At 39.7% G+C, this 72,089-nt stretch overlaps 1 protein-coding gene across 1 annotated transcript; it reads right to left on the reverse strand.

The window, feature by feature from the left end:
• Positions 1-411: 411 nt before the first annotated feature.
• On the reverse strand, positions 412-33,943 carry glra4a (glycine receptor, alpha 4a). The gene is made up of 9 exons (XM_030765092.1): positions 33,876-33,943; positions 14,564-14,697; positions 13,528-13,595; positions 11,788-12,011; positions 10,401-10,483; positions 7,311-7,448; positions 6,866-7,080; positions 6,009-6,158; positions 412-705 (listed from the first exon to the last, which is right to left on the reverse strand). Exons 1-9 carry the CDS (start codon positions 33,941-33,943, stop codon positions 412-414), a joined length of 1,374 nt encoding a protein of 457 aa, XP_030620952.1.
• Positions 33,944-72,089: the final 38,146 nt, after the last annotated feature.

The following is a 72,089-nucleotide window of genomic DNA, read 5'->3' on the forward strand; positions in this document are numbered from 1 at the left end:
TCATCTCTGCTTTGCATCCGGGTTTTTTTTTTTATGGAGATCATGAGATGCAGAAAATGGCATTCTTGTTCATTTTGTAGTGATCCACTTAGGAGAGAGAGAGATGAGAGAATACTGACGGACCCAGCCACGAAAAGCAAAATAACACACTCTCCTCAGCCCAAAGTTCAACTCAAGTGAGTTCTGTCCCCTAAAAACCCCAGAAGTCACCCCTGAGCACATGGTTTTAGCATCAACAGCACTTCGAGAGCAAATATGAATGACTTCATTTGCTTTTAATGTAGATTTGACAGGCAGTTTTTTTTTTCTGAAAGAGGATTCAAAAAAAAGAAAAGAAAAAAAAGATGTAGCAATAAAGGTGAGGACAAAGCACTAGTAGTAGCAGTGGTGCTAGCGTTCAAACTGGGTTCATTACAAGTTTGCATGGATGTCCTCATGTCTCAGCACTTTGTAGGTGACCCAGTAGAAGATGTTGAAGATGAGGAAGCTGAGGGGAAAGACGGCTCTAGAAATGGTGTCGATGCGTTTGGCTCGGTCCACGAAGCGTTTCCGCACTGCTTCTCCATCGTACATTGTTGATATTGGAGGGGGCGGAGCAAAAACAGTGGACCCTTCCACGGCAGTCCCGTCTTTCGCTTGCAGGCAATGACCCAGTCCGTAACCACGGAAATAGAAACCGCGACTCTCTCGGACCAGCTCCTCCTCCTGGAGAGAGAAAAAGAGTGGGAGGGAGAATTTTCTACCTTTCGGTCGGTTTATGCAACCTGGGCTTAGTTCACACTGCAGGTACTTCCAAATTGTTCCTCAGATCAGATTTTTTTTTGTCAGGTTGTCCCCATTAATTTTGTAAAGTGACACATATCTGATATCAGTGTACACTGACCTAAGACCCGAATTATGTGTGATTGTTCAATGAACCATCGTTGAAAGATGTGTTGTTGCTCTAGATAGTCACATTAAGTATCTATAGACAAAGAGGTCACACTTTCAACATTCTGCTGCAGAATAATTTAAAACATACTGACGTTTTGGCAGTAAGCTGGTTCCTTCAGGGTTTCTATCATCAAATGTACCTGCCCGTGATGGAAGCCACTGACAAGGTGGTTTGGGCCTTACTGTCATACGTGATTTATAGTGGAGGCTCTAGGATGACAATGCTGAAAATAAGAAAAAGATCCATAGTCATAGTTCTAGTGATTCCAGCTCTTTTTTTTCCAATACATTGAGATTAACCAGTTGCATGGAGAATGATGGCCCTCATTTGATAGCTCTCACTGGCTCAGATTACATACAAATGAAGCCCAAATATGATTTGAAAAGATGAAATTCCATGCGGTTTTCACATTGCTCTATAAATATCTGATTTGTGTCACAGCTGAAAAAATACCACATCTCAAAAATGTCACAACACAGAAATCTGTGTTGGGTCGATTTTAGCTGCAGTGTGAATGTTGCCTTGTATATACATGCCTCTGTGCAGTAAAGCATACCCTTTGCTTTAGTGATGACAGAAAACAAATCAGTGAGTCTGCATCGTAGCAGCTATGAATTTCATACATTCTACTGTGTCATACAGGTGGGTGAAAATTAAATTGAGGTATTAAAGCGAAAACCCACTGAGTAATGGGCAAGCAATGGGTGATTTTGTTTTTAAATCCAGTGAAATAAATGTAAATGGTGCCACTGAAAGCAGGCGGCGGCACTTTCTCTGCTCTGACACTTTATTGAAAGCACAACTTGATTCTGGGTTTGTACCTCCCACTATCAGGCAAAAGTTAACAAATTATATTTTTTTTCTCACCAGTTAACTAGCTAGGCCACAGTTTTCCTAAATAGCCGTGTCCTATCACTCTACGTTACCTCGAAATCTTCATGATATGATGTTGTGATGACAAATTTAGATTAAATAATAGAAAGTCAATTATTTCAGGAGACATTCTTTTGAAGTTATCAGTCCTCATAACGTGTTCATTTTCATGGGGTTTTAAATCACTTTTGATTAGTTCAGCTGCTTCTGCAGCCAGTGCACTGGGGAGGATTGCCCCATATGATCACTATTTGGCCTTAAAAGTTTGCCAGGTGTTTTGAGTTATGGCATTTTATCAAAATAAAGATGCCCAAGGTCACATTTATTTAATCATTTGCTTTTATGAGAATGGAGACGAGGGAAGTGTTAGGATCACCATCATTAATGTGACAGGAATGTTTTAATTAAAGTACAGACGAGAAATTAACCTCCACTTCTTCTGGAGGGGTAAGGACACACAGAGGATGTCCTCTCTATCCCCTCAAGAGAAATAATGGACTTCTCAAAATACCCCTGTGAAAAGCCATCATCTCAACACAAACTCATAATAGACATTGCCATATGATGGATGGTTGTGCTCAGGGCTTTTTTTTGTGTAGCCTGAATGTAACCCTTTCTCTGTTCAGACCCTGCATGTGGGATGTTAATTCATAAATAGCTCAGCATTGACATTCCCTGACACCTTTAGAGGTTCGGTTTGGCAGGAGACGTGACAATGTGTTTTCTCTATTTTAGGCCGTTCACAGTCTCAGCTATATGCCCTCTCTTCAAATGAACTGCTGAGACTCTGCGTTCCTGACCCTCGATGTTATCATTCACTGCACTGCATCTTGCTATTATGTTTTATGTAAGGGCATTGTGGAAAGAGTATGTCCCTCATCATTGAAGTTGACATGACCAAAGCATTTCCTGACTAGCCTTTGTCTGCAAGAACACTTTTCTAAGGTGAGGCCCTTTTTAGTCAAAATGCAATACGTCAGTGTCCATCAAGTTCATAACTCAACTTATAAGTATTTCTGTCACTCAGGATTTCTTTGTCCTTTTTCTGTGTTAACTATACAAGCTACTGCATCAGGTTGTGACTGCTCTTACAAAATACACATCAGGCGGACCTCCACCAGAGGTAGAGCTATTACGTGGTTCTTAATTATCTCTATTAATTCTCCTTGAACTGTTCAGTGCATCATGTTCTGAAGTTTAATGATGCCTTTTGACTTTTGGCTCTCATTTCCAGTCAGTTTGCAGGGCCTGCAACAGTTAGCTGCTACTCACATCACTTTGAATTCCATGGTTTATGGCAATGGTCCTTACCTCTCTGATCATGGCCAAGGAGTGTCCAGACTCTGGTGAGTTAAGCTTGTAAAACGAACTGAACTGTGGGTATGTTTTAGTCTGAAATGATAGGTCAGTTCCACTTGTTTAAGACCATCAGTGGGGAGGACACATAGACTTGTACAGTTCTGATTGGGATACTGAGGAGAGAGGGGGGAGAGGACCCATGATAGGGAAGTATGGGGAGAATAGAAACACTATAAACACGTAAATGTGTTTATGGAAGACAGCAGAATACATTACTACGAATGAAAATTTAATTGATAATACTACCTATAAATACCAAAATCACAATGTATTGGAAATGGATTTAGGACACATTGTAAGCTCTCATAATTCTTTACAATGCCTGCAAAACATGATCTGTATAATAAATTATGCTCTGTGTGCACTGTGTGCATTAGAACATACATACAAAAGACTCACAGGACCGCATGTACAAAAACAGCATATATCAAAGTACTTATGAATCACTATTATTCTGTTGTGTTATGTATAATTTTATGGTACTTGTAAATTCCTACGTTAAATGTTGTAATGTACCATGTAGACATTATCAAGTACAAATAAGGCTTCATGATGTTTCAGAAATGCGTTAATAATTCATAACGTATGTGATACTTATATGACACTTAAGGTACAATTATGATCTATGGAATGTGACTACCAACTGTAAAATACTGTAGGTCACAGAACATTCTTGAGACTGATTATAAGTTTCAGCTGAAAGTAAAGGGTCACTAAAGGTTTTCAGTGTGATCAGGTGGGATAAGGTGCATTTAGACAAAAAAAAATAAACATTGTCAATACAAACATTTTCAAATAAACACATGCCAAAAGAAATAACAATTGTGTAATAAGAAGTAAGGCTTTAAACGGACTTTTTATAATCAAACAGTGACAGACCTAGGATCACAAACGACATTCCAGAAAGGAAACTCTGAGGGCAATAGGAGTGAAACAAACACCGATGAAGGGCTTGACAAGGGTTGACTGTTTTTTTGGGGGGTTTTTTTGACAGAGGGTACGTATTGGTAGGACATAGGGGTTTTAGTTTTTACCCTGGTACAGGTGCTGCAGTGCTGATTCTGGTTGCTGCTGCTGATGCTGTTAGCAGGCAGGTCACTCACTTTCTTCAGTGACTCAACACTTCCCGGCTGACTGGCCAAAGCCTCCATCAGCAAGGACACAAGCAGACAGATTAGAATAATTGTTCTCTTATCAAGTCTAGAGTTCTTAATTCCATGGTTTTCAAAAGCCTTTTGTGCATGCTTATATATCTGACTGTTTTCACTGATTATGTTGATGATCCAGGTTAGGCTAACAGCACAACCATCGGATGAAAAGTTTAATAAATGTGGCTTTAAAACAGTGGACATGAATGTGCAATTAAATGTGTTGACTCATTCTTTGACTTTTGAAGCATGATACAAGAGAGCATGTTATGTAGTTTCATGGTGGTTAGAGCATTGCGTCTTTTGTCCAGTAAACCAAGACTTTACACTGATTCTGCTGTCATAATATTCTATATGTTCCATCTGCTGATCCGATTGTTTCTCTCAGTGTGACATGCATGCTTTAAAAAATAAAATCAGAGACAGACAAAAAGAAAGAGTTGGGGAGAAAATGACAAAACCGTGCAGTCGTTATCTTCACCAGACAAAGATAGGATCTGACTGACCGAGACATTGTCAATCTGACACTGTTTTGCCAGTAGCCAAAGTTGCTAAGGAATGTTGTCACTGAGCGTGAACAGCATCTCATGTTGCTAGGGGACATCGCTAAGACCTATTCACTCAAATAGAATTTGATCAGCATCACTTATTGACCTTTTGCCCTCTGGTGAAGCTTCATGGGGGAATATTACTGATGGAGACAGTCATGTTTCTGAGAAGAACCCTGCTAAACTTCATGAAAATTAGACAGTTTTTTGTTATTTTACAGAAATAACTGTCCTTGTCTTGTGTCTCCAGCTGATTAAATTCCTGGTGCCTTCTTGTGTTCTTTAAATGTACCCTGGGGTGCAAGGGAAGGTAGTATTGATTAGTCCTGGTCAGTCACCAGTCCATCAGACCTACAACTTACTCAGCTTGAGGCCAGACTATTGATACCACACTGATTGATCATTGAGTCTTCTCCTGCCGAAACTAATGACAGAGCTGATTCTGGATGCCAGGAGAGGTGGAATACTGCTTTGCTGTTTAAGTAGAATTATTTTCATTTTATTCTCATTATTGATTCAGGTGCAAAAAACACGCTCATAAATTTCTAGGATTTGTCCGTTTAGACAGCGAAGGCTGTTCTAGAAGTGCAAAGAGAAGCCGAGGCATTCAGTAAATGATTTGTTTACAAACAGCGATTTGCATAGCATCTAGACACCATACTTGCATTGTTAAACTGAAATGCAATTGTATGTGTTTGTTGTGTTTTGTCTGTAAACAACCAAGAGCAGTTCTTACTCCCCACCTTCTGGCCTGCTCTGAGGGTCTTTAATATTTAAAGAGTGATCTCAGATTGTTGTTTACTTCTGTTAACCGATGAAGAACCGCCTCACAGATCAGTGGGGAGAGTAGATTCTATACGGTTCAGTGTTCACCATGGAAACGGGCTGTTCTGAATTCCCACGTGGGATGCGAGAGCCAGCTGTGACGCGTTGGCCTTGTTCAGGCCTGTGCTCGCAGAAAGGCACAATGAGGAAAGCTGCTAGTTCAGGGTTAATCAGAGGTGACACTGGTCTGGTGTGTATGTGTGTGTGTGTTTGTGTGTGTGTGTGTGTGTGTGTGTGTGTATATGTGTGTTTGTGAGTGTCTGTCTGTCTCTGTGTGTGTGTGTGTGTGTGTCTATGTCTGTGTCTGTGAGTTCCACTTACTATTCTCTGCCGCCTCTGCTTCTTGCGGAGTCTGATGAACTCCTTGTGTTGTCTCGATACAAAGTTGACTGCTGCATACTCCAGCAGAGCAGCAAACACGAACAGCAGACACACTGCCATCCAAATATCAATGGCCTTCACATAGGACACCTGGGTCACACAAGGTCATAATGCAGGTTATAGTACACTGCATATATACAGTGTATGATGCAATATGCAGATTCTATTACATTTGTTCAAACGTATGATACAGTTATGAATATAGTCTGACATTACAGAGTATAATGGAGGCTTTGTAAGGTTTCTTAAATGGATTTAGAGTTCATTGATTACAAAGTGTTACCATTACTGCTATGATCTATTGAATTTTTTTCCTGCAAATTGTAAAATAATACACCAGGGACAGACAAGGCCTCTGCAACATCAATAGGGGCACTGCTACAAATAATGAGGGGGTGTTGACATTAGACCCATCTCCCAGTTTACTCCCTAATGATTCCTGTCTCTCGGAATAGCCCCGAATTCAAATGAGAGTCAGTATGACAGTCAGTCATCATTTAACTTGACTGAATTCTGGAGTGAAGATCCAAGAACTGTCCCATTAATGAGTAGCAAACAAATAGCCACCGGACAAACCTGAAGAACAATTACATTAGCTTTACTTCCCAGATACAAATCAATTTTCATTTTTTTCCATAGCAAGTCCATCAGATGACATTAATATCAAAAGGATCTTTTTGAAAATGAAGGATTAGAAGAATGCTTTACAAAAAGTAAATCTCCAGCTAGTTGGCTGCCTTTTGGGGTCCTGAATAGCATCTTGCTGAGTCATGGTTGACTTTGTATTCTCCTCTTACCTTTGGTAGAGAAGCTCGGGAACCAGAGCTTTGTGTCGTCATGGTAAGTACGGTGGTGATACCTAGTCCCACTCTTGCAGGTGCAGCATCCATATTGATCCAGAAGGACACCCAGGACAGGATAACAATGAGCAGGCTGGGGATGTACATCTGGATAAGGTAATATCCCATCTGCCTCTCCAAGTGGAACTTTACCTCAATACAAGTAAATTTACCTGCAAAAGGAGAAGAAACCAAAGATATATGCACTTGCCCAGCCTGTAAGTGGATGCCAACATGGTTTAGTCTAGATCAGGGGCAGTTCACTCGATAAGGATCATGGCTCCGTTAGTTTCTGACCACACGTCACCAACAGCTTAAAAAACTCACTCTGTGAGGAGGGAGGTTGGGAAACTAGGCACCTGGTTTGGAAAGCCCTGGTCTACGGCGTATAGTAGTAGCTCACCTGTGTTGTAATGCTTGGTGCAGTAGCCAAGGTCCTTCTCTTCTTTCAGCACAAACTGGGGAAGAGTCAGATCGTCTGCTACCTGCACAGGAGCAACTGGAAGCCACTCGAAGATCAGGTCGTTCATGGTGTAGCCAACTGCAAAGAGGAGAGATCAGGAGAGAGACAAAAAGTATAAAAGGAGATGGTGTTAGAGAGAGAGAAGAGCATTAAAAAAAAAAAAAACAGAGCAAGCGGAACAGAGAGCTCACAAGTCTCTAGCGTCTCTGACTGAACCGAGTGTGTTAGTGAGAAACCCTGTCAGGCTGCCATTTTGATCTCATTCCCTGCCTGTTTGTCATGAGAAAGGTCATCTGTCGGAAGCTTCCAGAGTGGCAGACGGGTGGCTTGAAGGGCTAGTGAAAAGGTGCACATGATTAGTATGCTTGGAAGGATGATAAGACGTGTTTGTATGTGTATCCAGGCACCCACTTAATCAATGCTGCATTGTCCTTGTATGTTCAAATCCTCATGTTTACGACATGTAGACCCCTGTGACTTTATCCCTCTAGCAAGACATCAGACAGATAAGTGTCTGTTTTGACCATTGAGAGAGAGAGTGACCAGACATATGAGAGAGCCCTCAAGAGAAACCCTTCATTTTTTTTTAATTTATTTTCCTACATAGATCCATTCTCCTCTCCCATATATCCACTTCTATCGCTTTGTATCTCTGATGATTCTCTTCCTTCTCACAAGGCAAGATTACAGGCCCATTAAAAATGCATGAGAAATGCAATAACAGCGTAGAAACGCTTGACACATCGGAATAATACTGATGTCTGTGGACTCCCCTTGGGGTTTGAGTTACAAAAGCTTCAATTATTCACGATGTTATCCCCCTAGTCTTACCACCAGCTTGAGAACAACAAAACCCATATAAGAGCGAGCGAGAGAGAGAGAGAGAGAAAGAGAGAGAGAGTGAGAGATGACAGAATGTTGCTCTTGAAAAGAGTTCGATGACATTCAGAACATCCTTTTCCCACAAGCAGGCCGAATATTAATGTTTTCATAAGACAAAGAAGAGGTTTTTTTTTTTAATCCAAAAAAAAAGGGTAAAAGAGGCGGCAAAATTAAATTCCATTATTCAATATATTTAATCTAAGATATGCAATGTAGCTATGGGAATAGAAGGGGCAATCACTAAGGCATTGTCTCTGTGTCCTCTTTATGTTATCTTCAGCACTGTCCTATGGGTTACATTCCTCTTTTTCTCTTTAATGGAAAGATGAGTATAAAAAGGACCAGGCTTGAAGATTAAATTGTTGCAACAGTGAGTAGATTGCACTCTTAAACGAGCCGCGGTCAATCCCACACAGTCAGACACTGACCGGTGGATTTATATACATTTACCTAATGCTTTCTAATCTCAAACTGGGTCACGAGAACACGGGCTGAAGGAATGCAGAATATGAGGAATGAGTGCATGAGGTTTGGTTATGTATGGCCACTTTAATCCATCACTAAATATAAGTGGCATGAAGCTCTCAAGAATGAAAATGCTTGATTGGTGCCCTCTGCTGTAAAAGACTGTCAGGTCATACAGCTGGAGTAAGTCTAAATCCTCATAAAGAACTGCTCCTTTTGCCGCCTCCTCTAATTCTTAACTCTCTCTCTCTCTCTCTCTCTCTCTCTCTCACACACACACACACACACACACACTCTCTCTCTGTCTCTCATTCTTTCTCTGTCTCTCTCACTCTCTCTCTAAAAGCAGTAGTCCTCCTTGTCTTTGGCAGCGGAGGTTACTCCCCCTTTGGCTGTGTCCCAACACTTGTCAAAATGGTGTAGGACTGCCTGTTTGTGCTGAGGAAAATACGGTCTCCTCTAATCAGGAGTGATTATGCCTCCTGCAATGGCTTTATCCGACAGTAAACATGCATTGTCTACTCTGTTTGCCAGGATTCTCCCACCTCTCCCTTGTCAGAGGTTTTTTACTCGTATTCTCCCACACTCAGTTATAATAGTGACCAAGCAGAGAAGTGAACACAGCCAGGAACAATCTTTGAGAGAATTTTTCCAGTGCCAGAATTTTTCCAAAGACAGAGGTCCAGAATGTTTTTGGATGTATAATGAATCTGTGGCTAGTGCTTTCAGCTCTTGTTTCTGGAGTAACATGTTAATATGGCAAGTGATTCTGTTATGTGTCATGTGATATGTTATGATGATATAAGAAGTGATACCATAGCTTGGATGGTATTAAGTTTTCAAAGTACTTTTTCCTCAAACTCTGACTTGAGCCTATGTGCAGAGCTCAAACGTGGGTTACACATTGAAGGCACTGTCTCTCGGGTCTAATCCTAGCTGCGTTAACAGGAAATAGACACATACACACACAGCTTGACTTCTACTGCTTCTGTGACAGATACAGATGGCTACCACTTGCAGCTACGGAACGAGAGAATGAACAGTGCATTTTTGCATTACACAAGCGACCCATTTGGTTCACCTCTTGGTAAGATGTGAAATTCTTTTTGTCTCAGGAGGTGGAATTAAGGGCCCCCAGGGCAGCCGAGGTGGGTCACATAATAAAAGGAACAGCAAATGAAAGTTTCATTATTGATATCCTGGAAATTGGCTGTGAGAAAGAAGATGCTATCAGCTCAAAGGCCACTGAGGTGGGGAATTGTCTATTTCTTCCTCACCCTCACTTTTATCGGGGTAATAAGAAGGGTATGGTGATATGCAAGGTTTCTAGGAAAAGAGCCAGAGATATTTCTCCAGAACAGACTCTGCTTCAGTGTGCATCTGGGTAAAAAAAAAAATTCAGTGTGTGTGTATGTGTGTGTGTGTGTGTGTTGTAGCCATTACCAACTAACATGAGCATCTCTTAGAAGAGATCGTCTATGTTCAGTTCTGCCTCACAGGACTTCAGACATATTCACACACAGGGGCAAAAGTCTGCTGATGCTCCACCTCCACGCTTATCTGATACTTTCTCATGCATCAAAAGCCATCCAGGCAGCTGAACAAAAGGGACTCACCAGAGTATAATGAAAGAGAGAAGAGGAAAAGAGAAGGAAAAAATAGGACGAAGAGGAAAAGACTCACAGCTCTCTAACTGCATGGTACAGGTCTGAATGTCCATGGGGAAATTCTTCAAGTCCATAGGACAGGACAAGATGAGTGTTAGCCTGAGATAGAAGAGGAGGAAGAGAGAAAGAAGAGGAGGAGGAGAGAAAGACAGAACAGCATTCAGAAAAACAATCAAAGAAAAGACAGAGAGAGGGATACAGTAGAGAGTATGCAGAGAGATAGGCAAAACAGAGAGGAGATGGGATAGGAGAGAGCGAGAGAGAGAGAGAGAGAGAGAGAGAGAGAGAAAATGAACGCACAGATGCAGAATGGAGGAACAGATGTAAAGATCAGTAAAGGGACCTTTCAGAGCTAACATAATATCCCATTACAACACTGTTTTACAGCCCACCTGCTAAGACTACTGTAGAGTGTTGTACAAAAAAGTCCAGCATTTTCAGATGAAGTGGTATGGATTGTGTTTTGTTTCTGAGAGGATGTCGAGTGCTACCAGAGCTTTTGGGCTCTGCTGTTGTGTTGGTAATAGCAAACTAATTGCTCTACAGATTCATCCCTTTATTTATTGCAGTGCAGATGCATTAAGACTTCATGCAGCCGGAGGGAAGCGAGGGAGCTATTAGAGATTTTGGATCGGAGAGGTTGTGTAATTACCTGCTGTTATGCATTGCTTCAAGGAAACACAAGGGCCACAAGCTCTGCTTGGAAAAGTTAGTTTCTATTCTGCTATGATAACTCGAAATTCGAGTCCCACAAAATATTGTTCTCTGCTATGTCCAAGCACACACACACACACACACACACACACACACACACACACACACACACACTTTCTCTCTCTCTGATGGATGAACCTTTTAAGTTCTCCATCTTGAGTAATTTATCCCTCGTACCTGAGCATAGCTGTGCACTGGTGCTCAATGACTGTTTGCAAATAAATCAAGCCTGTCAATCAATATCGTCAGTACGGCATGTTCACATGCTAAATGCTTATGTTTCTCCCTGAGCAGAGGACAGAAATAATAAAGTGAGGTTATGCCTCAGCATCAATCCATTTCCACACCTGTAGATTTAGGGGTTTTAGTTCAGTGGAAACTATTGCTTTAAGAGGTAGAAGACATAACTGTTGCAGCAGTTTTAATGAGGTGCTATACATCTATAAAGACTGCCAGTAAACTTGCAATAAATATGCAGTCACTGAGCAACTGGTAGCAAAACTGAGTTACCCCTGGGGACCAATTATCTCATCATTAATATTAACCTCACTATTAAACGACAATTTAAACAAACACTCCCATCACAAAAGTTCTCTCATACCAGCCCAGGTGGGACTTCAGTTGCTCACTCAGAAAAACTAAAACAGGTACCTGGCATTATAACTGGAGCTATGTGTTTATCTACATACCTAATGCTATACAGTACATTCCCGTTCTGAAAGATGCGTAGCAGCTTGTTGTCAGTTGTGACCTCATGAAAGTTGGCTCCTTTTTCATTGGCAAAGAACAGGTCAGGCTTCCATATGGAGTCTAACATGGATGGGTCCAAATCCAAGGAAGCATCTGGGTACTCGCTGTATGCCAATCGGGGGTCATTCCACTGTTGCCGTAGGAACACATTCAGCCTATAATCCTGTTGTATTACACACAGGTACAGGCATAGTTTATCAAGATATAAGGTCCTGTATGTTTAATATATTACCATAACAGTCAGACAGATAAGCTTTATTCGGGAAAATAAGTTTCATAAAGAACTTGAATCATTACCATGAGTCACTGAAATTTATGTGCTTAACTGTTTTTATCTCCTTGAAAACAACTAGCAAAATAGATGATATTAATGGTTGGGCATTATGCCCCAATTCACATTTTAATCCTTGATAATGCTCGATAATCCTTGATGATGACGACACATAATAATTTATAGAAGCAGATAATATAATAATAGAAACCATAAGTTTAATATTAATCTGTGCCTTTGCTGTACAGGATCTAATGGATAGATTCTGAGAGAGTATCAGTCATTTGCTGTTTGTGGCTCCGTCTCACACTGCTGACTCTTACTGCCAATAGAAAAGCTTGCTTTCAGACTTTGGGGACTAATTCAGACTCCACTAAGTGCCTCTTGGAATCTCCTTAACAGTCTAAATGTGTATTTTTCCTTGATGTATTAGACGTGCCTTATAGAGGACCTATTTTGTGTCTAAATGACCAGTTTAGCCAATTGCCCTGAAAGAGCTTTTTGCCTTGTCTGTCAGTCAGTGTTTATGAAGCTTCGAGAGGTGTTTTGAGATTGGGCAAACAGTCACTTAGAGATTGTGGGTGGGGAAGAATGTCCTGTGCCATTTTGATTTGATTGTTTAAGTTTCTAAATTATCACTGAAGCATAGCCAAATTGACTTTGCACATTGCACATTTCATTTAAATCTTTAAACTTTATTTTTGCTAGAGGAACCGAAGGAGCTAATACAATAGTCTGTATCATTGAAATCACTGGGGATGCAAGGCAGAGGTCACTTATTTGAGAGTCTTAGAATGTCCTCCTCTGGTTTCTAGCCTTGCAGTTAGCCTTGTGGGTCACCATGGAAACCTCTCTGACAACCAATCATCAATTCTGCTGACCCAGCTATTCCACATAAGTGCATGCTTAAGGGAGCTGGGGTTTTTTTTTCCACCCACTCTCATTAAAAAAAAATCCCCAATCTTTCATTTTAATTGTGAAGTGAGCAGTTCATTATCTGCTCATCAGCTGACCCACTGGTCTCTGAAGGTTGTACTGATGGGTTTGTTGAAATGAGATGACTTGAGCTTACAGCCCAAAGGTGCAATATTCCAAAGCAGAGGAATAAAGGGAGAATCCCAATGTGTTAACAGGACGATCCCTGCTTCGCTCTTCCTCTGTGTACAACTAGCTGTGTAGAATTCAGAATAATATAATATCATTTTTGAAAGATGAGCCGTTTATGTTGAAACTATCACATGAAAATAACACCCTTAATCTTATTACAGCAATTACGTGCAAGATCTCAGGTATTGTAAAATTGTCTGGAAAATGAGCCTCAAATAATGAGCCCAAGATTATGATTTTCCAAGCACTTTCGGAGCAGTGATATGCACTTGATGAAATTTCATGTCAGTATGTCACATACCATTGTTGTTTCTGTGATGGATCCAAAACTGTTGATGAAAATATTACAGGTGACATTTACAGGTGGACCTATAGAGTTAAAAGAGTAAAGTTTTATTTGAAATTGTGTAGCATTCAGCAATAACACATAATATTTGTTTCTAAACTTCAGAGACAGGATGCGAAATTACTGTATGATGTTGTAATTAACTGTTTACGAACTTGTAAAGTCTCAATGAATGGTACAGCAATCCCAAACATTGGGATATTTAAAGTTTTTTAAATACCTTTGATAGAGAAGCTTATTCCACTGTCTAGTCCAGTGTGCGAATTGTGAAAATGGATAGAACAATACACAAAACCAAAGAGAATCTGTCCTCTCACATTAGTTTTTAGATATAAAAAAAGGACAAATCTTCTATCTGTCCATATACAGTTTTTGGAAGTTTCAAAGGATAAAGCAAGAATAAACTGATCGTTTGTAAATGACTAGCTTTAGGAGAATCAGCCCCATGAAGTTCAAGCAGTGATAAATAATTCCAAATGAAAACATAATTGTACACAACAAGCAAAACTGTTGACAAAGGACTCATTGATTTTATATGGTAATCACATGCTTTTGTAAGCAAACACAGCAGACAGAAGGGAGAAAGAAGCCTCCCATATATTCTAGTGACTCTGACAATGTGGATCATGCATCATAAATTTATGACTCGACTGAAATTTTGTAGTGAGAGAGAAATATTTTAAGAGTATTGGCCCTGCTCACAATCTCATCAGTGGTGTATTCAGGATCAAGATCTCTTGTGCTAACCACGTTCTCTGATGTGCTGACCAGCATCACCTGATTTGACAAAGTGTGATACATATGCATGATCTACGTTCAGTTTTATCATCAACAATTTTGTTCCATTTGACTTTATTACAAAAAATGTGGTGATATAGTTAGGGAGGGGGGGTCTTGATTTTATTTGTATTTGGTCAGTCATGGTGTTTCTCTCTCGGAGTTCGCATGCACACACGCGCACACACACACACACACACACACACACACACACCTTTGAAGTTGGGTCTGATACGAGCATCATAGCCAGAGGTTCTTCCCATGAGCTTGTCCAGGAAGTCAGATGGGGACATAGGCTTAGCAGCCGGCCTACTGGGAGACTTTATCTCTTCTTTACAGGAGCCTGGTCTGCAGAGAGAGAGAGAAAGAAAGGAAAAGAGAGGAAGGTGACGGGGGTGATGGAGAGAGGGGACAGAGAATAAAAAAAGAGGGGGGAGAAAGAGGAAGGGGATGGAAGAAAGAGAGAAAGAGAACGTGAAAGAATGAATACAACAAAATACAACAACTGTCATGCCAAAATAACCTGTAAAATTCATTTGTACATGCCCTTTGTCAAAATACGCCACACATACATCGTCAAAACATTATTTAACACATCACTCCTGCAGATGCTATGGAGTAAAAGACAGAAATCATCGAATGACTGTCTATGTTGTCTTTTACAGCTCTATGTGGGGGTTAGCTGACAGAAGGAAGAGAGAAGGGCACCACCCTCACTACCTCAGGCAGAGGGGTCTGACAGAGATGACTCTATTGCAATGTTATTTGTGTCACTCTGAGTGAAAGAGGGCTTTGATTTCTCCTCCAACTCAGCTCAGTCAGCGAACGCCTGCCCGATCAGGCCAGAGAGTGCCATGCCAGAGCCCGGAGGGTCTGGATTGTGCCGGATCCTCCAGTAGTGGAACGCATTCCATGATTTCGCTGCATGCATTTGATACAATTGTTAGTGTATCAGTCATGAACCCAGCCCCTGTGAAGAGTAGATATGAATGCAATCCTTTCCTTGAGGCTCTGTGATTATGCCGCTCTGGACAGTCATACAGCGAAGTCTGTAGTGCATCAAACCTCAGACTTTATGATACTTTTTCTTTGATGTAATGATTTATCATTATATATTTAATAAGGAGTCACCTTGCACATATACACACATTTATATATTCTCATATACACATATGTTCACGTTAGGATATATAGCACCTTTTCTTATTCACACACACACACACACACACACATGCACGCACGCACACACGGATCTCCCTCTCTCTCTCTCTGTCTCTCTCTCTCTCTCTGTCTCTCTCTCTCTCTCTTTATATTTATCTATCTATCTAGCTATCTATCTATCTATAGTATGTGCACTATAAACTGTACTCTGTGATGTGTAGATTTGTAAATTTGTTTTTTGGTATTCCCAACGGATATTACTCTGTTAGCAGGTATTTGTGTTATTAATAGTGTTAGAGTTGTTACATATTTGTGACATTGTAATGACGCTTCGGTAGTTGAATCTGAATCACTATTTATCATTGGGTCTGCCATTTTGTAGCCAGCACTGATGAAAACTCCTCTTGCAGATTTTAAGGTTTATTTTTGAGAAAGCCAAATGCATATTATATGTTGATCCATGTTGTAGATGCTCCATTGTGTAGATGAGATTAGCTTGGATGAATCAAGAAAGAGAGGAAAAAAGAGGATGACAAATGAATCACTCCCACACACTTTCCCTGCCTTCCAGCCTCAGAGAAACACATTTCTACTCCACAGTCTGTACTTCACCATTCTGGATCAGAGTGGTTTATGAGGCATTGTGAGTAAAACCATACATTTTTAAACATCCCTGAGACAAGGGCAGGGACAGAACTTCATATTTGCCCTTGAATATCTGTCTAATGTTATCACCCAGCCACAGTTAAAAATCAGTCTGGATTTTGCTCGTTCTTTTCCACAATGTTGGCTCTAATTATGATTTTTTTTTTTATCCCAGTCTCTCTGAATCTGCTCTGCTCTAGTCTATTGGTTTTATTCTGAATATTGATAAATACAACTGTACTGTCCTTGTAAAAAGGACGCGTGAGTGAGTGAGTGAGTGAGTGAGTGAGTGAGTGAATGAATGAAAACAATGACAGAGGAAAAAGTCCCTGCATCCCCCCCAAAGCCTCACATCAGTTGTAATTTTTTTTTTTCCAAACACAGAACTATGTGAGCAATGTGTACAGATCACGTTGTATACAAACAAACAGCTACCAGAATTCCAGCACTACAGAGCATTATGAACACAATCTAGTGTCTAATCCCCAGACGTAAAGCTTACATGAAGCTCAGCACTGTTGATCATGGACATGGCAAACAACAAGCGCTGCATGACATTCATTGTTTTTGACTCTGCTGAAAGTAAATCCACAGAGATTGTTTTGGGTTGTATCATTTTTAGCCCATCAGCCTCACTGTCCTGCTGAAATCAGGCATATTGAGTTTAACAAAAAGAACCTGTTCTTTTCACTGTGATAAATCTGGACTTCTGTTTTCATCAGCAAAAGCACTTAGACACATACAGCTGGCATGCAATGTGTCTGAGAAGATAACCATACAAATTTTAAGCAATTTTAGCCTTTTAGTCATGTTACTTTGTTATTCATTTAAGCATTTTTTATTTAGCATTTATTTTTGAGAAGAGAGTTTTCAGAATAAAAGAAAAAAAAACTTGCCAAACTGTGTAGCCCATTGAATGCTGTGTGTGTGTGTGTGTGTGTGTGCGTGTGTGTGTGTGTGTGTGTGTGTGTGTGTGTGTGTGTGTGTGTGTGTGAAACGATCTCTCAGCTGTTTTCAGATGATAGTCGCGAAATGTGTCTGAAACTTCTCAAATCCTTTGTAATTTGTGTCACAAAAATAATTTTCTACGAGACACTTTTCCATCTATGGTCAAATTACAGAGAAGGTGCAAAACTGTTTGTGTTTTCAAGGACAAAACTTGGATGTCAATCTGATTTAAGATGACAAGTCAGAAAACCGGATTTTGGAGGTGGAACGGATTTGAGTCTTGATTTGACTCGGAGTGTTGAGAAACAAATGGCTGTGACAGTTATCTCTTTAGTCTGCCTGAAATATTGACACATGATAAACAGGTCTTTTAATGCAATTGCTAGTGTTAGCGAGGACTTCTGAGTAACATTGACAAGAGAGAAATAAAGCTGATGATTGCTGGAAGCAAAAATGATATAAATTTCCTGTCTTGTGTGGAAATTCTTTGATACCTTTGTCAGATATGCCACAAAAAGGCCCTCTTCGGTCAGGAAAACAATTTCGCAGATTGACATAAAGAAAAGAGTAAGCCATTCAAATTAGATTACATGCTTTGTCCAAACGAAGCTGTGAATTCTGCTGTGTGGAACTCAACCTGTCAACATATTTTTTTTTTAATGAAATTTAGGAGCTTACTTTTCAATAAGGAATTATTCATTTCAAAGAATCTTTCGTTTCAGTTGGTTTCATTTCTCAGAAAAAAATCATTATATATTTCTTCTGTTGATTTGTTGGTAGAGAACAGCACTAATTGGTTGACATTCATGATGAACATTACTTGGGTGTTTCCCATTTTTTACCATTAATTTAAAATTTTAATCACTCATTTCTTCCCCATGTGTTCTCAGTCATCAGAAAATTTTTTGAATGTAGAATATATTAGCATAAAGACAGGCACTAAAGGCAGCTGTATTTTTAGCGACGTTGCAGAAAAGTTAAGGGAGGCGCGAGTAAAGATTAGAATAATAACCATCTCAACAGAACCCTTTGGAAATGTTCAGAAATATCTGAGAAGATATTAATGGTGGTATATTCAATGTTCACGCTGTGCCTGCACAGGTCACTGTGTGAAATGATCACCAGAGATCTCGCTGGAGCCAGAGAAGGTGTCATTCCTCCAGGCATCATCTGACCTCTGTACCAACCCTCATGCATTCCTAATGACTCCCTTCTTACTTTCCACATCACCATCAGCCAATGAAAAACAAGAACGTCTACTCTGAAGGTAGAGACATGCACAAGAACAATAAAAAATATCCCTTCTACCTAATTAAATGAGGTTTAATGTAAAGTCTTATGGTCTTTTCAGACACAAGTTAGTCTGATTTCTTGCTGGACAGGTCACACGGGCCGTTTGGGTCACTGGTAATGGATCCAGACAGACTTTAGTGAAGCAGCTGGGTCCTGTTTAATGAAACCTGATTCTCAGGCAGAATCATTGAGATGCAAGTTGGGGACATTTAATGAGAATGACCTTTTGAGCCCCATCCATGGTTGTCTGGTCCCAGCGTCTGTGTCTGTGCAGAGACAAGAATCTTTAACTCACCTGACTGTTTTCAACACCTCAAATGTCACAGCACATCCCTTGCTTTGCAAGAGCCACTGATTAATTGTTGTGCAACAACAGACTCAGTAATGGGTCCCACACCAAACATGTGCTACGTGCACGCCCATTTGCTTTTATGCACATAATTGTGCCTCTACACATGCATACACATACAAACGCACATACACTACACATATACTCAAGTCACTCTCTTCTTAGACACACCATATAAACACATGATTTACCTGTTATTGTGTGGATACGCTCACTCACACCACACACACCAACATACACACAAACACACACAAAAGTGTGTATGAATAGGGTTTCAGGGTCGATTTTGGTTTTATGTCATGAATAAACATGTGGAACAAATGCATTAAAGTCAGGATGAAAGGATAGACATATTAGGTTTGGTTCATCTGTCTCAGAATGTCATTCATAAAAAGGTTCACATGTGTAATACTGGTAATCGGCCCAGCACTTGAAGCATAGTAACTAGACAGCAGAACTTCCTAAGGTTGTAATGGAAGTAACCACTGCACAGGAGACTGAAGTTTGACTTGATTACAATGAGACTGAACATTCTGTTGGCTCCCATGTAAGATTCCACAACTTTAATTCCTCTAGGCGTTGCCTTTATGACTTTATTGTGTAGAGTGTATAGTGTACTGACACTCTTTGGTATTGGAACTGAAATGTGTCTTGAGATTGTTTAGCTCTGTCAGCAAAGTGCAGTCTCCACACTGTGATCAGACAGGGCCTGTTAGATGTGTATTGGAGCCAGAAACATCACGCTTGACTTCACTCCGTATGCTGCTCCCGGAACACACAGCTCTCTCCAGCTATCGGCTTCTGACATGTGGGTATTCCCTAAAAGTTCTGGAAACTGGCACACACTTTCAGAGCCATTCCACTGTGTTCTACGTATATGAACACATTCTAATGCAGCAGTCTAATTGCACAAGACAACTTTTGTTTGCCTTGCATTCCATCAGGAAAACAGTCTCTCTCTCTCACTTTCTCTCTCTCTCTCTCTCTCTCTCTCTCTCTCTCACACACACACACACAAACACACACAAGCACAACTTTCATGCTTTTCTCTCGAAGCCCCTCAACCCTTTTTTCTCTCACTTGCAGTCTCTCTCCATCTTTCTCTGTTCCACCCTCTCTGTATCGCCATGGAAGGAATAACAAAGCAGAGCAGAGCTTTACTGGCAGAAAACCATAGCACTAGGAGACAGCAGAGCCCCTACAGTGTCTTATTTAGAAGATGAAATGTTCATGAGTTAGGAAGGGGTCAGCTAGAAGGTCATTTTTTTCCTGCCTGTTTTAGAGCCCATAGGAACCTATGAAAATCATTTTCTTCTCCATCCCATTCACATTAAAGCAACACTACCATGGAGATTGCTCTTAAATCATGAATTTTTGCTTCTTTGATGCAAAAAGTAAAAACTGTAAAAGTCTTAAAGTTGAAGTCTTGGTACTGCAATTTAGGTATTGTCACAAAAAGTCTTGTCAAAAGGGAACATTAAAATTTCTGAATTTCAGGGAAGTGTTCCCACAACATGAAATTCACTGAACCAGATTACTTTCAATTAGACAGAGCACATATTCTGCACATGAATTGCGAACATATGTTGCTAATTGCTTTTCATTAGCGAGCCAGTGATCAGAAAGCATATTAATTCTGAATATGGTCTCTCCTTAGACATGGTGGAAATTGCAATCATTAGACACCCATGGATGAAGTTTCCACTGTTTTTTCTTTGTGGCTATTAACATAATGTGAGACTGAGTCAACCTGTTTGTACCATAGAGAAGGTTCTGCTCTGTTCTTTATAACGCTTCATCTGACACACTCTTCCCATGATTGCCCTTAGAAGCCATAAAATGTCTTGTGATCATTTGCAGGGGAAGCATTCACAAGGTATTGGCAACTTGTTTGATACATATAGGCTACTGTAATCTACATTTTCCCATGTTGATAAGTTTAAATATACTCAGGGGGTTGGATAAAACTGACTGAGCTGGTTTCGGTAAATAGCGTAGATCTAGCTGTTCTCTTCATATATAGCCAATTTGGTGAATTTTTGTTTTTTTACTTGTGTTCACAGATACTTGTATGAGCATGTTGCTTTTATATTTGATTTCTTGCCGACTAGCCAAGAAAAACCTTCTCTTATCTATAAAGGTTTATCTATAAACCTTCTCTGATCAATAGCATCATTCAAGACTAGGATTTTGAAAGCAATTTTCCACTGCACATCTGTCTTCTCTGTGGTGACCCTTACCACTCCGTGGTCATGACTGTTACGTCCACAGAGACAAAGTGTGTTACCGTGGTTTTGAAGAGACCCATTCTTTACTGGGGAAGAAAACTGGCCAAAGGTTTCTGTTAAAGAACATATTGGGGACCAGGCACACTTCAGATGTACAAGTCTTTGCTTGAGCATGTGATGAAAAGTAACTTCACCGTAAAGCACAGAGGGCTACTGCACTTTCAGCTCTTGTATGTGGTTCTTCACTGAGGTGGGTGGACAGGAGGGTATAAATGAAGATTCATGCAACACTGCTGAATGCTATATCCTTTAGATTTGTCCATGTTATTGAGGTATTATGACCAACTGCTTTGGTCTGTGCTGCAGCCCCTCTTTCCTCAACTTTCAAAACGTCAAAATGACCAAAGACCATATTTAGACAATGGCACAATTTCAAAGGGAATACTGTGGATTTACTGATTGGTTGACTGCATTTTTGTCTAGCATTGGAAACAACATATATGTGGGGTTTTTTTGTCAGTGAATAAGTAGACCTGGAAAAATATCTAAAATAAAACTAGATTGTTTTTTTAAAACTGGCAGCAGAATCCTTCTCAAATACGAGAGCAATCAATGTTCCCCCAAGTACAACATGTATGCAAAAGTGTATTGATTAAAACCATTTAAAAGAAGACTTTAGTTTGCAATTTTATTTAGAAGAAGGCTGAAATATTGACTTTACTCTCCCTGTTACACTCAGTTTAACAGAGAGTTTATGTCAGCTAAAGTGGATCCATCTTTCAGCTTGTCTTTCCCTCTCCAACCATTTGTTTTTGCGGAGTTCAGAGAACTCATTACACTGCTCGGGGATAAAATTAACACTATTTTTACAGGGCCGCTGCAAAAATTGGGAAGATCGTCTGAAAGACAACACAGAGAACTGAGTGGAGGAGAAATTGCGAGAGAAGAAAAAAAAATGTCCAGGGAGTTGTAGAACCTTGTGGAAGAGCAGAACTAAATGACACACTGTTTCGCTGGAAACCCAAAGACTTGTCACAGCCAGTTTCTCATAGAGCCTTCTGCCAAGTGCCTTTTCTCTCTTTTATCATTTGTGCTTTCTCCATCACTTGTAACGTTTTGTTTTGAGTAATATAATTAGCTTCCTGTATGACTCAACGTTAATGGCAGAATTAACTGTATAGAAACGTTGTATTTTTAGCTGTCTCACTTCGGGCCTGAGGATGTAATGATTCAGATTAATCCATGTTAGCCCAGAGAGTCAGTCATGGCTGCCAACTCTGTTCCTCTCTGTTCAAGCGTTTTAATTTAAAAAGCAAACTTTAATCTTCCATGAGTGGGATTTGATTTCTGCAGATGCCAATCCAGGGTAAGATCCTTCTGAGCTGAGTAGGCTATGTGGCCCTGGAAACAATAGTCTGCACTTTGATGGGAGATTTACTACCAAGATGGCCCCATTTCTCGAATATGAACTGTCTCTCTTTGCCCCTGGCCATGAACCCTTTCCATTTTCACATCTACAATGCTGCAGTTTTTAGATTCTCCTTTTTCAAAAGGACTTATATATATATATAAATTGTTCTCGTATATAGTTCCCTTCTCCTATAAGTTGAGTGTTTGGATGTGATACTATTAAAAAAACAGAAAAGCTCTCTCTCTCTCTCTCTTGAGTTTTGCCAAGTGTTAATTACAGTTATTTCTTTTCAGAGTGGATGGTACTTTTCCTCTTAATTATCATTTTGTTCGTCTTTCAATGTCTTTTATTGTCTGTATCCGTTTTTTCTTTCCTTTGCTCACATATTAGCCTTGATTTTCATCCCCTTGATCATAGGGTTGGCAAATTAATTTCAAGCCAGTTAAAATATGAAACACATTCATGGTATGCTTAATCCATGCATAAAAAAACACCATGTTTCTCATTTATATAGTCCAAGGGGGCGCAACTGAAGCCATTTAGTGCATAAACCCTGTTGGATTTTGTTTCTATCAATTGCTGCACGTCTTCGATTAGCTGAGGACACCTCACACCTGTTTCACAGACAGAAATCAAACTCTGATGAAACAAAGCTGCAGGACTCCAACCCTCACTGAGCGGACCAGCCGGGCACCTCTGATACAACTTTCATTAAATCACATGAAAGAGTTAGCTTTGATTAATGTTGCATAGCTTAGTTTTAGTAATTCATTCAACACACACCATGACACTGAAAGCAAGGCTGTAAGCTCTAATCAGCCTGGAATCAGAGGCAGTACATGTGCCCTTACAGCAGTTTAGTTTTAAAATGGCTGCTAGCCTGTTTTTGTTTTTATCCAAGTCAACTCAAAAATCAACAAAAGTCAACGTAAAAATGCAGAATATTTGAATTGTATCATTAGCAAAATAGAGAGATACGGACTTCTATTCATTCATTCATTCATTCATTCATTCATTCATTCTTTCTTTCTTTCTTTCTTTCTTTCTTTCTTTCTTTCTCACCAAACATCTCACCTCTCACTTTTCCCCTGAGACTGCTTTCATTGTTCTGTATGCAGTGCACAGCGCTGATGAAAAATCAGGGATCAGTTCTGATAGGCTGCTGTCAGTCAGTGAAACAGCGCTCACAGATTTTCTGATTGGCTGACTGATAGTGCTACAGCTTGGAGACATGCCTTGATGGATCTGTATGTGAGCTGGTCTACTGCTTCAGAGCAGTGATTGACCATCCTTGACAGGCAGTCCTTAAGGACAATACCTGAGGATTAAAGAAGGTATTGTTTTGTAGAATCTAGGGGCTACACGCGCGTGCACACACACACACACACACACACACACACACACACACACAACTGAACTCAATAATTTTGATAACTTAAAGTGAGTGGTTGAAAATGTGTTCAAAATATTAGAAAACAGTCCAACACCAGAGATGTAATACAGTCAGAGATGCAGAGATGTTCATACAACATACAGTACAATTATTTTTCTAATTTTACAGTTACCAGTGGCTTCAGATATGACGGTTTCATCCCAAACTGTTATGTGGAAAGAGTAACGACAGCAAACATAGGAGAAGAAATGGGTTTTACTCCTACCTATGATGAACAGCATGCTTACAACATTTACTCTGCAGCAGGAAATCTAGAGAGTAGAGCTCATGTGCAAAAGTGTACAAACAGAAACACATAATGAGATACCTGAGCCTAGCTTAGCTTAGATGATTCATGTTTCCGTTGGCTGATCCATCCACCATGAATGTTAATAGTTCCAGATCACGTCAAAATCTGGATTAATCACATAGTCTGATATGAGCTTCTGATTTTCTCACTGCTTTATTGTGAGATAAGTGAAATGTCATGCTACACAAAAAGACGCCCTGCACCCTCTACCCTGGCCTCCCTGATGAAGGTAATGAGGGGCTGCCCGTCCCTCTTCGCCCTGTAACTTATGCCACACATCAGGGGGATTGAGTAACACTTCATTTCTGAAAGGAATTTGACATCATTTTCACCTAAAGTTAGATAAATATCTACATGTGATTTACTGTGGTAGTCCCACCCAGATGCATATTTCTGATGGAAAATAAAAACGCTATAAATATGATTATACCTTAGACGATTTGATTTACAAAGTTGTTATGTTAATAACACATTTTCAGAGCCTTCTAAAATTTGGGCTGCCTTCTATTCTGTAAAACCCTAAGTCCCTCATACACTCTTTGGCTCCTGACTCAGTCAGGCCCCACTTAGCCTCCATTAAGTGTCACCTATGTGCTAAACCTGGTCTGGCAGGTTCTGTTGCATTGGAGTCGATGGGTCTCTCTGCTTCTCTGCCTCCAGCTGTCTCTGCCCTCCCAGTCACACTGCGCTGGTACACATGAAAGACAGAGTGAGAGAGAGGGATAAAGACAGAGAGGCTTGGCTCTGCTCTCTTAGTCTGTGTGAGTGTATGAGAGCCAAGCTCTGAGACACTGAGGGAGAGTGACATGGTTTAGCCATGATGGACCAAGCTGCCAAAGGCCTGACAGAAATAAGCAGGGGGAAAACTGCCAATGTGTGGCTGTTTTAAATCTTGTTTCAGTTAAATAGCTTCTCCGTTCAATGTTTTTGGCTATGCTTTGATTATTACCTCGTTGTCTGTCTGTCTCCGTTACCCCCTTCCTCACATTTATGATTGTCAGTCTTTCTCACATCTGCTTGGTGGCAGCTGGTGCAACTCTAACTTTGGTTTTGTTCCTTTAAAAAAACCGTGACAGATGTAAAATGACACATAATTCAGGATGCAAATGATAAATGATTCCCTCCCTCTGTTCTTATATCAGACTCTTCTGGCTTTTTTAAATTAGTCCACACAGCAGATTTCCTCTCAACTTCTAACTATTAAAAAAACCCTGCATATATTATTTAAAAGTCTGTCCTAATTAGAAACAAACAGAACACTGAGAATCTGCCAAGGCACTGTGTTTGGTAAACCTGCAAAGAATACATAAATACCTGACTGCATAAATTGTTACACTTGCATTAATGCATTCCACAATAGCACAAACCCTGATGTCTGATGAATGTCCTGTTAGATAATCAATCTCCCTGCAAAGTGCCACAAACAGTAGGACTTTCACAGCAATGCAAAATTGTGCTGTCCCTGACTCAATTTAGATATAATTGTATGCAAACAACCTGTCTGGTGAGGATCAGATGTTAGAGATTTCTCCCTGTGTCAGTTTGCTGAGATCAGGATATACCCCTCAGCTTTGCAGAAGGCACACATGGCTCCACACTCGGCCATGCCAACACAGTCAGCAAGCCTCCTCCCGAGACACACAGACTAATTGGGATACTTTCTGATGGGACCAATTGGGTGAGGATAGAAAAGCCTCTGAACTCCAACAGTGTGACAAAGTGCGGAGTCGAAGAATTTTTCTTCCCTGCCTTTTCGTGGTGTAATTTAGTGCTGATGAGGCAAGGAAGGGTAGACTGGCATTTCCTCTTTGGTTTGATAAGCAGAGATGATGCCAAATTGCTCAGCATTTCTGATAAATAACAAGGAAGAGAGACTGTCTTCTCTACTGTGAAATATCATAGTTTGTGTGCTGATTGTTAGTTTTTGTTGCAACTCCTGAGTGATTAAAGGAACTGACTGGCTAAACAAGCTTCACACTTGTTTCTGAAAACTTTGATTATCTAAGCGAAAAAACAGCAGCATAGCATCAGACTCCCATGACAAAATGAGACGCTCATCGTGATGACATCTGCCTCTCTGTGTTTGTATTATTCCCAGGCCTCTGCTCCTCTGCAGACTTACACCCATGCTCCATGCTGCTCTAACTGACCCATGGATCATTTGCATCAAAATATTCACGCAACACAACAGTATATGCATGATTCTTCCTCTGAAGTTGGACAGCCTGCTGGTAATACTGTCGCTTAAAAAAAAGGGTAGGACACAGACAGATCCTGTTCCACTGTGAATATGTTTATATGGCTCTGCCAGGTGTGTGTTGTGATCAAATTCTCTGATGACAGCACGCTACATGACTTTGACAAAACCTCTTTGGATTCGGGCGCTAATAGATCCCTGAGCAGGGATGGTAGGGGAAGCAGGACACACTCTGTCTAATCTATAAGACAAACATATTTGCATGAGACACACATCTATACCGCAGACAACAGTCCTACAGAAGCCATTGATCTGCACTGTTCAAAGAAAGGCAAATATTGGCCACCAGACTACCAGAAACCCTGGACTCCCAGTATGAGTCTGGGCAAACAGTCATCTGGCTCTGTCTGAGAGTGTGTGTGTGTGTGTGTGTGTGTGTCTGTGTGTGTGTTGAGGGGCATAGTGATTTGATGGTCAGGAAGACTGGCGTCCGGCATCAAGGTGAAAGACAAAATAAGGGCAAACACTGCAAAGCAACCCCGTGACACAAAGTCTGCAGATCTGATGAGCAGAGGATGCTGGGTAATGGATGGGGGTTGAAGGCGGTTGCTGGGTGTGTGGGTTAGAGATAAACATAAGGCACGATTGCCTCGCATGACTAATACAAAGCCCTTATCCATCACCGGACACACAGTGGAGGATATAGGGGTTATAAGAAAGGTCTGGGACTGCGGACAGGTCTTCAAAGGTTTATAATGGATGGTCTCTGTTGTATGTATCTGCATAGTTTTGTCTTCATTTTGTTTTTTGTTTTTTTTTGTTTTTTTTTAATGTCAAAGTCAGTCACCACTATTGATGTCGGAGATGATTCGCCAAGATTTGTAATGATTTGTGATGTTAGATACAGAAGCAGTTTTCTCCCCACATGAAAGCCAATCTAAGCTGGTCAGCCAATGGGAACAGACTGCAATAAAGTGCAACTGACTGTGAGGTCATGTTGAATGACAATGTAAAATATAGCAATGATTTCTGTTGCAGTCTTACTTGGCCTCTGAAAGCAGGATGTAACATCAGTGTTACTATGCAGACAGTGATTCTGGCTGCCTTACTTGGACATTACCCTCTTCATCTCAGGACTGCCAGACAATCCAGCTAATGGGAGAGAGAGGCAGGTTTCTGGCACTGGACTCAAGTCCTGACCTCAGGGGCCAGATATCCACCACAGCCTCTGCTGCTGTACCCTTGAGAAAGTACCTCACCCACTGTCTCCCCATTAGGAATAATCAGCTGTCCTACTAGGTAATGGATAGGGCCACAAGCTAAGTAGATCAATAAACTGCGATTGTCATGGCAACTGACTGTTGGAGGAAATCTCCACCACCCTCCCTAAGTGTTTTTTGTGCTTATGACTATATAAGAATATCAATAAAATAAACATTTTGAGGGTATTCGTGCACTCTCCTTTATGGTAGTATCCTGAAGTTGATCTCTGAAGTTGGTTTATGATGTTCTATTTCATTTGTTCCATCATCAGTGGGCCCCAAGTCAAGAGGTTGCCCTTACACGAGCCAATAATTTATTCAGCGTTTGGAGGAATTACATGGTTTCTGCATGCCTTTGCTCTCATTTCACACTGCAGAGAGTGAACACATAGCCTTTGTGTTATCTGACGAGAGCAGTTGTAATCCCACCCCCACACCCCCACTCCACCCCACCTTCTTTTCTCAATGCCCTCCCCCATCTCTCCACAGGCTGCTTTACCAGTCAAGCGTGACATGGGCTTGAGGTAAGGGAAGAGAGAGAGAGAGAGAGAGAGACTTATGTTATGTGGGCTGTTCTGTCTTTAGTTCTGTTTACTGTGTATCTTTAACATTGGTGACCTTGAGCACAGGCAACGTGTCTGCGATCATAAAAGCTCCCAGCACGTCAGTCGTGGAGATGCATGCAGTTTGGGGATCATTGTCTGTGGGTTCTAAACATTTAAATATATCACCCAGTTGCTGTATCGGATTAGAAAGGTATAAATGACAAATGATATCATTTTTGTTAATGTTATCAAGATGTAAACCATCAAGAGCTAAAGACTGCATGTACATTATCAAGTGCAATAAAAAGATTTGTGTAACAATCTCTCACAATCTCGAAAGCATAAAAACCCCTCACAGGAATCCAGCTTCACTTCAGTACACATAAGATCCCAGGGTGATGAATACATTTAGGAAAATCCTTTGGCTACAGCTAAATCAGTAGCTGTGCTGCCCTTCTTTTAAAATACTTAAGGGAGACTTCTTCCTTCATGTGGAGGCCTCTAAACTTATTCATAGTTTTGGGGCTATTTCTAGGCTCCAGTAGTAAACTTAAACTGGTGTATAATATCAAACCATCCTTTGCTCTTATACAAGGTTAATCTTTCCATAGGACTCTTTCCATATCCTTCAGGCTTAAGTGCCCAGCACCTGGGCAGACTTGGTTGCTATGAAATCTTGGTGTTGAAGCACCTTGCAGCCTATCTTTTATTTATGGGCCCTGCTACAGTCAAGAGACACATCTCATAAGCACATAGAGCACATGCATAGTGACGCTCTGTTCTTCTCAATATAAAACAAAATCATAATATACAATTCACAAAAATTGCCTCAAGGCATTTCATCATTGCCTTTCAACCAGTCAGTCTCAGTTTGAACTACCTCAATCTATTTCTTTTTTTTTTTCTCCCTACAGTCAGGTAGTGGTTAGCACTAGGTCATTCTCTCCCTACCTTCTCCCGGTCTGCACATCTGATAGGACTAGTGCTGGATAACATCACGAAAAATGTCTCCTCTTTTACGCTGTTTTTGTGGCTCAAACATGACCATTTGCATCTGTAAGACCCCATCATAACTATCATGGTTTAGATCACTCTGTCAGGTCAGGAGATGTGGGATTACCTGAGGCACAGGGGTTCAGTACAGTCCTACTGCTCTCTGTCATGCACATGACATGCACACACACACACACACACACACTCCATGGCAAACACTATTATCAAACACGCTACACAACTTATTCTCCTGGGACCTCTTACGTGTAGATTGTGGGGAATTCGTGAGGTAAAATGGCCAGATAATCCTGATGATATTTAAAGACTAATAAAAAAAAAACCCACAACAACTAGCCTAATACCCTGCTACTGCTTGTCTATGCCGTGACCATGACTCTCTGCCAAAACAACAAGCAGGCTCAGCTATGCATGCTGATGATTTTTGAATGAGCATTGTAGCATTAATGTAGAATCATTAGGGAGAGTCAGAGGAGATAAAAAGTTTACACCGAGCTCATCCGTGTCATCTCCACTCCATGATGTTCTCATTATTCACTGTGTCTGTGTTTGGTGCTGGCAGCTAAAAAATGTCACTTCACCACACACCCATGCAACTCACAGGATTGTGCGCTCAGCCTCACAATCGTTCCGATGAGTTACTGGAGCAGAGGAGAAAAAAAAAAGGACTGCTTATTGAGGGAAAGAAAAAAAAAACCCTCATAGAGAATGTATGCAAATTCAAAAGCAATAAAGCTAGGACGTTAAAAGACTTATTAACAGTTCATACCTCAAAAACATCAAATAAGAACTCTTATCTCCTTAAACCTCAAATAATTTTGGTTAGAAGTTTTTGGGGTGCTGTTACTTTAAGCCTATGAGAGAGGCTCCTAACATTGCCTGGTGTTGACAGAGCCTTGAGCACCTTTCTCCAATCTAAAACTGAGTTAAATGGGGCAGCAGCCATCACTCACATCTCCCCGTCTCAGTCTGTCAGCTCAGCCCAAAAACGCCTTGAACGTCCATTAGTATGCTGTCACCTTAAAGTCATATATCCATGTTCAAATCCAATTGTCTCTTGGCCACCACTACACATTTCTGTGGCAACCCCTACAGGATCTAATGTGCATCTCTAACACCAATCTGTCTCTCTCACTTTCTGTCTCTTTCTCTCTCACTGTCTCTGTTTAGTATAAAGCACTGAGACAAGCAGACACGTATTGGAAAAGAGGCCGAAAGTCTGGTTTGTTCTCTGCAAAATTGATTTGGTATGAAATATACCCTCCACCCCCACCTTCCACCCCCCCCACCACCAACCCTCCACCCCCCACCTCCCACCCCAGCACTGCACTCAGATAAGAGATTGTAAAGCTAACCAGAATGCTTTGGTTCAAGAGCAAGGCTATATTGAGATTAACTGACTGTATACATTTTAGTTTTTATAAAAAAAATACTATTGCGAAGATAACAGCCTCTGAAAGGTCATTCTTTCCTTTATTTATTGAAACTGTCACAAGTTCTTTTTTTTTTTTGCCTGTACTCTGTTCCTAGGGATTCCCTTGTTCAGGCCTACGCACAAACAAACAAACTAAAGTAAAAAAGTATATACTTTGCCCATTTTTTTTTTCCTCGACCCAATATTGAAGTAAATTAATCAAATAAAACTTCTGCTTTCTCCTATGCTTGAGAAACACCCTCTTCTCCTATGCTTGTCCCCGCGTCCTTTCCTGTTCCTTCACTTTCCCACAGTCTTCTTAAGCCAACTCTGAGAGGCTTTGAGAAAGGTGCTAATTCATCTCGAAAGAAAAAACGAACCTGTCTGTTCGGTTTTGAGAAAAAAAAAAAAAAAAAAACTCGGAGTCCTTGTCCCAATTAATTATTGAAGAGACACAGACTGCAGTTTAATTTGTACAAACTGTGTTTATTCTTCTTCTGTCCCATAAGAAATGAAAGTACACTTAACCATAATGGATTGCTACACCAAAGTCTGTCTTCAATGATGTTTTGATTCCACAGAGCCAGTAAACTGTCTGGACACTCAAAAATATGATCACCCAAAATTCCTGTTCTGGTGCCACTGTCTGAGACTAGAGGAGACATCTGTTAAGTTTTTGAGCAGTTAAACCTTCATTGCAAGTGCTTCTGTACTTTTGTCTGATCTCTTTTTACTTTGGAGCTATTTGCCCTTGGTCACAATGTATATGCACAGTTTTCCATTTCATTATGATAATAGTTGCTTTCTTATCTCCATTGTTATTTCACATCTTAACCCTTTCACATGCTTAACCACTGCAAATCTGAGACGCATACACATGTTCACATAGACACAAACCACCACCACGCACTCTGTGTCTATTTGGGAAATTATCTCATGGAAATCTTAGGTCCACAGGAATGAGATGGTACATTTCATATCTGTGTTTACTCTCTAAGAATAAGGCCAGGCCAAATATTATGACCTGCCTGTCTGCTCTTCACCCAAACTTTCAGATCTGCATTTTGTTGCTCCAATCATTTGCTGTCGTACCCAACTCCCTCTGTCACACACACACACGCGCACACACACACACACACACACACACACACACACATCCATGTTCTGGCTAAGCTGGGAAGTGCTGTTTGTCTCTGAGGGTGGCAACGGAATGAAGGTGTCTGACACCATGGATCATCCCACTTGCCTCTGTGTTCCCCCTCAGCCCACCCAGGAGAACCTAGAGCATGTCTGTGTGTCAGACACCTCTGCAAGCTTCAGTCTCTCCCCTTCATTCCATCATCATTTTTTTTACAGTCCTGTAGAAATGCATTTGCTATAGGCCTGTCCATATAACCTCTCTTTCTCTTCTCTCACACTTATTCTCTGTCTCTGTCTCTGTCTCTTTCTTTCTTTCTTTCTTTCTTTCTTTCTTTCTCTCTCTCTCTCTCTCTCTCTCTCTCCCTCTCTCTCTCTCCCTCTCTTCATTTCTTTATTGTCCCCTCTCTTTTTTCTCTCTTGCTACTTTTTTGTCCAAATTTCACTGTCCTCTCTTCTTCCCCTCGCGTTAATATTTTTTCTATGTAATTTCTCTAAGGAGGTTCTGTCTGTGAATGCTGCTTGTCTCCTCTGGTCCTTGCTCTGGGATTATGCAGATCTTAATTCCAGTCTCTTCACACCTGGGCTCGATGGGCCATGAAATAGGGAACATTCTCACTGAAAACTTCTTTACACTTCATACAGACAGAGAGGGAAAGGTGGAGAAAGAGAGTGAGAGAGACAGAGAGAGAGAGAGGGTAGAGAGAGAGAGAGAGAGGGAGAGAGAGAGAGAGGGAAGGAGGGAGGGAGGGAGACTGAGACAGGGAGAATGAGGAGGATATTTCCTAAGGGATCTAAGTTTTCCTCGTGGTTGTTCTTCTTCTCTTGGGTTCTTCGGGGTGAATGTCTGGCATGGTAATAGATAAATCAGAGACTGACGACACTGCTAGCATACTGCATTTTTTTTTCACATTCAAAATGCTTCTTTTATGACTTTTTGAAATAAATATTGAAGCGCAGCCCACACGTACCTCCTCCCAAAAACTAATGAGTTTTGCTCTATTGGATGCGGTTCAGTGGTCTCCAAGGCACTGTGGGATATAAACAGAGTTCTAAAATGTCTTTTATTATCTGCCCGTTCTCTCATTTGACAATGGAATAGGTTGAGCATCACCGTATTTCCCACAAGCGATTCTATTCAGGATTAGCAAAAGAGGTGTTTCAGATTAATTTACAATCTCTATAAGATCTATTTGTTGCCTGTCTGTGAATCTGTGAAAGAGAACCTTTCTCCCTGCTTACATGTACTTACCACACTAAAGTTCAAAACATTTAAAGACAGATCATTCAGGATCAAATATTTAATTTCATTGCAACGAAGGGGATAACTGATGAATTTTTAAAACAAGTTAATACTGTCGTGGATAAATAGACTAATTTACAGATAAAAACACTTTTAGGCTATAAGCATTTGCTTTGTACTCAATCGGGGCAGCATTTGTAATCGCCACATGGAGATATGAGGATATCAGGTGGCAACATAACTGAATAGATGCTACATCTGTTTCTAAATCTTAATTAATCATGTTAATTCTCAAGTATTGGATATAATTTAAGTATATCTGTGTGAAAAGTGTTTTTTTTTACAAATCAACTTCTAAAATGATCCTGTTTTGATATAAAGTACTACTGAGTGTTTAAATTCACATTGCTTTTTTTTATATTTTCAGATAAAGAGTAATCAACATTTGTTTTGTCCACTGTAGAGTTTTATAATTTCATCCCTTGAGGCCTTTATGGTGTAAACATCATAAAGTCAGTTTGTATTCAGAGATCTCAAGAGTAGGATAATCTAATGTATCAGGACAACATGACCTTATAAACTTCAGTCTTTACCACATTATTCTCCTTCAAGGAGGCTTTGTGATTCCAACAATAAAATACATTAATTAGTTTTAAAGAGAGAATGAATAAATGAAGAAGAAGAAAAGCACACAGCTCCAAAATGTTAAAGAAGAGAAAACAAACTGTCATAATTTTATAAAACCAAATATGATTTTGTGATGTATGTTAGTAATGTATTACCCATTAAAACGCACACGCACACACACACACACACACACACACACACACACACACACACACACACACACACACACACACACAGAAAACAAACAAACAAACAAACAAAAGAAAAACCACACAAACAAACAAAAATCTCTAAGAACAGGAACATGCCTTACCTGATGAAGCTCCCCTGGAAAAAGCAAAAAGACAAGGCATACAAAATCCTTATGACTCGTGGGAGCATCCTCCTGCCCAGTCTCTCCGTCTGTCTCTCTCTCTCTTTCAGCCCTCTGGAATAACTCGCTGTAGTAGTAATTTGGGGATTTACCGAATCCACTGAGTAGCAGGTGAAACTAGGCAACAAGGCATTGTCTCGCGCGCGGATCCAAGCCCGTCTGGATCGAAAGTTTCGTCCTCAGTCTTAGGCACACTCCTAAAAGCGGTACAATCCACAATAGTGATCCCTCTCGCTTGTCAGTCAGAGTAGAATCAGTATGAAAGCGTGTGCGTGTGTTTTGGAAAGAGTGTGTGTGCTTTTCTCTTTCTTTCTCGCTCTTTTCTACAGCCAGCTGCTTGCTTCAGGAATTATAACGGCGAGAGTTTAAAGGGCCAGCTGCGCTTTTGATGGCTGCGAAACAGCGCGCAGGTCGGCCGTTAGTGAGGGGAAAGCGCACGAAAGACGTATGTGACAAGGCAAAAGACGTGGACTTGGAGCTTACTGACAGTTCTGTACTGTCAGCCTGTACCTGGCTTTAAGATGACATTTAAAACGACATACGTAGTTATTTCTTTATTTAAAGAGAAAGGAGGCGGAAGAGTCAGAGTTCATATCTACTTCAAGGACGGGGGAAAGATAAAATTTGTAATGTTCTGTTCTGAATTCGTTTAACCTACTCCACAATGATGGTAGCTTAGAGTAAATGGAAAAAGAAAGAGAGAGAGAGAGAGAGAGAGAGAGAGAGAGAGAGAGAGAGAGCTGTGATGGGCATATTTCCAATCTGTTTCCACCACGATGAAATACAGAGACTTGGGTCAAAAATACCTAAAATGTACGTGTTCTGTTTTAATCATGGTGAAATTCAGAATCTCACGGCATGCTATATATGAAGCGTTATATATATATAATTAAAAGTCAGAACAGAAGCAGGGACCAGGCAGGGGAAGCACAGACAGGAGAATCATGTGTACGTGTATATGTGTGAATGTGAGTGTCTTATATGTGTTAGTGTGTTTATTATGTAAAAGCCAAGGTGTGTGGAGATGGGGCATGGGTAGGTGGGGTTTTAATGTACCGATGTGTTGTTTGGTGAACTTGTTGTATATGTATGTCTTTTGTTGTTATTATAATAAAAAACTCAATAAACAAAATTTTAAAGACAGAAAGAAAGAAAGAAAGAAAGAATCTCAAAGTATAAGAGCAGGAAAATCAGAATGTTTGAAGATGCTATTAACAGGATGTGTAAACTTGGAGATCAAAGCATACGCCTCAATGTTACAAATCAGTAAGAGCTCCTGACCATCAAATTGCTTCTGCTACAATCATTCATCTTCTCAACTGGTCTTGCTGCTGACACCAGTGTATCCTCAGATGAGAAAGGTATTCTTTTTTATGTCTTTTTTTTTATCTGTGAAATAGGACAGAGATAAGATAAAAACCTTCACCTTCCTACTATTATGCCTCTTTCTTCTTTGCAAAGGCCACTGGCCTATAAAAGATGCATTAGATTCAGCAATGTGAATGAGTTAGAAACATAATGCTTGCAAGCACAAAGCTCTTTTCTTTTAAAAACCTCACATAATCACTATGAAAAATATAGCACCTCAGAAAACACACAGCCTCAGGGCATTAGCACACAAACTCAGATATTTACCAAAGGAATTGTATTTTGTGTAGGGGAAAAAAAAAACCAGCATGCAAATGTGTCTTGAACACCCTTGTGGCTATTTCACAGATCTGACAGTACAAATAACAGTATGGGCATTTCACACCAAAACAAAACAACGGCGCTGTGCCTAAGCACTCTCACGCCGTACTTTAAGAAGCTAAGGGGATCCAAGAGGCAGCTGATGGTGTCATGTGAGGATCGAAGAAGAGGTTACAGGAATAGTAGTAAAATGTACTGAGGAGGAGGGGTGAGGGTTTGGGTGTTGGCAGTAACAGTTTTCACTGAGCTGACAGCACCATTTTTCCATCGCATGGTGCTCACCTGGGCTAATGGCAGCCAAAGCTTAACAGGACTGCCTGACATCTGGGGGCCAGGGATGCATCTGTCACCCCTCCCGAGACAAATGTGACTGGAAAACCAAATATAGATGAATATTAATGATGTGTGACATCTCTGGTCCATTGGTCAGCATGACTTGCCCACAAATCAAGTTGTGAATTTGCTTGTCTGCCATGGTTGGCTGTGGCTCGCTCACCTGTTGGAGACCCTCTGTGAATGTTTTGTTTTTCCTGTGTTCCTCCTTAGGTAGGGTATCCATTTAACACAAGCTGATGCTAGTGAGTGTTCTCCATTTAAATTTGACCTGGGGTTCAGGCGCCCTGACACAGATACCTCTGTCTTTCTGTTTGTCTTCACAATCTCATTACTCCCTCCATTTTTTTCACTCTCCAGAGATTCTGTCAAAGTAGACCACAACTGGAGTCATTCATAACCCCCATAGGAGTCAATAGTGTTTTACTGGACTGAATACACAATAACCACCTACAGATATCTAGACAATGGCATGAGGCTGTGGTGGGTGAATTATTCTACAGGTTAACAGCTACCTATTCAATTATGTTTTGTCTTCATCAGAATTATTTAACACAGTTGCAGACTTCTGCTACACTACAAATTTCGTCATGAATGACTAATTTTTGATCTTTCTGCTAACAGCTGTCTTGATGTTGCTTTGTGATCAACATTAACTGTATTATGATCATTGAGCCCTTATATTTATTACTGTACAGTTGAAAGTCTAATTCCAGAGGACTTACTTTCACTCTGCTGTGGTTTGTGACCTATGATCACAGCAAAGCCCTCTATAAGCAGGATTATGTGTACCTATCAGTGTAAGGTTGTACCCCCCCCCCCTTCAGTTCCCCATCCAGAGTAGATCTCCATTGTTCTCTAAAGCGCTGAGGATGGCTGACCTGACAGTTTAGCACTCAAGGCTTTGTTTTAAACCTCAACTTTATCCCTCAAGACATACCAAACATCAAACTTCATGTTCCCTTTGAACACAGAAGACAAGATTCAGCTGTTCTCTATTAAGCACATGAATATGAGTGACAATGTTGACATTATGCTTAGACTCAAGAATTTCATGCCCAGTTTTTAAGAGATCAAAGATTTACTTCGGTAATCACTTGGATTATAGAACTACTAAATTAATGTGGAGTAAGACTCTACATATGTCTGATAATTCTTTTTAGCAAGAAGGCAAATGATCCTTGACCATAATGGATTGGATATTACTGTAAAACTTCTAGTCAGCGAATCACCCCAGCTAATTGAGTAACTGATTTAAACCACAAATAGGTTTTTTTTAAACAAATGTTCATGGCGATCCACCACTTTGGTTTGAAAAGGAGATATTCAGATTATGAAGATGAATTAATATACCGTGTAGATACTGGTCTCTATTCTATAAATTCTAAAACAATATTCTATAAAAAAAAAAATGTATTGTACCATTTTCTAGTTGTGGTGATTAATTTGACAATGAATTTGATAATGTATGACACTGACATGACCAAAGTGTCATTTTTGAAGCTATTATTTTAAAATGATTATTTAAACCTATTTGAAGAACATTGCTGTTCACAAGCAATGAGGCGCGTGTCTGCTCATACCAAACATCCTCATGCATAAAGATAGCATTCCTCCTTTCAAAATCTCATCTTCCTGTCCTTTATCCGTTCGCCTGTGCACATTTTCACACTTTCTCAGAACCGATTTCAAGCAAACTTTTAGATTGGAAAATGCTTGCACTATTTGAGCCATTAAATTACTTGTTTGTTGAGCGCTCCCCAATGTTAAGAGATAACGTTGAGTTTCTGCTCTTCCTCGCAGATTGTGAGGCTTTATGGAGAGAATGGAAGCTGGCCAGTGTTAGCAAGCCCAGAGCCCTTATTCAATTTTGAAGGCAGCCAAAACAGGCAAAGAAATTGAAATGAACATTACCAACCACATACAAAATGGTATGTCTGACTTGAAGTAAATTATACTCCATTGCGCACATCACTGAACTATCATATTTGAGCATGAAGCATCAATTTTAAATCTCAGACAGTTTTAGAGTAGTTTCTGTTGCCCATATCTGGATGTATACTGGAGCAGGGGTTTTCAAGCTGTGGGGTCCGGCCCCTGGGGGGGGCACAAACACCTGTCAAGGGGGGGCGCAAGATTGGGAGATTTTTAGGCGCGAACCAGCAAGTACAATGAAAAAGGAGGGGGAGGGTGGGCGCAAGTTCAAACGTAGGAGGGCGGGGGGGGGGGGGGGGGGCATGTCAAAAAAGGTTGAATACCACTGTATTAGAGAATGGGTTACTCTGCTTGATCTGATGACTTATTAGACACAACTGTAACATTGCTACTTGTACATATTTCTACAATGATAACATGATTAACACCATATATAGCATTGGGCATAGCATAGCATAGCAGTCTTGCTATTTTTCAAAATATTACAGATAGTCACACGTACAATAGCATTGCGGAAAAAGAATGTCTTTAAGGCAGTTACAGCCTTTGTCAAAAGACATACAACAATACTACAATGTAAATGAATGGCAACACCAATTTTTTTTTCTGTTTAATTTAGCAGTAAGGGAAAATTGCTTTATACCTAATACAATAGAAACATCTCTCAACACATTCATTTTCATTTACTTTACATTGTTTCTTAAGAGCTTACTATATCCCAGTCTCTGTATACATAGAATACAGTACTTCACTATATCTTACCAGAATATCAGGAAATTTCCATTATCTCCATTTAACTTATGTTGTCAAGTACAGCCAACAGACTGAATGTAAATAATGTTGCTCAACTGACTTCGTTTTTTCCTTTGATTGACAGATAATTACAAAGGAATCTATGAGATCACAGCAGGGTTCCAATCTCCCCAAGAGCTTGCATCTGGCCTCCAAGGGAGCTAAAGTAGATCACACAGAGATGTAAACTGAGCATTACATGGAATTCACATCTCACAAATTGCTGTCGTCATTTTTTTCTGCAAGGAACCCAGCTGACCCCTCTCTTTCTGACCTGAGCCATAGCAACATACCAGGTTCTGATGGTTGCTAAACAGCTGTGGGGTATTTTAGTGCTCTGTTTTGCACTAAGAGCTTTGGCCACTAACATTAACAGCAAAACAGCACAAATATGGGGACAAAATGGTCATATTCTAATGACAGATGTAGCTATAGTGAGGAACTGGGATGGGAAAGGCCACTGTCTGGATTCTGGATCATGAAGTGATTAAGGACACAGAGACCATGACATAAATATTTTACCTATATAGTATTTTAAGTGCATGTCTATCCTCTATGCCTTTTTACTAGGATCAGGAAAAGTGTTATATTCATTTACTGGAGCTACACATGTGTACAGTTCAGAAAAGTCCCAGGTTTTGCTCAAATATGCCCTCACACAACTTGAATACGCTGATGCTGTGTATAATGAACCTTCTACCTGGTGGAAACATAATGTTAGACTCCGAGAACGTCCTTTAGTCACAGAAGTCTTTCCTCTGAGAATCCCTTAAACTCATTTTGAATTACTATTTCCACTCTTCATAATGCCTTCTTTCAGCTCCAACTGGGCCAGACCAAATCAGCATTTTTCATCCATTCTGTCAAATATCATGAGCCATTTGCATTATTTGTTACCTCCTGCCCCTCACTCAGAAATTTCCTTTGTCCTTCATTTTGGTTGCAGAAAATGATTGTGTGGCCCACTGAGATAACCCAGTGCACTTGTTTATGTCATTTCTTTTTTTTCTGTTGGTATCTCTATTTCTTTCTCTCTCTCGCTCTCTCTCAGTCTGTTCCTGCAGAATCTCAGCAGACCTAGCATTAGACAATGTGAAGGAGAGTACTGCTCTATCTAGTCTCCAGAACAAATGTGAGGAGAGTTGTGGGTAATCTTCTGAAGGCCACAAGAGTGGCACTTAATTGCTGTGCATTTTTACGACATTCTGAAGCACTTGTAAAAAGGAGTTGTTACAATGAAATACAAGTCTAATTGCTTTTCGCTTGCCGTATGTACATTTTTACGACACAGGGACACACATATAAATCAGTTTGAGCAGCTCTCCTTGAATCTCCATCTGTCTCCTTCATTCTTTTATTCCTTTCTTTACCACCCCCTCACCCTGTGTACTAATGGTATCAATACATTGCCTTCAAGTTCTTAATAGTGTTTGCATTCACACCAGTTTTTTTTTTTTTAAAGAGGAAGATAAACATCTCTCCTGCTGGTTGTTTTAAAATAGCATCAGTGTGAATCATATTTGTCACAAAGGAATTAGAGTGAGCGTTACATACAGTGTGTTGCCTGCTCTTTTGAGGCAGGCCTCTGTGTCACTTCATGACTTGGGAATAGTGAATCTTTACAGTGCAGACTGCTGTTGTCTCCCTGTGGCGTTGAGATGGATTTGCGATGAAAAAATCAATGTCAGACACACACATTTGGTAATAAAACTTCAATTACTGTGTTGTCCTGTGGAAAGAGTGGAGTTAAAAGTGTAACCTTTCATTTCCATATAACATTTCTACCATATTGATGAACTTTTTTTTTTTTTTTAAATACAGTGTCAAAAACATTGGGCAGCTGAGCAAATTGTGACACAAGGTTATCCTTTTAATGGAGATCATTTAGACATATAATGTAATCATTTTTTTCTACTATCACCTTTTCTTTTCAGTTCTTGCAGCCACACAACATTGCAAGAAAATAAATAAATTTTAATTTAAAAAAAACAACAACAACAACAAAAGAAAACAAAGTCAGAAAGTGCCAAAGCACACCTCATATAACTTCATTCAGAATGAAGACTGGCTGGTAAAATGTTATTTTTCAAGGCAAAAAAAAAAAAAAAACACATCAGCCGAAGAAACCCGCTGTTAGCTAATACGAAGGAGGAAGCAGTTTGAGATTGGCATGACAAATAACGTTTGGAAAGCTAAAAAGCAGTAAGTTCTAAATGACGCTCTGGCTGGCTTATTTCACCAGCTGCATTCCATTCAGCCAGTCCCAAGTCGTTATTTACATCATGGTGTTTGATGCTTACAGTCATAAATTTGTTGCACAACAGTTTTAGTTGTTAACAAACCAGTGTTGGGAACATTGTCTTAATTAGTGGATTTACTTTTGTACTTGATTCTTCTCAAAGCTTGAGCAATTGGAGTGTCCTAAACAGTTATCCCAGATTGGTCTGTTGTTTTTTCACATGAGCATCTGCTCCTCTGAAGCTGTCTGCGTTAATTAAATTGATCACAAAACAACAGGAAATTTTGTGCTGTCTTATGCTGTCTCCATTTTTGAGGTGGAAAGTTGTATGTAATTTTTTGGTCTTGTGAACCACTTCTCTCTAATTCTATCAATAGGTATAGCACATTTTAAGTACTGTTATTTATTTATACTAGCTTTCTATCCTCTCTAAACATCTGTATGGCATTGTATTGTAACAGTAAGCAGTTGAGATTGCACAGGATGCTCAAGGTTACAGCAAAGGGCATGCCGGTATAACTAATATGTCATGTGGGTACGTTTGAGGCTTCTTCTGTAATTGCTCTGATGTTGGTTTGTATCAGCTGTGTAATTTAGAGCTGTTTGAGTGAGTAGTAGTCATAGCAGAGAACAGTAATCATCATATTTGCCAATGAATAATGATTTCATCTACAGAAAGCATTTCAGATAAAACCTCGATAGCCTGTAATATATGGGTTTAGCAGTTGAAATTGGTTTATCCTTCTCTGCTAAAGGGAAAGTGCTTCTTAATAAAAATGCAACAGTTTCTTTAGATCAAATATTTAGATCTGTCCATACCACGTAATCAATAGCCCTATCTTTGAGCCTTTATTCCATAGTATGATTCACACCAGGAATTGCAAAGGACAAGGTAAGAGCTGAATTTAGTTACAGTGACTTTAACTAGACTTGTATTGGAGCTCAATATGTATTGAAATAGGTTAAAATGGACTTTATTAGCCACACAACAGTATGATTACATGTGAGGCTTGATGACATATGCCAAAAGAGTACAGCATGATGGACACAGACTGTAAATGTATTAGGCATCATGACTTTTAAATTTCAATAAAAAGGTTAAACATAAACAGCATCATCCTGGTGGTTCAGCTGACAACATATACTGTGCAGACCAAACCAGAGGGCTTGGAAATATATGCATCAGCTACTGGTATTTCTTTTCCAATAATTAATAATTCATATTCATTTGCTGAAGTTTGTCTGCTGCATGGTTTTAGGCCAAATAAATGCTCATTTGAAATATGAAAATGAATGTTTTACAGAAAGAATGGGATCATTGACCACAACACAGATCAGGTGTGAAATTAGTCTAGAGGAATTTGGCCTAATTAACATTATGTTCATCGACCACTGTGTGGTCAAAACAACAGAGTTAATTTGTTTTTCTCTGATTGCTATTGACGATGGGAGTAGCAGAGTTGCTATAGGGTATAGAGGGTTCTGGAAAATAAAGTTAATAGGTCTTAGTGGGAATTCTGTATCAGAGCTCCAGACTGTCCAGACTTCAACATTTCCCCCAACTGTTCAAAATGTGGCTGTCAGAAAGAGGAGTGTTGTATCCTGCATTAGAAAAGACAGCTTCAGCAAAGCCTCTGATGTATTTCTCAGTAAAAAGCCAAGTCTTCTGAAAACTACATGGTGGATACATCAGTAAGCAACTCATACACTGGATGGATCATACCACAGAGAGTCGATGCTGTGTTTGGAATAATTTTGACCATTAGCCTGCCTTGCAGTTGTTTTTTTGGTTTTGTTTTGTTTTTTTTTTTGTTGTTGTTTTTTTTTCTTTATCCTTTTTCTTAGTATTGGTGGACTGACTCAGGTTTGACCATGGTGAGACAAGATGAGGTAGTGGTTAGGATTTTTAAATATGCAGCACTAGTAAGTTTCTATTTCTAAGCTTTTAGGTGTCCTCGAAAACATTCTCTCTCTCTTCCTCTCTCTCTCTTACACACACACACACACACACACACAACACAGTTACAGCAAAACACAAGCTATTGCCGCTCTAACATTTGCAGCACTTGTGTAGGTCAGGTCATACATGAGTCAAACTGATGAACAGTCTTTTTGTAATAAATCACTGAGCTTTAGGTTCCAGCAAAGGGTCGGCATCTCAAGCAGCATCTCTTCATGGAAGGTTACAGAGTCAAAAACCTCTTGCTTTACCAGAAGATTAAAGTCAGAGAGTAAAGTCAGAGAAATGATGGGGTCATATCTGTAAGATTTCCTTGAATTAATCAGTAAGCTATGTTGTTAATACAAAATCTCATTCACAGTATCACATGTTAGAGCACAGTTAATGACATGGCATGACAATAACAGTAATGTCTCAGTTAAATCACTTGGAGCATGCTCTGTCAGCCATTTCATAATTATATGTGTTTAAACATGCTATTGTATGATTGATATAATGTTATGTCAAGTGATACTAAGATAAACCTCACTATCAGTGTCATGTTTAATGGACCTAACATGGACCAGTATTACACTGCAGACAACAGAAATTGTTTCATTTAGTCTCCATGCTGTAACAGACAGGCTGAATTTGTACCCTCTGAGTGTGGCCTGAAGATCTGACTCCCACAAAGTACCTCTTTTTTTCCACTGGTTTCTGTTTCTCAACTCCTGTTCTTGTGTGTGGACTCTGGGGACTCCTCACTGCCCCAGTGGAGACAGCCAGGCTCAGGCAGGCTTGGAGAGCAAAGGTTGGCGGGTAATTGAATTTTGTGCGTTGGCATCAAACTGGATCCAAACAGATGAGGAAGTCTTTCGCTCGGATGAGTTGGTAGTGCACTTCCAGGAGTGACACTAATAACTCTTTAATGAAAGCGGGAGAGGGTGAAAAGTGGAGAAAAAAGTTAATCCTCTGAAAACCTTCTGAAAGTCAGACTTTAGGCCTCTCGGGGGCTTCCTGTCTTTTTGGATGGCTCAGAAACAACAACAAGATTGCGCTCTGATGTGTGTTTTTTTGGTCATTCTAACAGTTAGCGCACTATATGGCATGAATGCAGTCTCAAGACTGGGATTATGATTATGATGTTAATTAACTGAGATCGAGTTTTGATTGGGTAAGACACAAGCATTTTTTTCATTAGTACAGAGGAAAACAGAGGGTGTGTAGAATACAGAGGGTGGAGAATATTCTGAATAATCAATAATCAAAAGTTTATCAAAGAAAAGCGGCTCTCTTCAGACAAGCTTGCCTTTTGTTTTTGTGGTGGTTAGTCTCTGTTATTTGTCTTAACCACATTTTGTTCTTTGTAATAACATCTATTTTCCCTCAAGGCAGAGTCACCTTCCTCTGTCTAGACAAAAACATCCGATCCCCAACCGGCATCGAAAATAAGCTTACAGCAACAGAACAGACCACAGAAAAACATGGTCATCAGACCTGTGTTTTTTTTTTTTTTTTTCAAACTGCTGACCTTTGCCATTGCAACTACTGTGTGGGAATAACTACTAGGAGAAACATGCTCTCCTTTAAACTTTTCCTGCGCTCCAAAACCCCCTCGACAGTTGTGCCCGTCTGGACTCCATGTGTATGAATGTTTAATTTGATCATTCCGAGGATCAGAGGGGCCTCTGAGGCTGTTTCTGCTCATGGCCATGAGTGGGATACCAACTTACGGAAAGGTCAGATGTCATCTGCAGTCCTGCTTCTTTCCATCTCTACAAAGAGTCGATGAAAGGTAACACAGGACTGCCTGGAGAGAAGTCCATAGAAGTGCGAAAAGGTCACACTACAGGTGAACATCTGTGTATATGATGGGGCTGTCTTGCATGGATTTCTTTTTTCTTTTTTTTTGTCTGAAGTCATTTTTAATACCATCTGAGGACTATTGACGGCTTGGTGTAGTGGTAAGGCATACTAAAGAATGTGTGGGAACTGCACTCTCCACAAACTGCTGAAGATGGAGAGTATGTTTCCCATTCTGCTTGCAATTCATTTGCTCCAATTTTGCTTGGCATAAGTTAGTCATCTACAATTCAGTGCCATTTAGCGAAAACATGTTTTAATTTCATTGCCGAACGTGTTCAGTATTTATTCATCTGAATATTAATTATTCAACTCATTTATATTTTTGCGAAAGATTTTCACTTACATTTACCAAAGGATTGCAGATTTACATACTGTCCTTCTCCTGAAAGATTGATGAGCTAGACTTTTAAATTCATTTTAACAAAGTCACAGATGCGAGTTTAACGTGGTATTGCGTCATGGTCTAGCTTAGCAGCCAGGGCAGACAGCAGACATCCTCCAGCAGTCTTTGACAAGAAACTCTGCCGCACAATCTAATGTAGGTTAATTGCTTCAAGCCTTTACTGTGAGCTCTGACTGAGCTCCTCCTCACACAGTCCCAGGAGCACCAAACTGTGGGCAACGGAGGAAGAATGTTTGGACTGAAACCACTGCCGATTATGGCATTTCCCTCTGTCACATGCAAGCAGAGCGGGGGGAAGGGGGTAGGGGTGGTAATTTGTTTGTCTGTAGGATCACTGGAGAGGAGAAAATCAAACGGCTCGGCTAATTGCACCGCTTCCTTGATACATCGCTGAGCCATGAGTAAATAATTCAACACTGTGCTTCAGATTTGTTTTGTTAAGAGATCCCCCGGCACCACGATAGAGGAGAAGTGGTGAAGAGAAATTCTGCATACAGGAGCGATGCTACTCCAAACCAAATAATTTACAGGTTTAGGCCTCTCTCAGAATCGTTTAGTCGCTGTATGTGCTTCACTTTAAGTTATAAATGTACAGTTGAGTGGAGAGGCTTGGTTGGATGACAGGGACATAAACAAGGACAGCCCTCAAGGACACTTTGATGTTTGTCACTGTGAACGTTGACATTTTTATTCTGTCCTTTATCCTGACTGACACAAAAACACAACTATTCATTCTTTTAGCTCAGGATCATATTTCAAAACTCTGTCTATGGGCAAAATCATATCAGTTTGGTGTGGCTCATCACGATTTTGCAATTAAATTTATGGAACTCTATAACACACCATGTTTTAGAGGCATTTGAATATTTGCTGCTGCTTACTATCTTACCTCAGTTCCAGGGGCTTCTGCAGCGATGACTGCAGAACTATTCTCTTGGCATTCTGTTTTCTGAAATGTCAGCCCAAAAACTTTCATGCCTCACATAAATCCCTGTGTCCTGTCACAGAAATAGAAGTATGTCCCCAGAGATCACTGTTTCAAGTCTGTTTCGTATTCTCAAAATGCCGACCTCGAAACATGATTCTACTGTACCACCAGATAACACACACAGTTCTACCAGAAAGATTCTGACTATTTTTCTTTTTGTCTTTCTTTGGGCTGTTTCTAAAAGTCTGAGCTTTCATCTCTCTTTCAAGCTGTTAGTGCACCTGGAGTGAAGATTTAGTTGTGGAAAGAGTAAAACTCTCTCTCTCTCTCTCTCTCTCTCTCTCTCTCTCTCTCTTTCTCTCTCTCTCTCTCTCTCTCTCTCTCTCTCTCTCTCTCTCTCTCTCTCTCCAAATGCCCCAGAGCTGTGTTTCTACATGAAACAGCAGGGTTCTCTTTACTGGCAGCAGTTCAGTAGTGATTTTTTAGCAGTACTGTTCACCCTGCTGTGTCCATGCCTGGTTCTTCCCCTACACAGAAGCAATGACATTAGCCAGGTTCTCCAAGGATGCACCAGCATAGCATCCTATCCAAGGGCAGTAAAGCTCAGCCAAAGCCTTGCTGTCCCACAGAGACACATGAAAACACCCCACCAACTGCATAGCAAGCCCTGTGTTTTACAATGAGGAAGGAATAAAGTATAAAATAAACATTTTGGGAGACTCCCAAAGTCCCTCTGCTCAGTGGCGCTCTGTGTGCCTGTATGAGCTGAATGTGCTAGAGGAAAGAAGAGACTTTAAAGATCCTTTTATAGACTGCATAATATAACCATGCAGATAACTGAAACAACACTGTTAATGTCTTACATAAAACCAGCTAAAATTACAAATGAAGCTCAAACCAAAAGTGGTGCACCAGTTAAATGAAAGAAAGCTTTCTCTCAAAAAATCATTACAATGGTTCTCACAAAAAAAAAAAAAAAAGACCTCACCATGCTTCGTTACAGCACGGACATAGATCAACACCATACACACACATAAATGAGACGCTATCAGCTCATGACATGCACATTTAATATGCAGCTTAAGTTAAAATGAACTTCCTCAGGATCAGCACTGGACCAGCTGTGCCTTTGCTTTTACTATTTCAGGACAAACAAACAGACAATTTGGTAGAATAGTGCTGGTTTTCTTTGCAGCATTATACATAACCCAGGGGAACCCCCCCTCCCCCCAAGACAGTCGCACCACCCTTCACAACTTTGAACACATGCTGCATCTGCAACACTCTTCAAACAAACCGAATAGTGTTCCTGGTCATGGAAAAAAAAAGGATTCCACCACAATTGTCAATAACCCACTGTGGGATCCAGGAAAAGAAGAGAGAGAAAGGGGGCGGGGTCTGGCTTCTGAATTGCGACCAGATGACATGATCACACAGTCTGTGGGTGAACTGGTTAGGTTGCTTACATTCTGAGTTGTGTGTGTCTGCCTTAGCTCTGAGCTTCAGCTCCATGAGAGACGGAGCATCAGATACATTGAGATGGTAATGTGAGTCCATTTTGTGGCCTGCTCTAATGCTTAGGGATACTTACATATAGCCATGCTCAACTGTTTTTGCCCCTGCACCCTCTCTCTCTGTTTGTCTCTACTTTCTCCCAAATGAATACAAACTGCAGCACAAAATTGAATAAAACAGTAACAAAGTAGGCTGAAATCCAATAAGCGGAAATAAATAGGGGTTTTCTGCAAGGCCAGGCAAGTGTAACTAATCCTAGTAATTAGACAGAATGACCTCATATTGCTGTTTCTTACCCCATCCACTGGAATTTTGAACTGGAGACTGTTGAATCAGAGTGTAAATGAACAGTATGTAAACAAGGACATATTGAGGGCCAAATGGGTGATCAAGTTCAGGTAGTTGTGATGCTCTGCATTTTAATCACTGTATCTACAGACATGAAAACTTAAGAATAATTGGAAGCTTGAGCTTTCTTTCAGCAGACCTCTAAACTTGGTGAGGCTAAAAACTTGATAAGGATTAACTGTTTGTGTGTGTGTGTGTGTGTGTGTGTGTGTGTGTGGTCAGGAAAGGAAATTTTCTCTCATTCTCTTATCACATATCACACTGATCATCTGCTCATGATAATTTAATTTCCTTGAGCTATATAAAAAAAGGGAGAAATAATTATGCTACAGGATAGAGCTCCAGAGGTCCATGTTGTGATGAAAAAGGAACCAATCTGATTTGTTCAACATACAACACTCAGTAGCTCTAAATGGCAAAGCTGTAGATTTTTATGATTATATGACCCTGTGCCAGTAAACATATTAAGACTGTTGATTCGACAGCAAACTATCCAAGAGCAATTATAACACACCCATTGTTGCTTGAATGAAGAATTGTATCAATAAATATGGGCAACAGGAAAGCGAGACAGGACAAGGTAAAATACTTTAACAAGAGGAAGATGTATAGGGATGAGCTGGGGACCTATCAACTGGGAGGATAACATTTAAGTAAGATTAAATACATGCTAGCAGAGCTCCTATTTGCTAACACGTTCTCATTTGTGGTTAGCAAAGGGAGGGATCACACTTGCTAACCACTAGCCACTAAGACACCCATAGATTTCTTTGTTAAATGTTCTTCCCACTTATCTCCACCTACTCCATGGCAATGTCAACTGAAATTTTATAAAAACTAATGTCTCCATAGAGATTGTTAATTTCTGTTTTGTTTTGGGTTTTTTTGTGGCTTTTGTAGATGTTTTGCAGGACAGCTGAAATGAAAAAGATATTTATGTGGTAGATCCATACAGTGTAATTTATGACTTCTGTATCTTGACATATGCCATATTTGAAGGATGAGGACTGAGTGTACTTAGCTAGCTGTTGACCCTCAGTAATAAAAGGCCGACATCGCTCTTGGGATGCATGGGATCTCTGTTGTTTATGAGATAGTTAACCTCAGCTCTATTTCAGTCTTAAGCTGAACTCACCTTTGCTTCTCTTAAGATCCTGGGAGAAACTTAAGCCCATCTTCGTCTGACAAACGCATGCAACTGGATGACAGAACAGATGGATAAGTGCACTTATGTAGCGTACTGTTTTTTTTAATGGTACAGGTGGTGTCACTGTTGTCATGGAAACAGACTTGGCACTAGTTTATGGGTTGAGAGTCTCCGAAGTTTGAATGAGGGCAGTTCAGTGAAAAGTATAAATGTTTTCCAACATGTTTGACACAGAAATGCAGAAGATATTATATACTTTTCATTTTTGACAGTATTGTGAGTGTGATGACAGTTTGACTGTTGTTCACACTCTGTACTCTCTTTGATCTTCTGGCAGTCTGCAATGTCAGCTTCACACATACTTGGGTGTTGTTTCATTCGAGCCAATCAGAGGTAACAAGGTCAAACCAGTCTGCCTGTTAAAATGATGCTTTGAACAGTTTGCACAGCACTTTGAACAAACAGTCACTCACTGAGTTTCCATCTCTCAAATGAGTTTGCAAAACCATCGTTACCTCTGAATGTTTGTATGAGTAGGAGGTTGACTGAGCAAGCATAAAGAGACTACACACAAAACATAGCCTAGGTTCTAAAATAGGTTTTAAATTATAGCTATCCCATAACTGAATCCCATAATGAACACTTGGTGTGTGTTCGCTCTGAGAGTAGGTTGACACCTTCTCACATATAAAGCAACCCCTAGAGACACTCTCTGCCGTGTTGTGCTCATGTTTTCGTTTATTTGCGTTTCCCCCAGTCGGGTCCTCTTCAGATTTATTTGGGAGGGGGTCGGTGTACATCAGCTCCTCTGAATCTCATCAGAGAGGGGAGCCACTGTCCAGGGGCAGCAAAAGATGCAATCATGTGTCATAATTCAGTCTGACTTCATCGGCCTCCTCCTCCTCCTTACCCATTACCAAGATGAAGCCATCCAAGAGACAGTTAACCCATAAAGTGTGTTTCTAGAAGGTTCCACAGAGTGGAACATTCATAAAGAAGGTAGATAAGGGCAAATGACACATTAAGGCTTAGAGATATGGGTTACACTCACCTTTTTTGTGTAATTTTGTTTCATTGTCCAGAGGGAACCAGGTCAGTACGAACATGTATTCCAGCTGTTAATGTATACTAGAACTACACGCCATAAATGAAGATGCTTTCAAAAGGTCACCAGGATTTACTAGTGCTGTATATCAAAACAGAACTGTAAAGTATCTAATATAAAAATGTAATTCTCTAATAAAATGTGGATTTCCTTCTGTTGGAGAAACACGTGATATCTATGCATGAACTGAAATTGCAATGGATAGTGAGACTATGTAATAGAACTATTCATCATTACGTCTATGATGTAAAATCTCATTTTAAGGTGGTAATTAAATTATAATTCTCTCGATGGTTACATAGACATCTATTTTAAGGTGAAACTTACTCACTGTGTATTCGTTCCTTTCATTTGCCATACTTGGGCATCACCTACTTTTGAATATTTTTGAACATTTATTTGAAAATGTCTCAATTACAGGTGGATGCTACACATTAAACATGCAAATAAGAACTTCAAAGCCTTAAGAAGTTTTCTGCTGTGTTCATACATATTGCCTCCTGAAACTTTGTGATAGCAGTTGAAGTTACCTAAATGTGCTGTGAAGTCCATACACAACTCTACTTTTCAGAATTTTGAAAACTAGAGCCAGATATAGAACAGATATATGTAAACACGTATATATGGATGTGTGTCTATACATATATATCTGTTGGAGATGACACAAATATGTTTCCACTGCTGAAGTCCTGTCATGGACAGTGAATGTCCTCAAAAAGGTGTGTAATATAATGACACAAAATCTCTCACATATGCACGCATATAAACAGTTATTGTTTTCAGCTTACAAAGTACACAATCTACACATGTGTACATGAAAACTATGCATTTAGTGAAACTCCATTTGCACTGAGTTGCATACTGTGTCATTCCTCCCTCTGTGCCCTCACAGTTCCTGCTGTCCCCTACAGACACACTCTCAGTCAGCGCAGCTAATTTAGAATTGACTGGTCAGCAAAGACTTGCCCTGCCCAATAAATAACCTCTCCACGACTCTCTGCAAGTCACCTGTGTGTGTCTCTCACACTTCAAAATCATCCCCAAAAGCAGCCAGGGATGGCACAGCCTACAGAAATGCACTGGGAAAGGGCAACGTGCAGAGCTCTATGAAAAGCCTTTAATATCATTTTCACCTCTCCGACAAATTCCGTCACCTTCAAGCTGCCTGTATCCTGAAGTTATACTTTTCCTGTGCATGTAATCTGAATATATGTGTCGACGCCAAGCAAAGTGAATATCATTTTACTTCAAAGGCAGGCAAATGACTTTTCACTTTCAGTTGCACGTGTTTCTTTTTCTCTACCGCTGAAGGTTAGCGCAACCTAATAAAGATTGGCTCAGTGGGTTGGCCAGGTATGTGAAAGGCTTAGACAGGCTTATTTAGGATAATCTACAACATTGCATGAGAGACCTGTCCTCACACATCCGCTATCCAGACAGCCTGCAATTCTGCTGGCAGCTAACATGCGCCTGGTCGAAGAATTCCTTTTAACATATTCCCTCTGCATAAGATTAAAAATGCATGCATTACAATACAACAGATACAGGATATTTGAAGTAAACTTTTTTTCTTTTTACTCATGAGCAAGGTGAAAGGAGACATGATTTTATCTAACACTTAAGTCATATCTCATAGAACAGAGAGGAGAGGAGTGGAGAGGAGAGCAGAGGAGGAGATTCTTCAAGATTAGTAGAGGAGAACATTGAAAATGGAAGGACAGTAGAGAGAAGGTGTGTCTGTTATCTATCTGAGAGGTTTCAACTCTCATCCAGTACCTTCATGAAAATGCAGTCCAGTTGTCTCTCATGTACTCATATCACAAAGTGAAAAACAGAGTCCATTCTAGGACGCATCCACACAAGACTTATGTCTTCATTGAGTTCCTTTTCTTAACTGCTTTTCATTTGGAATCCCTTCTCAATACCCTCCCTTCAGACAGCCTGTGGCGTTGATGAGAAAATTATATTTTACCCATAGACTAAAGCCCATAATACAGTGGATGCAGGATTCCAATTAAAAAATGGATAATAATCTGAGGGGCCTGTCCCCTAGTTTCCATACATTACAAGGATTGGTAGGACTGGGGTATTTAATCCCACCAGGCGTTTACAAATTGAAAGCTAACTTATCTGATCAGTCTTCCAGCTTTGACCTTGAGCAGTTGTAATTTACTTTCTTAATGAATTTAGATCAAAACTGTTAAGTCCTCTGGGGGTACACTGTCCCTGTGCCTTGTATTGATGTCTCAACACCTTGTTTGTGTATGTTTGAAAGAGTGAATTCCCATGTAATTTAGTTTGCTTGCACACACACACGATGCATGTGATAAATGAACAGCAATTTTCACCACGGTTTCAGTGAGTGGGGAACCCTTTGATCTTGACGAGCTGAAGTGTTGTGGGGACTCCAGGTGCATATAAATGAATAAGCAGTGAGTTGAGAGACTATCCTGATAGAGGGAGTAAGCCAACAAAGAATCATGGTCTAGACAATGAAGGACGCAGTGTGCCTGCTGATACTGGTCGTGCAGCGACTGGGTTCTTTGTCGGCATACTGTCCCACTGTCCTCTGAGGAATGACATAGAGTGACATTTCATAACTTGCAGACCGATTGGAGCCATGCTGAGAAAGGAGAGGAGCCAGCCAACGCTGATAAAGACCTCACCCTTCAGACGAGAGGAGAGGAGAAAAGAGGAGAAAAAAGAAGAAGGAGAGGAGTGAAGTACGCAAGAGTTGACTGTAGAGGTATGGGTGATAGATGGGCGTATGGAAGGAGAATCCAAGGAGAAGAGGAGAGTGGGAGAAAGGAAGACAATTGAAATGAAACAAAGCACTTGTTCAAAACTGGATTACAGTCCTTCCAATTCCCAGTCCCAAAACACTTCTCTTTAAATTAGTATGATCACAACTCAGAGGGGTCAGCCAAGCTAACTATAACTTTAACTCCTTACAGGCCAGCAGCTTTGTGAGTTTAACTCTTAAAATTTCTGAATGTTACATCTTAAATTTATAATACAAATAGCTACAGCTAATGTGAGACTTTGTCTAAGACAACAAAACGCAGAAATATACATTATGAATATACATTAATTATCGCATTGACTACTGAAAGTGTTATCAACTAGTATAATGTTTTTTTCATTGGTTTATCCACCAAAAACACAGATATTTCATAATTCTGTGGTTGCATCTCATGGGTCCAAAAAGGGAGTATAAAACTTGCAGAATTCATTTTCTTCACTTGCACATAAAGCTTTGAATGGATTAGAATGCATATACTTTATGATTGTTTGTCATTTCAGACCCCAGTCATGGCTCTTAGATCATACAATGCTAATCTTTTCAAAGTGCCTGAACTAATACTTTAGTATAATATATTTTTTTTCTTTCTTTATGTTCTTCTGTTTTTCTTAACATTTTTCTTACACAGCAGCTGTAAAGCTATTTGAACTTCTGCTCTGTGGAAATGGCCCTTTTGTGAGTTTCTCTTCAAAACAGAAGAAAAGAAAGAACACGCTATTTTTCAAAAGAATAAAAGAAGTAAAGAGAGACAACAAAAAGAAATGAGAGAAATTCAGTGAAAAAATGAATGTGAGAAAAGACATTGAGAAATTGTTGTCAACTGCTTGACACCTGCGAGTAATTGTCCATGAATTTCTCATCAGCATCTGGAGTTCACTTTTTAACTTTTTAAGAATAATTCAACCCCCCAGGCCTTCTAATATTTCTTTCTCTTCCTTTTCATCACATGATAAATAGATCTTTCTAGTTGCTTTCATTGTCTGTGCATCTAATGACTCTTATATTCACACTCACACATCTCAGCTAAAAGCATGTCTCAGTGCTTCATTTATGATGGCAATATACTCATAGCTAAAATTTAGGGAAAAAAAAGACATATGTCACTACAGTTAAAAGACTGCTTGGACATATATTCCTGAGTAAATAGTTAAACATCTGGCATTGCTGTACAGTAAATTGTATGAATTGGTTTAGATTAAAATAAAATGCAGATCAGAAGATGCTACTTTTGTATATAGGTCATTTAATGGATCAGTTATGGATCATTTCAACAAATAAGACAGATCTTATGAGTTCAGGTCTCACATATTTGTTTTTCTAAGGTACACTAGTTAAAGATAAGTTATTTGTGAATGTGACTTGAAAAGTCAATAGAAAAAATGAGAGAATTGTGAAATTTCATTTGTCATTTGCCTTATGCCATTCATAAAGTAAATTGATTTCGTTTGCGGGCTATCAAGAACAATTTTATTACAAGACCCTTTAAGCAATTTCGTTTCTCCTTCTCAAAAAAACCCCACAATCATATTGATTTGTGTTTTGTGCTTTGGTTACAGAAGAGAAATGGTGATAGCTGTGACTTTCTGTATGCATACAAACTGTGGTGTATTGCAGTTGTATTATTTGTCAGAAACTCATCATGATCTCCAAGGCAAACATCGATTTTTCTCTCTGGCAGAAAAAGACATGCTTTGTCATTGCCAGATGCTTTGGGAAAACAATGGCCAAAGTGTCACATTCACGTAACTTAAACATAATGTATTGCAGTTAATTTTTAGCTGGGATCATTGTGCTATTTTAGTTCATAAGCTTTCCAGACAGAACCATGTATCGGTGGTATTATGAATGTTATCAATCACTTTATTTAGCTCTCTCTGCGGCCCCATGCTTTCCTATAAAAATCTCAGTCAGCTGAGGGTAAAGCTTGGCTTGAACTGTTTTCACTACCGAAGCACTTCGTGAACCTCTGGCATAAACTTTGAAGGGTGAGGCATGGCAAGCTCGGTTTTGAACTTTTTATGGCAAGAATTTTTTTTTGTATATTGCACTGCTAGCGTAATCAAACTGACAGCAGGCTGAAAACTCCAAATTTCTACTTGAATAAAAAGTAATGCACTTGCCGGGAACAACAGCAACTAAGATACTAACTTATAACAAAAAATTACACTCCAACTTTCACAAAAACAAAGCCCTAAGAGAGTGTCCAGACACTTGTCATTCTGGTCTGGAGAACAGACCACCACACACTGCAGTGTTACCAGTTGTCTTACTGGATTCTACAAAAAGATGATCCGACATAATTAAAGTTGGGGGAGAGAATTATAAAGGTGTGGTCATAGTGATACACATATCCACGATAACAGAAAAGAGCGACAGAGACTGTGGTGTAGTTTCCTCCAGAACTGCAAACAAAAAGGATGAGTACAGTTCTATCTGAACACAGCTGAAGTTCAGTCTAGGTTATATTAACGGATCTTTGTGTGCAGGGTGTTAAGGGAATTCTAGAGGACTAATCATGTGGAGTTTGGAATATGTTCCCCTTAGTAACATAACCGTATCATCTATGGAAAATCTGCACATCAAATGGAAAACTCTCCCCATGGTAGTTTCATCTCATCCCCGGTCTTAATCTAAGTCTACTTTAACATTGGAATGGAAGAGCATACTTATTAAGACACCGAAAAGCTGAGAGATGTGCACAACAGACCCATAATCAATAATGCCGCCGAGGAACTGTCTCATTTTATTATCAGAAACCGGGTGGCACAGTGGCTCAGTGGGTAGCGCTGTCGCCTCACAGCAAGAAGGTCCTGGGTTCGATCTCCCCGATTCTACAAGAGTTTCCTCTGGGAGCTCTGGTTTCCTCCCACAGTCCAAAGACAGGCAAATTAGAGATACTAAATTGCCCCTAGATGTGAATGTGTGCATGAATGAATGTGTCTGTCCTGCGATGGACTGGTGACCTGCCCAGGGTGTTTCCCCACCATTTGCCCAATAAGTGCTGGGATAGGCTCCAGCACCCCCACGACACTAATTTGGATAAGCAGCTTAGAAAATGAATAAATGAAAAAACATTAAGCATCATCTCTGAGAGGTGAGGCCTATGTTATCCTTCTCTTGAACATATCATAAGAAGGCATTGTTTTTAGCGCCTGCATTTGTGCTCTACTGAGTGTTAATTTATAATGTAAATTCAGTGTAGATTATTTTAACATCTCTGGAAATGCATTTAACAGTAATGAATGTACACTTTAGTTCTTTCTTACAACATTTCTAACATATTTGTGGTATTGTAACCTAATTCTTTTCAAAGTCTATCCCATCTGTTCTAAAACAAACAGTACAGCACAGGCATAAGGGTAGTGACAGTGTTTGTCACTATAACTCCGATCTATTGTTATTACTCTCAGTGAAGACACCTTCGCACATGTTAACAGTGACTCAAATGTCAGATCTCTGGCAGCTCTTTGGTAGACTGAGTATGAAATAGTGCAGATTTTACTGCGTTGAAGTAAACCATAAAGAGAGAAGCATCTGGCTCAAGGCTTTGCATGTGACTAGAGCATGGTGCACCATTTTTGGTGTGTGACGTCAGTGCCACGGTACATGGTAATTTACTCTAAATTTTCTTGTCATGGTCAACCAAAAATTCAGAAGACATTTAACAGCAGTACTACTTCTTTTCTTCTAGCTATAAACCAAACAGGCATTACTATCATGGTAGCAAAGCAGCAGGGGCCTAACCACAACACAATATTAATGGTAGCTCTTAACTGCAAGTACTTTGTCATGTGACTTATATAATATGGGAGTTGCTGCTAATACCATTTTCATTACAAAGATTTTTCGGTCAAATGATTTTGATTTCACAATGAGACAGCTTAGAACAGAAAACATTTAAAATTCACTTGAGACAAGTCAGTTTTTAAAGACGAAATGGCTACAAGTACATGGAGGAGACTGATTGAGCCCTGTGTTTTAGCTGTTAAATGGCTGTGGATGAAGAGCTTATTAATGCAGGGGTTATAAGGAACTGACATTCATGAAAGGAGGATTTGCAACCGTGTGGAGGGTTCTGAAACTAGAATTAAGGTCACTGGAATGTTTAACTCTCACAGTCACAAAGGCTACTTCTGCAGGCTTCTCTAATTTTACTGAGAAGTACTGTTATCACAGTCTAAATACAATAAATACAAGTTGTTTTTACCTGCTGCTGTTGTGCAATATTGCCTTTTGGCAGTTTGAATAATATATCTCATTTCACTAAATTATATTTCATCTGCCATCTGGGGCCTCCATGGATGATTTGTTCTTTTTGCATGAATCTCTCTTGCTTGAAATAGAACTGAATCATCTCTTTGTAGCAATTTTTCCTTTTTATTTTTCGTATTTACCATTGTATTTACCATTTCTTCTGACACTGGATATTATCAAAGAAACAGCATTTGAGATATAAGTGAGCGGGCAGAGCCCATCAGGCAATGTAAGTAGCATCGCCTCTCTATACTGTGGATAGTAAACTGGACTACTTCTATGATTACTCTGAAATTTATACAGTTTGAACAATGATATTTTAAATATATTAGATGCATGTTGCTTGAAGTCAGTTCCCAGGAGTGACTTGACTGAATTGCTTAAGATATGGCTGGACGAATTCAGAGTATCCAGTCTGGTTCAGAGTTTGGGCAAAGACAATCAGAAAACGTTGCAGATGTCATGTACAGGATTCTTAAACTTCAATTGACTAATTTAGGCATGACTGACAATGGCAACAAAGCATGTTCACACTTTGAATTTTTATCCGGCTAGTACATTGGATACTATAGCTACGTCACAAATTGCAGCCCCATTTGGAACAAAGCACTAGTTTCTTTTTGCTTTTATCACTGAGGTGAAAATTTAAGGATAGATAACAGCCAACAATAGATAGATCAGACCAGCCTCACTTTAATTAACGTTTAACTACGGTAAACTGGCCCTCTTTAATGTATGTTTGTTTCGGTGTCTGTGACTTTCTCTGTCCTTGTGCTCTCAACAAGCAATCTTACAGGAACTAAACAGCTAATAAGATTTCCCTAATATATCAGACATAATATAAATATTCACTGAACAGCTTTCATCAGCTTGGTATCTAATATTTGGAAACACTGCTGTTTTTAAGGGGAGAAATCTGCTACGTTCTGCACACTTCTATCAAAGAAATATTGACTTGTTTTATATTTTAGATGTGGACTATTTCCCCCTTTATGGCCCTTAAAATATTAATTTATAGTTTAAACCAGTTAAACTGGGGATATCAAGAAAACCAAATCAAAATGCATCAAACCATATCAAATTGTATGATTCTGAATCATTGTGTGTGTGTGTGTGTGTGTGTGTTGGCTTTATACCCTTCAAATGCTCAGCTTTTATAGCTGCCCTCTCTCCTCTGCCTCCCTCCAGATAGTTACAGTCACAATCAAGCTCTGTTGTGGATATGGAGAAGCTGACATTAATTAAGTTTAATTGTTTCTAAGCCCTTTGTAGAGAGTCTACGTGAGACTCCTCTTCCCTGGTGAACCCATCTGTCTGCTAGAAAAATATAAACACAGAGAGACGTTAGACGAAAGAAGAAGCATTCTGATAAGGTGTTTTAGGACATATAGTACATGCATTACAAATGCAAAACATCTGAGCATGGGCAAACAGTCTAGCCTCTCTTTCATGAAAATTAATTAATCAGCAAACACTACGCTCAGCTTAGCTGTCATAACATATTAGGATTTATTTGGCGTCTTACTTTGGTATGTTTTTTTTATGTGAAAGTCTCTAGCAAAGAGCTAGAATTCATTAACAAACTGACACGGTTTCGAATGTTTTAATCATTGGTTGTGTGTCTGTGTTCCAGCTCTTGATCATCCCAGTGTGGCTTTGGGTGTTAATATCAAAAGCTTTGCTCATGCCTTTTTATGGGCTGTTGAAATGAGATGTTCTATGTTGTCTAATTACGCTCGAGACATAGCTTTGGTTTTACAGACGCAGGGAAAAACAAACCCTCCTACATTCACAATATGATGACTTCATTTCTATTAAGCCTGTAGCTTTGTTGAAGATCAATTGCATCTGTCTCTGAGAAGCTCTAAGGATAGGCTCTCACCAATGTTCTGCTCTTTTGTCACGCTTTTCCTCTGAAACATGACCCATTTTTTGTATGTTTCTCATATTAAATGCCTCTTTGACGAATTCCTTCATCTCAAGTTGCTGAGATAAATGAGAAATCTTCTCCCTATCAACACTATTGTTCCCTCAGATGTTCTTCTCTCTCATCAAAGAACTGCAGCGTTGGTGCTTTTAGAAGAACATGGACTCTCTCTCTCTCTCTCTCTCTCTCTCTCTCTCTCTAGCTCTCTCTCTTTCTCTCTCTCTCTCTCCCACTTTACGACATTCATCATGCTAGGGTTCATTTCTGTCCATATCTCTCTGACTAACTTCCATCTCTGTCTATCCAAACAGAAAACAGAGCTTAATTTCCATCTCACCCCCCAGAGCTAAGCAAGCATGTAAAACTGGATTTCTGAAGACATAACACATCTCAGCATGTGCTCAATTCCACTATGCTAGAATGGGACCCCGTATTCTTTGTCTCTGGAGTATGGAGGTTCTGAGAATATGTGAATAAAGTGGATATTCTGACCTCATCTATACTCAAGACACGATGATGAATAATATAGTACACTTGCTCACAGGCTCAGAGCCCAATACTGTGCTAACTTCTTGCCAGTGTATTACCATTTACACTCTGATGACTGATGGAAAATGACTCATTTACATCACTTTATAAAAAGTGAATGACAAGAATCAGCTATAGAATTACCCAGAGAAACACTGATTATGGTCAGGAAGTTCTAATCTTTTCATTAAAACAAAAAAACATAAATATTTTGAAATTATTCTCAATGAATAAACTGATGTATTCTCTCATGTTCCATAGTATATTAACATACTGTTTGAAAAATTATGGAATTACATATGGGAAAAAAAAAGAACTCCGAGGTTCAATATATCGTGTGACCTAATACAACCGTCAGCGCTTCCAAAGGTGTTTGTTGTTGTTTGGAATGTAAGAGCTGGAGCAGTGCCCACAGATGATTGAAGTATAGACCGTAGAGATTAGTGTAAACATTTGGGAAAACACAAAAGAGGTTCAGCTGTATGTTCTGTATTCACGACGTTATCGGTTCTTTCATTACTCCGGCCACCTGATCTCTACATGTGAATGGTTACTGCCAAGAAAGGCTTGTACTGTAAACAGAAAAAAAGGCTGATGTGATAGTGGTCTGATGATATGTAAATTGGTATGGTAATTAGACTCACATGGTCTCATTGGAGAGATCGGGTTTGTGAGTGCAGGTCGGTGAACTGAGAGAAGAGAGAAAATCTATACGGTGTCTCTGTCCTCTCCTTTCGCCTTATTTTAGAAACCAAGCACACAGGTGTTAATTAGTGAGTCAATTGTGCCATTAATCAACACTGGTGTCCCTGAGGGGTTGGACAGGTAGCAGCCCTCTTTGGTGAGAGATAAGTGCGTGTGTGTGTGTGTGTGTGTGTGTGTTCAGAAAATCACTGGGACACTGAGTCAGACGGAGAAGTGCACACACACACACACACACACAGAAAGCGAAAGGAACGATGGAGATGCCACAGGCTCTTTGGTTCAAGGAGCTTTTCAGCAAACCCAATGTTGAGTGAGTGGGAGGGCAACACTTGTGTTAAGGTCTCTTATGAGGAAATGTTGAGTGCTGCTGCGCCCTGCTCCTGACTTTGTAATCCATTACTAAGGACAGGGAGGAAGACTATGCCTGTGTCTCTGATTAAACATGCCGACATCATGAGAAATTAAATCCACAAGGGGGTTGAACCAGAGCTGTGCTGATTTGGTGAGTTTTAACCAGTAAGGTCAATGTCCAGCACAAACACCAGATATTTGTCATGTTGTTGCCTTGCAAGCTAAACAGGAAAACATTTTTTTTCCGCCTACATTTGTTCTACAGAGTCAAAGTCTTTACCTTTATCTGTTTCCTTCCCTAACTTTTATTTTGAATTCAGAATAACAGATAATTTACTTAAATTGCTGCGCAGTCTTCAATACGATACACCAACTGAATTTTATCATACTCTTACTACTAGTTTCAAAAACTGTACAATCAGTTGTGAATGAATCCTTAAGGCAATTATGCGTTAAATTGTTCCTAACATAATTGAGATATAATGAGAACTACTCTCTACCTCTCTATAGCTTTTGGAAGCCCTGTTTGACCTAATGTTCTCCTGGGATTAATGAGGCCTTCAACAATACACCACCCCCCCCTTACAATCAATAGCCATTTTTCACAGTCTTCTCGTTTCAATGAAATATGGCCAGTGCAAGTCTAATGTGAGTTGTATGTTAGAGCTGATGTATAGCAGGTTGTAAGCATGTGACTGACAGCATCCTCATTGAAAGCTAATACTTTTTTAATGAAGACATCCGTGACATAGCTCTTTATGGGTCTACGGGCGCTAATTGGGGGCATAGTATGGTTTGTTGAGTACTTTGCAAAGCCACTTAATCTCTCTCATTTTCAGTCTGTTTTTCATTTTTCACATTTTTGTTTTCCACATGTAGTTTTACGGAAAATATTGATTTTAGAGTTATCAAGCCTATGCCATCATTTACGGGGAAGCAGCTAAAACAACAGCAAATCTGAGTACATTCCTGTGGTTTCAAGGTACACATTTTTCCCAATAACACAATGTGGTCTGTTTGGAAAAAATAGACACAAATGGAGAAGGGAAAAAAATATGATGAATTTGTACATTATTTACTCAAAGCGCTTCCTGAAAAAAAACAAAGCAATCAGCCTGCACAAAAAATGAGCCTTATGACCTTCGACTCCCTTTGGTTTCACTGTGGTACAGGCATATGACTCACTAATGAGAATACTCAGAGTGTTTTCTAAAGGCATGAATGAATTAATGATTCTGGTATTGTCTAAGTGTATACACGAAAAGACTGAATAAACCTGTGTTGAGATACAATAATAAACCTTGACAGGAAAAAAAGAAAGCCATGATACCTGTAAAGGGCAGAAACACGCATTCACACACACCCACACACAGATTTACACAGACACATACACACACACACACACACACACACACACACACACACACACACACACACACACACACAGTGTGAGAGAGAGAGAACTTAAAGTTATGCAAATTTAATTTCCATGTCTTTGACATGTATACATGTATGTATGAAAAACATAGTCATGCATGATTGCTGTGGCTGGAGTTTAGGGATCATATTTTACATTTCAAAGCTCATTGTTTCCCACACAAGGCTGCAGAATAATGATGAGTATGTGTGTGTGCTTTGATAATAGAGATCTATATTCAGCGAGTGAATACAGTGAGCTGGTTGCCCTTAATGATTAATGCAAGTGTTTGACTCTTGAGTTCTGTTTTTTCTCATTCAGCTACAGTTCTTAATGATCCTGTCACCTTCACTTCTCCTGGATTTGTCCTATCGTTGCATGGGAGTGCCCATGTATCCCGTAGCACAGCAAAAAAAAAAAAAAAAATCATTGTTGTGGCTTTTGTCAGCTGTCACACTTTTGGTGAATATATCTGATCAAAGAACAATTGATAGGCTTGTTTTTTTTACACTGAAGCCTAAAGCATTGCATTATGCAGGGTAGCAGTTTTAAGGATGTTTTTGATGTGCAGATATTGAGAATCTGCTTATGGAGACATTTACACAGACCTTTTTCATGTCATGACAGCTCTTTCCAGGTACAGTGAGATACAGCATAAGCCTTGTAACATACGTAGAACTGATGTCTAAAGTGAATGTTTTGTGGCAAGGGGAAAGGCTTTGGGTCACTGCAGTGAGATTTAATCCAGTCAGAATACACTCAGAATACACAGGCCAAATATTAGAGGAGGGGATGAGGAAAGTGATTATAATTGAAAAAGAGCAAACTCTGAATGAGGAAATCTCATAATGTTCTTGGATGTGATGTCACGCCTGGGATGTGTGTGTGACAAAAGGGGTTAGCAGGACGTCAGCCAAGCCAGATCAAACTGTCAATCATATCCTCATTCACTTGAGTGTTTTTGCGCTCCCTTTCCCTTCTTTTTTTATGTACTCAGGTGTTCAAGAACCATAGGTCTGGTTTGTATTTCTGACAGGAGGAAAAGAAAGAAGTAGCCACACCCTTGAGCACAATTTTATGCAGGTAAATAGAATCCCAGTGCTTTGGGTGTACAGTATTTCCTTCAAAGTTTGCCACATCCTCCTGTGGCGTGACGGATGGAATTCCACAGAGCTCTATCCAGGGTAGAATGGGGTGAGATGGACAGCTAGCTCTTTGCTGAGCTGTCCTTCATAACTAGTGACAAGGGAGCCAGATTCCATACTTATTTGAGTGCTTTTGGATTGAATAGAAACTGGGCTCTAATGACTTCTGAGCTTGAAATCCCATTGTGCCAGATTCCCAGAGATCCTGGCTCTATGTATGAGTTCCAGAGAGGGTACAGAGAGAAGAGAGGGAATGATAGAAGCAGAATGTGAGCGCTCTCCCACACACATGGGAGAAGACCAATGGGCATGTGGGTGTACATGAACATTAAAAGCACCTCTCTCTTCCCCACTCATCCTCTCTGCCTTTAACGGCTGGATATTTATTTTTATTTGCCTCAGTGCAAGGGTCATTTAATAACCTTCCATTACAATTCTAATTTGACGTAAAGTGACAGCGAATGGAGTGGCTTCAAAAATAACCACTTGGGCTGAATGCCAATGAGGACAAGCAAGAGGACGCAAAGGCCCAACAGAGGCCTCAGCCAAGTCTGTCTAGATCTGTCCTTCCCGTGGCTATTTCCATACTTGCAAGTGACTGTGAGGATGCACCGATCCAATACTGATATTGGATATCAGTCCGATACTAACTCAAATAGCTGTATCGGGTATCAGTGACAATGAGGCTGATCTATAGGGCCGATCTATTCAATTTAGTTGTATTCTCTGAACACACAATCGTTTTCGTGCCGTTTTCCAAATGTTCTACGTCCAGACCAAAATGTTGAAACACCTGTTTGTTGTTACGCCATTATGAAGCTGTCCCACCAGCTAGTTGTTTGGCCAGGTCACATTCAAAATCACCACTCCACATAGGGTTTGAACTGCCATTGCAGTTGTTTTCCATCTCTTAAACAGCAAATATAAAGCTCGATTTCTGCATTGGAGCAGTGCATGTGCATTGTACAGTATGATGACCTGTAATTGAAGATAGATTAGCAAATTTGATAGACAGAACAGCATTGACTGCATTTCGCCTGTCATGTTTGTTCTGGTGTCTCCAGCACTAACTTTTGCCAGTGTCATGACAACCATACGTCATTGCTTTCCAAAACTCACCATTTTCCTTGTCCACATGACAATGCAAACCTGGCATTTTCAAATTTATGCATTTTCGAAAAGTATCGTTTTCTGTGACGGAAAACGTTGTTTAAGTGTGGACGGAAGGGTTAAAGAGAGAAATAATTATGTGTTTTAAAATTTTACCAGGTCAGTGTGGACAGAGTAGAGCACCTCCAGAAGCATGATGCCAAAGAACAATGACGGGTTCAACCAAACAAAAAGAGGGGATGATTCAAAGAAGCAGTTAACTTTGTCAGGTACATTGCAAAGACATGAGAAACTTCCCAGAGATAAAGTGGAAACGACAAAAGTAATAGAAAAGGTACTCAAATTCAGTTGCTGGTACACAATTATTTATTATTTAAGTAATAAATAACATTTCAGTAAATTTATATATATAATTGCCGTTTTTAATCATTTATTTTCCCATTGAAAATGAATGGGGAAAGTTCTAGGTTTGTAGCACTACGACGAGGGATTACACACAACGGCAGCTGATAGTTGGATTCAATGGTCTTTTGCTCTGGGAAGCAAGTAGCAAGCTCAAACCAGTATGAATCAAACATTGATGCTGCAGCACAATCACATTCACACCACATTTTCTGGCAGAAATGCATTTCTAGTTTTAATCTACAGTTAAAGAGTTGTAGCAATTTGACAAATGTAATTTCGTCAACTAAAATGAGATTATTTTCATTGACTAGAATGATGTGCCATTTAGTCAGTGAGTTATTGACTAAATTGAATCAATATGACATGACTAATATCTGACTAAATTTAAGGGACATTTTAGTCAAAAGACTAAGACTATGACTAAAATTTAAAAATGTGTAGAAATTAACAATGCTCCTGAGCACTGAAAACAGCCACTGATTTAGTTGGATATGTTTGCCAACAAAAAATGAAAACAGACAAAAAAATCCATAAGTACATTATGGGGATTTGATTCATGTGTAATAAAGAGATGTCTACTTTAAAGTGGACTGTTTTTCACACAAGATCATGAACTACATTATGGAGTGATTCACCTCTGGAAGACCTTGAAATGATACTCTATACTTTAACACAATGTATGATCAGTGTTTCTCTCTCTGTGTCTTCCTCTCTCTCTATCTATCTCCCAGGATTTTTTTTTTTTTCTGAGAGTAAACAGTCTTGTATTCTCAGGCTACGTGACTGTTGTTTCTCCTGGTCACCAGGCATTATGATGCAAATGAGATGCAATTTTTCCTCACTCTGCTCTGCTGAAGTGAAAAGGTAAATATTTGCATAATATGCTCTCAGACTGCCATGCGTTGTGTTGCATTATTCTATTACCCCGAGTCATCACGCACAACAACACTGTATCTTCCCTAATCAGCTTGCCACCACACATCCCCAATCAGGACTCAACACAACCATCTACCAGACAATATCTCATGTAGCTAATCACAGCCTAAATGTCTGTGCCGTTTTGTTGTGATGTTTTGCTCTCTTTTTCCTTTAGCCATCCTTCTTCTATGCGAATTTATCCCTCAATATGTTTTTAACTCATGGGTAATTATTTAAATGGCTCTCCCTGTTCCAAGTTTATCAGATAAAAAGAATTAGCTCTGCAGTTGTTCTTGTGAAAGCTCCATTGATTCTCAATAGCCACTGAGAGAGAAACATGGCACAGACACCTTCCTAAGCTCAGTGCTCAGTGGACATTGCTTCTTTTGTTATGTCTTCTAGATGCATGATTAACCTGGCTATGTCCATGTTTCAACAGAATGCTCACAGGAAACCAACTCTTTAGATATTGATTGGCCTTTTAAGAACGCCTGGAACCAAATGACAGAGAAGGCCATTTCACTACACCGATGTGTTCATCCAACTGTAGCATTTTATACATCCACATTAGGAGGAAACCACATGACGTCAGAAAATGACATCAGCAATCTATTGACCACATTAAGTAATGAAAAATTATTCCAGCTCTCTTAAGCACACACACACAAACACACACACGCACACCACAAGAAATTGACTATTCTGCAAATTGTTTCATAACAGTATATCATTTGCAGCTCAGATGGAGAGCCAAAGCAGGCATGCATAACTTAGAAAATGACTAATGAAATTACACTTTTACATTCATACAGCCATACAGAAAATGTTAATTATATGGTGTAACACTATCCAGATGTATGTTCAAACTGCTAAATCATCGAGACTTTCTAATAATGAGAATAGGCTTTCGTTCTCTCTGATAAAATGCTACAATTTTCCAAAGTTCATTTTCTACATGAGATTTTCAGTCAGTCCTCACTGCCAGTTTGCAATTGATTGCACGGCTTTGTTAGAGTCTGTAATCTCCCTCTGTGCCTCCTTCATGTTCTGCTGGTACTTCTGATCAAATTGTTAGTGGTATCTGGGGGCTCCTGCTGTTTGGAAATAATTTTTGAAACTACCAAAAAAAGTGAGAGATAAACATATTATCGCCATGGAAGAATCATTTAAACTGTAAATGTCACAAATTCCCAGTCTCTTCCTTCAAGATAGATAAAACCGTTCTGTATGTCCTGTCCATTATTTTGGTAGATTCCTAACAGAGATACAAGGTGCATTTTAAAGGTTAAAGAAACAGACCTTTAAAAGTATTGTTTTGACACAAAGCTTGGAGATATTATCAACTGAAAGAACAGCATATACAGCATTAATATATTTGAGGTGGTCTCTGCAGAACTTTCAGTTCTTATCCCCTAAGTTATGTCGCTTAGTCCGAAAACATTCAAATCAGTTGAATGTACATATCACACAAAATTAGATAATGAAATTTCTCCTTTGAAATTCTAAGCAGACTCCAAAAAAAATGTTAACTATTCCTGAATTTCCACTCTCAGCTATGGACAATCCAAATACAGATGTGTTTAATGGGGACACGGTAGAGATACTGAAGGAAGAAACAGCATTTCACAGCTCTGAGATGCCATACAGCTCTATCTTGCAGATAGCTCTGTACAGATATGGACTGAATGAACACAGCCGCTCAAGTGGCTTATTTGAGTTCATTCAGCAATCAATAAAAAAGGTCAGAACCTTCTTTTACAGCCCTCCCCTGCCAAATCAAAGGAAGAAGGTTACCTTCTCTTTCCACTGAACTGCTGTATGCTACCTGGACCAACCTGGACATTAAAATTCTACCTCAATACAGAGTAAAGCAAAAAAGCCCTGTTTTCTGTGTGTGCCCTAAATGCTGTGAGTATCTCTCTCATATTTGCCATTTAAATTGCTGTTTGTTCACTGTAGGTTATGACTATAGCTCTTCACACAAAGAACAACAGTAGAACAACAATCGTCTTCTGTTCTATTCGTTAGCATGTGAAGTCATTTTTAGAAGGCTTTGGAGACGTCTGCAACTGCCATAAACATTATTGAGCAGTAAGGTCTTGCTGTCATTTTTAAATGTGGGTAGGTAATTATTATGTTTATATAAATGAATATGATGTGTGTGTGTGTAAATATATATATATATATATATATATATATATATATATATATAGGGCAGTTCAGGGCAGCTGTGGTCTAAAGGGTAGAGAACCAGGCTTGTGACTGGAGGGTTGCCGGTTCGATTCCCAGGCCCAACATCCACGGCTGTGTGCCCTTGAGCAAGGCACTTAACCCCAATGCTCCCCGGGTGCTCACCAAGGAAGGCTGCCCACTGCTCCTGCGTCTGGTGTATCGGATGGGTTAAATGCAGAGGACAAATTCACTACTCACTTCACAGTGTGTGTGTGCAATCACTGAAACTTAACTTAATATATATATATAGTACATGTTGGTGTATTTTTCTTCTTCTTTTAGCTGTTATGGATTCAGCACATGGGGAAAAAATGCTGAAATAAACAATGTACCAGAAAAAAGAGGTGTTGGAGGCACTTACACTAAAGAAGAATACAAATGAATTTGGGGTCTCCTAGTAATCCAGTTCAACTCCAGTTAGATCAGTGTCAGCAGAAGAGGCCAAAATGCCCCCCTTGTACTTACCCCAAACCATTAGACTATCAAGGTCGTTATTCACATCAACTTAGCATGCATCAATATTTTTATTGTCACACATGTCAATGCCCATACCAATAAAATGATTTGGGGGAAAACATTGCATTTCTGATGTTCTGTGGGTAGATAGGTTAGTGACTCATGCCTGCACCCTGCAGAGAAACATGTCTAGACAAAAATAAACTCACTGTTTGCAGTGTTTCTCAATAGATCTTTACGTCCCTTATGGTTTGTGAAAAACTTGACCAAAGGGCGGAATGGAGATACTTGAAGCCATCAGGGCTGAATAATCAATGTTTCTATGTATTTCCAGGATCCAAAGCCATTTTTTATTGCATATTTTATGTGTTTTTCTCCTCACTGCTGCCTTTGGGCTTATTCGTAAGGGAGCAGTTGAAAGGGGCGAGCAAGCCCACAGTGCCAGTTCCCTGAGCAAGGACTCATTCCTCCCTCCTGTAATCAAAGAAAATGCATGGAGCCAGCAGATTCACTTTAGCCTTGTTAATCTGTAGCCCTGAACACTTCCCCAGAAAGAGATGGATTGAGGGTGTGGAGGGGGGTGGAGATGAGGGGTGGCTGGGGAACTGGGGGCGAACCAATATGCAGAGACATTTTTAAGAAGAGAAATGGACCAATTACACAAAGAGGAAAAAAGAACTGAAAAGAGGAAAAATCTCACTAACAGCCTGAATTTTTCGGGGGCATTTTGCTTTGATCCCCTGCCCCATCTCCATCTCCCATTAAATTTTAAAAGGTGGAGGAGGGGGTTGTATGACCAGCTGGAATTCCTTGCAGTTATGCCCCTTTGGCACAAATTGAAATTATGCCTGGAGCAAGGGACAAAGTTTAAAGAGGATCCCCACAAGAGTTTTTTTTTTCTTCTTTCTCCTGAGAGAATCATGCAGATGGGACCTGTTATGATCTCATTCTACTACACAGGTAATTGTCTGTGAGAGTGTTTGCATTATTTGCCTCAGGTTCCATTTTCCACAATCAAAGCCATTTATGATGTCAGTGTGATTTGGAACCAAGTATACAAATATGCTAATGCTGAGCTGTGAGCACAGAATGTTATGGGAGCTTTTTTTTTTTACAAATATGCTACACAGAGGTTTACTGGCCGCAGATCAGAGTCCTTCATGACGTACATTTTCTTGCGTATACAGACTATATTTACAGACAATATGTGAGAGCTCAAATTCTGAGTCAAAATACATTTGAAAACCTGGAGTCAGTTGTTAGGCTATGTCACATCAAGCACAACAAGGAAACCTTTTATTATTGCATTTTTGTTGCCATTACATGCAGTCTTTGTAAATCTGACCCATAGGGAACAATCTGTGCCTTTCATATCGCATTTGTTTTCCCTCCACCAAACAGTACCTAGATAACCTCCCTCTGCAAGTCCACTGGCATGATTCATTAAGGTAAAAGAGAAATCACAACTTCTGAGTGATCCAAAAAATACACAGTTACCTTCTAGAACGTGTAAGTTAATCATATAATGTATGTATCACCATATATGTGTGTACTCATAAATCCTCTGTTGCATAAAAAGATGGTGAATGGGAATTATGCAAGTATATATTGTAGAAACAACTGACTTAATGAATCAATACTGTGTAGGGTTGCTGTAAGAATGACCTGTTGTGATGGTTGTTGATATGACATAAGCTTATTTTTTGCCTCAGGTTGTGTTTCCAAAAAAATATCATTTTTATCCCTTTCTTTTGGCCCTTATCCACTGATTTTTCTATTATGAAGGAATTTCAATGGATTTATAACATAGTAATGGAAAAAAATAGGAATTACCCTTTGAAAATGTCTACCCTTTATAAACCTGTAACTTCCCCATGCATTCAATTTAGCTGAAATAGTGGCTAACCTGCAGCTCATTTGAAGCTAGCAATCTGACAAGAAGAGATAAACACATTTTGGTTTGTGGTTCCAAAATGTGACTGTTTTCTGTGTATCTATCACCTTTATATATAGTTCTTTCACATAGCATGGCCAATATTTATAGTTCATAATAAGACAATAAGATCTATTTGATAAAAATGGATGAGAATAGCTAGAGGACAATGTTTGCGACAGAACAGATGAGACTTGAGTATTCGGTGCAGTTATTTCATTGCTGATAACTATCATGGTGAGAACACAAAGACAAATGCACTCAAATGCACCCATGAACAATATTTGATCGTTCAGAGGGGAGTTTTCATTGAAAAAGAGGTTTCTCCTTCAGATATATATGAAGATAAACGTTCTGTGTTAAGAAAGCTTCACACCTCATTTTTTCTGTAATCACAATGGGCATTATTGCTGTCTATTCAGTAAAAAAAAAAAAAAAAAATCTATAAATATTTGTCAGATTGTATATCACATTGCGACCTCTGTTACAAAAGAATGTTTATATATAATATATGTCTATATTATACAGGCAGATATGGGAATGTACTGTGTATAATAAAACCCTAGCCTCTCACATAAAGGGTTTGAAGGTAGGCTACTTTGCCTACAAAACGTATTATTTTTGCCCTCGGCCACAAGTTTATAGCAAATCCAGCATCTTCAGCAGATTGCTGATAAATATAAAATATTGCCCCAATCCCTGGTTGCTCGCTGGCTGAGTTGCATGACTGCACAGGATATCTGCACTCCTGAGTTAAAGGACAAATACTGTCCAATACCTACAAGTGCAGAGTGGTCTGTCTACACAAAGGCAGACTGGGTAATGTGAGATTTATGCCCTTTCCACAACAGCTATTTAAACCTTCTTCTGAACTTGTTTTGACAATAAGGGTGGAATCCAGGGCCAGATGCTAGGTTACTCCCCTGTGGATGCCACTTTTGCTCTGTAGATGCATTAATGCTGTTCCATTCCTGCTAATTAAGCTAGTATGCAAAAGTACTGCTGCTCCAACTTCAAGCCCCTTCCAAGAGCACTATCACCCTGTCTAATGTGCAGAGGCATGCAGAGCACTCACCCTTGCTCACTGTACTTTCCCCAAGGTTCCTCTTTATGAGCTGTCTCTGACTGCCATGGGTACATGAACTAAATTCTCAGAGACTTGACATTTTAAAACTAGGGTCCAGTGTGATGAATGGTGTCTTTTGAAACTGTAAATATTCTTTAATAGGGGTTACATACAAAAAAGAAAGAAGAAGAAGAAGAAGAAGAAGAAGAAGAAGAAGAAGGAGAAGAAGAAGAAGAAGAAGAAGAAAGTAGACAAACACATCAACATTGATGCACAGCATCACAGGTTTGTTCAAGTGGAGGCTGGGGTATTACAGACATAACATAGCTCAGTCAAAAACTACTCTCCAGAAAAACTTAGCCACCCTAATGCTGTCTAAATGTAATCAGTGCCAAGTCCTCTTCCTATGCCTGAGAGTGCAGCTAGACTTTGGATGTTGAAATGGACTATTGGACCCTGCCAAACCACTAAAAGTAATTTCTTCCAACCAGACTCTAGGGATCCTTGATAATCCACCATGCCCATCACCTATAAATAGCTGAAAGGCTTGTAAAATGCCATTGTGAATGGACTCTCTATGGCTGGACACTTATTAAGGGTCATCCTTCCTCATTTCCACTTGGTTGAGCAAAGCAAATTGATGGAGGACATTGTAAGTGGGTAGA

This window comes from Chanos chanos, chromosome 2, assembly GCF_902362185.1.
Source record: "Chanos chanos chromosome 2, fChaCha1.1, whole genome shotgun sequence".
NCBI lineage: Eukaryota > Metazoa > Chordata > Actinopteri > Gonorynchiformes > Chanidae > Chanos > Chanos chanos.

Bases quoted from the DNA above. Each gene is read 5' to 3' on its own strand.
- glra4a (XM_030765092.1), bottom strand. From the start codon at position 33,943: ATGCTCCCACGAGTCATAAGGATTTTGTATGCCTTGTCTTTTTGCTTT. The intron at 13,596-14,563 runs GTGTGTGTGTGT...TTAACTCTATAG, and splicing joins TATCAGACCCAACTTCAAAG to GTCCACCTGTAAATGTCACC. The intron at 7,449-10,400 runs GTGAGTCTTTTC...TCCTCTTTGCAG, and splicing joins TACCATGCAGTTAGAGAGCT to TTGGCTACACCATGAACGAC.